This window comes from Gossypium raimondii, chromosome 4 (assembly GCF_025698545.1).
Source record: "Gossypium raimondii isolate GPD5lz chromosome 4, ASM2569854v1, whole genome shotgun sequence".
NCBI classification, from domain to species: Eukaryota; Viridiplantae; Streptophyta; class Magnoliopsida; order Malvales; family Malvaceae; genus Gossypium; species Gossypium raimondii.
The window spans coordinates 6,526,920-6,599,008 of NC_068568.1; the positions used below are offsets into that span (position 1 = coordinate 6,526,920).

General features: G+C 33.9%; 4 protein-coding genes across 5 annotated transcripts; 2 read left to right on the forward strand and 2 right to left on the reverse strand.

Moving 5' to 3' along the window:
- The first annotated feature begins 32,595 nt into the window (after positions 1-32,595).
- On the forward strand, positions 32,596-38,901 carry LOC105779938 (RNA polymerase II C-terminal domain phosphatase-like 3). The gene is made up of 12 exons (XM_012603963.2): positions 32,596-33,612; positions 33,705-33,828; positions 33,947-34,002; positions 34,092-34,152; positions 34,247-35,671; positions 35,939-36,556; positions 36,643-36,789; positions 36,874-37,142; positions 37,227-37,338; positions 37,412-37,669; positions 37,969-38,015; positions 38,113-38,901. Exons 1-12 carry the CDS (start codon positions 32,975-32,977, stop codon positions 38,174-38,176), a joined length of 3,819 nt encoding a protein of 1,272 aa, XP_012459417.1. The 5' UTR covers positions 32,596-32,974; the 3' UTR covers positions 38,177-38,901.
- A 7,661-nt stretch (positions 38,902-46,562) lies between these two features.
- LOC105780099 (protein NETWORKED 3A) lies at positions 46,563-47,786 on the forward strand. Its single transcript, XM_012604220.2, has 2 exons — positions 46,563-46,708; positions 46,788-47,786. Exons 1-2 carry the CDS (start codon positions 46,678-46,680, stop codon positions 47,393-47,395), a joined length of 639 nt encoding a protein of 212 aa, XP_012459674.1. The 5' UTR covers positions 46,563-46,677; the 3' UTR covers positions 47,396-47,786.
- Positions 47,787-50,628: 2,842 nt separating this feature from the next.
- On the reverse strand, positions 50,629-51,416 carry LOC105780100 (light-regulated protein, chloroplastic). The gene is made up of 3 exons (XM_012604221.2): positions 51,192-51,416; positions 50,933-51,094; positions 50,629-50,842 (listed from the first exon to the last, which is right to left on the reverse strand). The coding sequence occupies exons 1-3, from the start codon at positions 51,350-51,352 to the stop codon at positions 50,767-50,769; spliced, it is 399 nt and encodes a 132-aa protein (XP_012459675.1). The 5' UTR covers positions 51,353-51,416; the 3' UTR covers positions 50,629-50,766.
- A 3,557-nt stretch (positions 51,417-54,973) lies between these two features.
- LOC105780098 (inactive leucine-rich repeat receptor-like protein kinase CORYNE) lies at positions 54,974-60,306 on the reverse strand. 2 transcript variants are annotated; one of them, XM_012604219.2, is made up of 3 exons: positions 58,575-60,290; positions 57,815-58,131; positions 54,974-55,386 (listed from the first exon to the last, which is right to left on the reverse strand). In XM_012604219.2, the coding sequence occupies exons 1-2, from the start codon at positions 59,486-59,488 to the stop codon at positions 57,822-57,824; spliced, it is 1,224 nt and encodes a 407-aa protein (XP_012459673.2). In that variant the 5' UTR covers positions 59,489-60,290; the 3' UTR covers positions 54,974-55,386; positions 57,815-57,821. The 2 variants fall into 2 exon arrangements, with proteins under 2 accessions (XP_012459673.2, XP_052485271.1); XM_052629311.1 differs by lacking the exon at positions 54,974-55,386 and having other exon boundaries at positions 57,588-58,068; positions 58,575-60,306.
- Between the last annotated feature and the right edge of the window lie 11,783 nt (positions 60,307-72,089).

The window sequence follows — 72,089 nt, forward strand, 5'->3', positions numbered from 1 at the left end:
GAGATGAATTAATTCAGGAATTTATTGATAGTAAGTGTCTTGAAAAGAGAAAGTATTCAAGAAAAGCAAAGAATGAAATATTTACAAGAACCAACAAGCTTGGTACAAATAATATGAAGACTAGGTGCTTTGGATATCGCCGCTTGAACTTCTCCGTGCAAGCCAAGAACTATGTGTTTAGGGGATCCACAGTACTCTGTTAATGCATCAAGACGTCGTATATCCTTGTTGACTTAAGTGAAGCAAGATCATCATATGCCCCAATCTGACCATGTTTGAGCTGCCGTTTTCGGGTTTTCAACTCAAACCCCCTTAGGTCTCAAGGTGCCCTTTTCGGGTTTTCATCTTGGCCTCTCTTCTTTTTTTTTTGGAAATCAGAGCGCCCTTTGCGGGTTTTCACTTTGATTCCTCTCTTCCTTCAAGTGAAATATTTCTTAACCGAGTCTGAATTTACAGGATTCGAAAGATTTTTGCCATCCATTTTACTCAAAATCAAAGCACTTCCGGAAAAAGCCTTTTTCACGACATAAGGTCCTTCCCAGTTTGGCATCCATTTCCCTCTGAAATCCTTTTGTAAAGGGAGGATCTTTTTCAAAACCAAATCCCCTTCATGAAATTCTCTAGGACGAACCTTCTTATTATAAGCTCGCATCATTCGCTTCTGATACATTTGGCCATGACGAATGGCTTTTAATCTTTTCTCTTCAATCAGGTTCAGTTGATTATACCGAGATTGGATCCATTCGGCCTCATCCAATTTCAACTCGGCCAAAACTCGGAGAGAAGGAATTTCAACCTCAATGGGTAAAACTACCTCCATTCCGTAAACCAACGAAAAAGGTGTTTCCCTAGTAGAAGTCCTGATGGATGTTCGGTAAGCAAGAAGAGCGAAAGGTAACTTCTCATGCCAATCTTTGTAAGTTTCAGCCATTTTTGCCACGATTTTCTTGATATTTTTATTCGCTGCTTCCACTGCACCATTCATTTTTGGGCGATACGGTGATGAATTATGGTATCTAATGTTGAACTGATCGCAGACTTCCGCTATTGTGCTGTTATTCAGATTCAACGCATTGTCAGATATGATTCTTTCAGGAATTCCATATTGACATATGATCTCATTCTTCAAAAACTTACTGACTGCTGACTTCGTGACATTAGCATATGAGGCTACCTCTACCCACTTAGTGAAGTAGTCAATAACCACAAAAATGAAACGATGTCCATTAGAAGCCTTCGGTGATATTGGTCCAATGACGTCCATACCCCACATGGAGAAAGGCCATGGAGAAGTCATAACATGAAGAGGAGAATGAGGCGCGTGCATTTTATCCCCATAAATTTGGCATTTATGGCATTTCTTGGCATGATTGATGCAATCTCCTTCCATGGTGGACCAGTAATACCCGAATCTCATAATCTGTCTAGCCATGGTGAATCCATTAGCGTGCGTTCCACAAACACCTTCATGGACTTCTTCTAAAATTTCCTTAGCCTCTATAGCGTCCACGCATCTCAATAGTACTTGATCCTTTCCCCTTTTGTATAGGATCTCCCCATCTAAGACATAGTTAATAGCTAGTCTTCTCAATGTCCTCTTATCATTCTCTGTTGCCTGATCAGGATATTCGCGATTCTTCACATATAGCAATACATCTTGGTACCAGGGACGATTATCATTCTCCACTTCTTCAATGCTGTAACAGTGGGCTGGGATCTCATAAATACTAATTTGAATGGGCTTCATGTCCTCTAACTGATTCACTTTAATCATGGAAGCTAAAGTAGCAAGAGCATCAGCCATCTGATTTTCTTCCCGTGGGAGATAACAAAAGGTAATGTTGTCAAACTCTTCTATCAATTCCAAAACCAATCTCCGATAACGAATCAATTTAGGGTCTCTTGTCTCCCATTCCCCTCTTAGCTGGTATATTACCAATGCTGAGTCTCTGTACACCTCTAATGTCTTGATTTTCCGCTCTATGGCTGCCCGTATACCCATGATGCAGGCTTCATACTCAGCCATGTTATTAGTGCAATCAAAGTCTAATTTACTGGTGAAAGGATGATAATCTCCATTCGGAGACACTAGGACTGCCCCAATCCCATTGCCTAGTGCATTAGATGCTCCATCAAAGTTTAATCTCTAAGAGTGATTTTCTTGAGGATCCTCTTCAGCATTTGCCACATACATCAAATCTTCATTCGGGAAATCAAAGTCCAAAGGTTCATAATTTTCCAAAGCTCTGCTAGCCAAGAAATCTGCTATCGCACTCCCCTTGATGGCCTTCTGACTCACATATACTATATCAAACTCAGAGAGCAGGATTTGCCATCTGGCCATTCTTCCATTCAATGCTGTCGACTCTATCATATACTTCAAAGAGTCTAATTTTGAGATTAGCCAAGTCGTATGATAGAGTAAGTATTGCCTCCACCTCTTGGTCGTCCAAATTAGGGCGCAACACAATTTTTTGATAGGCGAATATCTCATCTCACAATCAGTGAATTTTTTGCTGAGATAGTAAATCGCCTTTTCCTTCTTTCCAGTCGCATCATATTGTTCCAGTACGCATCCCATAGAGTTGTCGAACACCGTTAAATACAAAATCAAGGGTCTGTCTGGGCTAGGTGGTGACAGCACTGGAGTGTTAGATTAGTATTACTTTATCTTCTTAAAGGCTTTTTGGCATTCTTCATTCCAGACATCGGGATTATGTTTCTTCAATAAGCGAAATATAGGATCACATTTCTCAGTCAACTGTGAAATGGATCGAGCAATGTAATTCAATCTTCCTAAGAAGCCTCGAACTTCTTTCTGGGTACGTGGTGGCGATAAATCTCGTATTACCTTGACTTTGTCTGGATCAATCTCGATTCCTTTTTCACTAACTACAAAACCTAACAACTTTCCTGACCTGGCTCCAAAAGTGCATTTTGTCGGATTAAGCTTGAGTTGGAACTTCCTTAATCTTAAGAACAATTTTCTCAGGACCTGCACATGTTCCTCCTCTGTTCTGGATTTGGCAATCATATCATCAACATAAACCTCAATCTCTTTATGCATCATGTCGTGGAACAAGGCTACCATGACTCTCTGATATGTTGCTCCTGCATTCTTTAATCCGAATGGCATCACCTTATAGCAAAATGTTCCCCACAAAGTAATGAACGTAGTCTTTCCCATATCTTCCGGATGCATCTTTATCTGATTATATCCTGAGAACCCATCCATAAAAGAAAACAGCGAAAATCCCGCCATATTATCCACCAACGTATCAATATGTGGCAATGGGAAATTGTCCTTTGGACTCGCCTTGTTCAAATCCCTGTAATCCACGCACATTCGTACTTTTCCATCTTTTTTAGAGACTGGAATGATGTTGGCTACCCATTCAGAATATTTGATCTCTTGTAAAAACCCAGCATCAAACTGTTTCTTAACCTCCTCTTTTATTTTGAGCACAATATTCGGCCTCATCCTTCTGAGCTTCTGTTGAACTGGTTTGCAAACCTCTTTTATGGATAGGCGATGCACTACAATGTCAGCACTCAATCCGGGCATATCCTGGTATGACCATGCGAAGACATCTTTGAATTCTTGGAGTAATTCAATGAGGTCTCGTCTTGTCTTCTCGGAAATCTCAGTTCCAGTTTTCACCTCTTTTCCTTCTTCCAAGCTCACGATTTCTACTGATTCTTTGTGAGGTAGGATTTGTTTTTCCTCTTGTTCTACCATCCTCAACAAGTCCAAAGATAAACCACCCTCTTCATCACCTTCAAAGTCATGCGATCCCTCTAAACACACGTTTCGTTCAAAAGGGCACTTTGAGCTCGTAGCAGTGTCATTCACGTCATTGATACACAGAGACCTATTATGGTCACAAAAGAATGTATGAATTTATGTACAATTATTTATGTAATGAAAGAATATATTTCGGCGTATGGGAAGAATGAAAGAATATTTACTCGAAACAATTGCAAAGATGTATTTTATTAAAATAATAATTTTTAAACATAAGCCTATTTCACAAAAGAATTCTTGTTACTTCTAGGCTAAAACAACAAGTTTGTTCTGAATATTACTCTGAGACAATTCTAAAGACTTTAGGTATTTCTTCCACATTCCAATTGTCTAGAACACTCCCAGGCTCATAAGGACGAATGTTTAGCCAACCTCTCTCTTCATTCCCAAGCTCATGAATTGCATTAATGTGTATATTTCCCAACGTATCCTTGATGCTTTCCTCAACCGATTTCTTTCTCTCCTGATGAATAATTCCTCCAGATACGAAAGTTTTGGATATATGGGGAATTATCATTGGCTCCCACTTAGCTTCCTCCCCATTTAAATGCGCCCTTCTTCTTTCCTACCTTTTCTCTATCTCTTTCCTTCTCTGTCCTCTATCTGGCTTGTATCCTAAGCCAAAATTATCTTGATTTTCTTTTAGCATTGGAACCTCAGTTCTCCCTTGAAGATATCTCCCTAGCCCTCTTCCGGGTAAAGCTCCTTTTCCCACCAACAACTATAAACCCATCTCTGTAGTTTTGGATAATTTTGGCACCAAAATTTTGCTCTCTTCAGGAACAAATACCGCATTTACAAACTCCAAAGATCGAAATGAGCACTCTATTGACTCGTCATTGGTTTCTACGTATGGCATCTCATTGGATACAACTGCTATTATATCCTCTTCGGCTTTTATTGTCATTAGCCGACCATCTGACACTAACTTCAACATTTGATGCAATGATGACGGTACTGACCCTGCCGAATGTATCAATGGCCTTCCTAATAAACAATTATAGGAAGGTTTGATGTCCATCACAATAAAATCTACCTCATAGACTGTTGGGCCAATCAGTAGGGGTATCTCAATTCTCCCCATGACCTTCCTTTTTGTACCGTCAAACGCCCTCACTACATTTTGACACGTTTTCATATGCGAACTATCTATGGGTAGCCTGTTAAGTGTGAATAATGGCAGTACGTTCAAAGCTGATCCATTGTTAATCAATACTCCTGGAAAAATATGCCCCTTGCATCGTGCAGTAATATGCAAAGCTTTGGTAGATCCCATGCCCCCAGGAGGTATTTCATCATCGTTGAAAAATATGAAATTATCAGCACTAATATTATTGACCAACCGATCTAGCTTACTGACAGAAATATCCTTGGACACATAGGTCTCATTTAGCATCTTCATCAATGCATTTCGATGTACTTCTGAATTCAAGAGTAAGGACAGTACAGATATGCGGACTGGTTGTTGATGCAACTGCTCGACGACATTATACTCACTATGCTTTAAAATTTTGAGAAATTCCACAGCTTCTTCCTCCTTTACTAGCTCAACTATTTTCCCTTTTTACTCCCCTATTATAGCCTCTTTCATAGACTCTGGATTGGCACTCACGCACTGGCTCTTTGCAGTCTCTTTTCCGGGACATCAGATTGCACTCGTAGTTCCATGGGACCTTCTTACTGTCTTGGTAAGGAAAGGTTGCAGGTTTCTTTATTATGATCCTTGGCATTGCTGGTGTTCTCACCTCATCCTTCTTGGGTCGCGAGATAACGACCACAGGCTGCACTACTCTTGGAACCTTCGAAGACTCTGATGTGCAAATGCTCCCCTCCTCCTTAACTTCTTCATAAAATTCCATCCCTTATTATCCATCAAGTCTTGAACCAAGGCTCTGAATTCTGCGCATTCTTGGATTTCATGTCCCTCATCATGATGGAACTCACAGTAATTTTTCACCCTTTCGAAGCTTCTCTCTGAGTTTGGAACGATCAATCCCCTTTTTACCATATTTCTCCAGACCCACCTCAAAGGAATTTTCACCTCTGATATGTCTTCCTGGATCTTTCTACCTATGCTCTCACCTATCATATTTACTCCGTTATGATCAGGTAACGGATTTTCTGTATTGGGTGAATCATCCAATTTAACCACGCCCAAGCTTATAAGTCTTTCCACCAACTTTTTGAACGCCGTACAATGTTCTATAGAATGCCCCTCAATTCCCGCGTGATAGTCGCCCCGTGCATTTGCATCGTACCACTTGGGGTATGGAGGCTGCAGAGGTTTCAAGTGGAAAGGGGCAACCATACGTCATTGGAATTAGCATAAATTGAATTTTCTCTGTATTTTGTCTTGTATCAGATCTCTGCTTTGATGATCCTTGCTGGTTAACAGCCACTTTTCCCGGCTGATTCACCGTAACTGTCTTCGAATATGAACTTGTGTTGTTGACCTCATTCTCTTTCTTCTTCGGGGCCGCCCTTCTGCTGCTTTCTCCAGCATCTATTTTCCCACTTCTGATAGCGTTTTCTATCATCTCGCCATTCATAACTATGTCGAAAAAACTTTTAGTAGCGCTTCCTAACATATGTGTAATAAATGGTGCCTTCAATATGTTGACGAAAAGCATCGTCATCTCTCTTTCTAGAAGAGATGGCTGAACTTGGACAGCAACCTCCCTCCATCTCTGTGCGTACTACCTGAAACTTTCACCAGGCTTCTGCTCCATGTTCTGCAGAGTAATTCTATCAGGTACCATGTCAGTCATATGGTTGTACTGTTTTAAGAATGCCTGTGCTAGATCTCTCAATGAATTAATCTGGGTACGGCTCAGTTGATTGTACCATTTGGATGCAGCCCCTGTGAGGCTATCTTGGAAGCAATGTATCAGCAACTGGTCATTATTAACATATCCAATCATCTTCATGCAGAACATAGTAATATGGGCTTCGGGGCTACTAGTCCCGTTGTACTTCTCGAACTCTGGCATTTTGAACTTGTGAGGAAGTACTAAACCTGAAACCAAGCTCAATTCTCTAGCATCAATTCCATGGTAGCTCTCAGTACCTTCCATCGCTCTAAGTTTTTCCTCCAGCCATTTATACTTTTCCTCGAGCTATTTCGGCAATTCACCATTCATTTTCTCGATTGTCTCGTCGAAGTCAGGGATAACAGGATTAGCAAGATTGTCTCCAGGGTTGGAGCCTAATCTAGCTTGAAAGTTTATTGGTGTTTCAGTACCATCTTGAGGCTTGATAGTGATGGAGGATTTGCGCGGATATATCCCCACTTGTTGAGAAGTAAGTCCTGAGGAATAAACAGGTCCCTCGTTGTCTCCTTCTTCAATGTTGAGCACAGAGCCCTTCCCTTTGTCAACTCCTCCAGTCAATAACTGAGTCAACTTAGCCATCATACTCCCCTGAGATTCCATTATTTTATCCATCATCTTTTGTTGAATCTTCTCAAGTTGCTCATTCATTTGCTCTTGCATTTCTTTCGAACCTGTTTCTAGCCTTTGGTCCATGTATCTAGTTTTCAATCGAAAATCGTAGTGGTCTTTGGGTAGGTTGGTTGGTTTCCAGATTAACTGAGGAATGATGTAAATTAATTAGAATCTTTTAATGTTTTTTAAATGCATATGAAGTGATGCAATGCATGAATGCAAAAAAAGACGTCAATTTTGATTCAATTCCATATAAGAAAACCTTACTAGAAAGCAAATTTCTTTAAATAAAACGAATTACAAAAAAGACTTTGCCCTAGTACCCAGAACTCTAATCTTCCTAAGTAACAAAGCTAATTCCTGCCCTCGATCCGATTCTAATTCATACTTCACACTCAGCGTGTCAGCCTGTACTGCTAAAGTCTGTATATGATCAGCTACTTCTCGAATCTGGACCACAGCTTCCTCGATAAGATGATCTCTGCTTCTAACTTGACTCTGAAAGTGGTGAAGCTGTTAATTATTACGACTTTCATTTGCTTTCAAGTGCTTGATCTAAATCTCACAATTTTGCAGCACCGTTTCTAGCTCTTCGATTCTTTTCTTTATTTTGTCAATCTTGCTCAAGCTTGCTTTTAACTCTATCGTAGAGTTTCGGCTTCGATACTGACGAAGAGATCTTTCCAACACAATCACCCTATCCTTTAACTCGCCCTTTCCTTCTGGCTTTCTGACAAACTCTTTTCTAAAGCCTCATTTCGCCTTTGCATCTCTTGAAATCTCTGTTCCCATCTATCGGCCTTGTCCTTTTCTTCTTGGATTTCTGCTCGTCACTGTTCTGACGTCTTTCCCAGCCCATCAATTCTTATTGACAAACGCAACTTTTTATAATCTGTCTTTAGACTACCCAGTTCCTCATCAGCCTTGTTTTTCTCTTTCTTCAACCTCTCATTCTCAAGCTTCTGAACGTCTATGTCCAATCTCAAGTTCGTCTTTTCCGTTTCCATTTGCTTTATCCTTTTCTCCAAATTTGCGTTCTTCCTCTTAAAATCTTGTCTTACCATTTCCAATTTCGAAGTGATGACTCGCAAATGCTCTTCTATTGACTGGCCGTCCCCATGATTTATCTTGGCTGTGTTATCATTAATCCTCCTAGCCTACCATCCATAATACTCAGGAGTTGTCATTGGCCCCACAGCTAACCTCTTCATTCGGCGAGTCTGTTTCACGCATTGGACATTTCTTGAATCTTCTTTCTATAACCATCATCTTTGTATGAAAATTCACAATCAGCTATCCCTTGGGTCGCAGGTATAAACTGTCTTGACCTATATTGCCTTAGCACCAATAATGGGGCATATCCGACAGTGCCCCAAATACCCAATAAAGGTACCCAATCGAAATTTCCACACCTATATAGGATCTCATCTGGTAGTAACCAAGGAGCTCTCCACTCAACATCTTCCTCTTGAAGATTTTGAAGAATGGCCATCCATTTTTCCTCTGAAATGTCATCTCTCCTCGGCGTAGCGACTATCTCCTTTAGTGGTGAATAATTTTCAGAGAAAACCCGATACGAAACTTTATCCACCTTCCAAAAGTGTCTGTGAAACCATGCGAGTAGAAGCTGCGCACATCCGATAAATCTACCCTCACCCATCTTTCGGCATGCACTCAATGACCTGAAGGTTTCCGCCAAAATTGTCGGAATCGGTGTAACCCTCTTATCAAGCCGATCAAATAAATCAGTGACTGCTTCGTCCACATGCCCCAAGGCTTTAGGGAAGACAACCAAGCCGTATATACTTAAAGCAAAGATATCTAACCTCTTTCTTATGTCTGGGTGGGTGAGGATTGCTGTAATACCCCAAAAATTTCTACAATAAAGAAAGTAAGATAATATCTCTAATATAGTAAAATAAGGAAATAAAGTGCTAAAAAGGGGTAATTTTGAGTTATGGCAATATTGGGAAGTATATTATAACATATTAATTCAAGAAAGGATTAAATCGCAAAAGTGAAAAAAGTGTTGTTACCCAAGAGTAAATACTCAAAAGTTGAGGGGTTAAAGTGTAACTATGAAAAAGTTGAAGGACCAATGGTGTAAATATTTTAAGGGTGGAATAATCTAGAAACTAAGAAAAATGGATGGATTGGGACCAAATTGAAAAAGGTGAAGAAGTTTGAGGGACTAAATCACAATTTTACCAAATTAAGTGATGACTCAAGGATGGGATTTAAAAAGATCATAAAGGGAAAAATGGTCAATTAGAAGAGAGAGAAATCTAGAAGATAATGATGATGTTGGAGATATTTTAGATTGATAAATAAATAAATATTAGTTTATTAATATTTTAATTTGATTTTTTTAATGATATTATTTTATTATTATTAATTTATTTAGTATATATATGTGGAAAGAAGGATGAAAAGCATCCATCCCCACCATTTTTGCATGCATTAACGTGAGAAGAAGAGGAGAAGAAAGAAAGCTTTGTTTTCTTTACAATTTGGTCCTTTCACCAAAAATCCACCATTTTCACTTAGAAATCAAAAGAATTTCCATATCCATCAAGAGAGAAAGATAACAAGGAAACTATGGGGAGCTAGAATATCAAGTTAGATTCAAGAAATAGAAGCTGGAGGAGAGAGAAAATCAAGTTAAAGATTGAAATCAATTGAGCAAGGTAAGAACATCATGATTTCAATATATTTTTGAGTTTGATATTATTAAAAAAGTATGAGATTGATGTTAATGTAGAGTTTTATTATATAAGGTTATATGTTCTTGATATGTTAGTGAAGAGAAAATAAGAGAAAGTGTTGAGAAATAGTATAGAGAAGGAAAATAAGAGTGTTATAAACTTAGTAATCAATATTTTACACTAAAACAGTTTGGACAAAGAAGAGAGGTTAAATTTGAAAAATCACCAAAAATTATGGGAATTGAATTATAAGATGAATAAAATATTAAATTAAAGCTTATTGAGTCTAGTTTCTCATAGAAGAAACGGTGTAAGTAATAGAATTGTAAATCATGAGATATAATAAATTTTGTGAGACAATGGCAGAATGATTTCGGGTTCCCCTGTTCTGACTTTGGAAAATCATCAAAAATTGAATAAAAATAATTATGAGTTATAATTTATATGATTAGAATCCTTAATGAATCTATTTTCAAATTAAATAAACGGAAACATCATCAAAATTCTTTAAAATTAGATAATTCATTTTTAGTGAAGAGTGGTTGAAGCGTCGACAAACAAAATAGGGAAACTTTAAAGAATAAACTGTACTATTTGGCTGAACCAAAAATTCTAAAATTTTATGGAAAGAATATATGTGAGTCTAGTTTCAGAGAAAATTAACAGATATTAATTTAGATTTCTGTAGCTCAAGATATAAATGATTTAGTGGCTATGACTCAAATGGACAGCTTTGAATAAATTTACAAGAAAATAGTGAAATTATAGATAATGTTACTTATAAGCATGTTATGTAAATTAAGGATGTGGAATGGACAGGAGGAGGAGGAAAATAAATTTATGAATATTATGCTAGCATGGATTTTCATTTCAAATGGTTAATTTGCATGATTTGGGCTCGAGGACTAAATTGAATAAAAGTAAAACTTTAGGGGCACTTTTGGAAAAATGTCAAAAAAATGACCAAATTGCATGAAATGAATTGTTTTATTATTTAAATTACTAAATTGTATGAAATATTAATTTAGATCAATATTGGGTGGAAATTCGAGAAAAATAGAACTTTTTTAAAATGTCCCCGAATTTTGGTATTTCTGCAATTTAGCCTGGTAAGTTCGTATGAACTATATTTTGTATAATTTTAATTGAATTGAATGCTATTTGGTGATGAATATTATATATATGTGTGTTTGGAATTGAATTATTATTGGATGTTTTGAAATGATTATCGGAAGCTCGATTGGGTTGGAAGCTTTTTGGAGATATATCACATTATCCATTAGTTCTATCAGAAATTTTGGATGATTTGATTCTGGTTATTGTATAAGTTAAATTGGTTAATGTTAGCTCATAAATGTTTTGATTTTAATTGGTTATAAATATGAATGCTTGATGAAATAAAATGTCTGAAAATTAATTTGTAAACTCCGGTAATGCTCTATAACCCTATTCTGGGAAAGGATACGGGTTAGGGGTGTTACAATTGCATCCTTCAAGTTCCTCCAAAGAATGCACTTGCTGTCCCCCTTTTGCTTAACTCGTGCAGCGACCCACTGCTCGCTCATCCCTGTTATTCCTATCAGCTTCTTTGAAAAGGTTGGCACATTCACCGCTCTCGAGTATACCCTATCCACTTGAAACTTTGAACATTGGAGTAAAGCCACATACTCCTCTATCGTAGGTACCAAATCGACATTCCCAAACGTGAAGCAACTGTAAGCATGATTCCAAAACTGGGCGAGGGCTCGAAACAAATGTTTGTCTATCTCCACATCAAGCAAATAAGGCAAGTCCCCATAATTGTCGTAAAATGATTGCCTAACCTCATTATTCCACTGATCCCAAATTTCTTTCAACTCCTGCAAATTGTTTTGAGCCACACTGATGTGAGTAAAATCTCATAATTCCGATATATACCCATTGGCCAGGCTATCACCCTTTTCTTGTTGCGTTGTTTCAGACCAAGTTCGGACAGCCACATTGTCCTCCACTTTGTCAAGAAACCCTTTTTTCCATGTTAAGCTTTCTATCTAGCAACCAAATCTGAACTGACGCCTTTTATGATGAAATGCCATGTCATGCAAACAAAATAAAACACAAGAGTCAGTATCCAATACAAGCATATAATCAAGGAAGAGTAAAACATCTATTAGGACATCTTCTAGGGTTTAGTGTAGTTCTACCTAAGGCAAGCTTCTAAGGCTCATTATATGCGGTTTGGCTCTACAGTAAAGGTACCCGAACCAGCAGATTCCTTGATCCTCACCCATTATAGGCTCATATAGATCAAGTTCGGTTCAGGGGGACACATTTTCCCTATGACTATACGGAGATGAAAATCTCATGAAGGCATAGGTACCGATGTATCCCGAAAGCGATCCACTATCCTATACGGAGGTGAAAACCTCACGAAGGCATAGCTTCTCACTCCCACTTAAAAGGGTAAAATTGTTCAACTCATGAAATGTAAAATGCAAATAATATTTAAACACGAGGATAATGAATGCAAAAGGATGTCATGCGTTTTTTAAAAAAAAAATATTTTCTCGACCATAAGACAAAAATTAATCAACTTTGTGGCTCGACTCTCTTATTTTTAAAAAATTCCCCAGCGGAGTCGCCAAGCTGTCGAAACCATTTTTTTGAAAAAAAAATTAAAATTTTAGGTTGTCGACTTAAAAAATGAAAATTGGGAGTCGCTACCAATCTTTTATTAAGGTGTGATTGGGTCACCTAAAAACGACTTTGGTCTACGAATTTTAGAAAATTGGGTCCGTGAGTCAGTTACGTATGAGGAAGGATTAGCACCCTCATTACGCCCAAAAAATTGGTACCTAGTTAATTAATTAGTGTCTTAAGGTCGAGAATTTGGAAAAACGTAATCCTTAGCAAAACTTAAAAGGCTACGTATTAAGAGCCTTATTATTTCAAAGAAAGAAGATACCACACCCAATGCGTTAGGGCAAAGCATTCTAATTTTCCCCCAAAAATGAATTGGGTCAAAATACTAGTGCAATAAAACTTTAAAAGAACATCCACTTATCCAAGATTTAAGAAATCACACCCAATACGTTAGGGCACGATTCCTCTAAAATCCCAAACTCGGAATATTTCCTTTACTTTAAAAGAACATCCACTTATCCAAGATTTAAGAAATCACACCCAATACGTTATGGCACAATTCCTCCAAAATCTCAAACTCGGAATATTTCCTTTATTATTTTTAGAAAAAATCTTCATTTCGAGAAATCAATGCGTCACATCCAATACGTTAGGACACAACGTGTTGAATTCCCGATAATGAGTTCTTATTTTTTTAGTTGGTTTAAAGAGCAATCCTCGATTGTTAGATTTTCAAAAAAAATCGGAACCCAATACGTTAGGGCTCAATTTCCTTGAGAAATCCTAAATACGAGTATTATCTCTATTTTAAAAATTTTGATTTTAAAAATTGAGTAAAAAATGTAATGTTATGCTACTTTAAATATATAATGCAATAATTAAATATTACGATAGCATAGAAATAATACAAATATATAAAAAATACAATAATGGCATGCAAAATATCAAATAAATGGGCAAGATAATAAAAATATGTAAACCTAAATCAATAGACAAATGATTGAAATAAAAAAATACATATACACATAGAAATATATAGGTTTAAAATAATTAAATAATATCTACATTATCGAAGTTAATTAATGAAATAAATATGTATACACATGAGAAAAATATTAGTTGCAAAAAAAAAGAAATAAGTATATACATAAAAAATATACATATATATATAGGTTTTTCTTTAAAAAAGTAATATAAGGAAAAAATATTATTAATTGATAAATAAAAAAATAATGATAAAAAAACTAAATTGAATTGCAGTTTAAAAAAATGGGTAAAATCCGCAAATAGTAAAAATCAAAGGACTAAATTGAACGTGCGAATTACATAGAGGGGCTGGAAGGGAAATTTTCCCTTCCCCTCTAAAACGGCGTCGTTCCAGTAGGATTAAATTGAAATGGAAAATAAATTAAAGAACAAATTTAAAAAAACACAAAAAAACCTAATTGAAAATTCATTAAAAGGCGGAGGGGTCAAAAATGCAATTTGCCCCTCCGTATGAAAACACGCGGATCCCTGGATCCGGGTCGGGTCGATGCGCGGATCCTCCCTCCAAAACGGCGCCATTTTCAATCGGCTATTTAAGCCAAAATTATAAGAATAATTTCATTTTCAATCCTTCAAAGAAAAAAAACGAAAATCCTTCAAAGAAAAGCTCTCAACCCCACGGGCACCGTCCTCCTGTCCGGTCATCGGCCGATCACCGGCCACTGTGCCGGCCGCCGATCTCCGACGCCAGCAATGCTGTCTACGGTGGCCGAAAATATGAAAACCTCATTTTCGGCCCTTTTAACCTTTCCAAACACAAATCGGGGCTCAAAATTTTCAAAATCCAATGGAATATGCGGGGAAATCTCGAAAACCTTTTGGTTTCCGGCCACCGATCCTCGGCGTGGCTCCCTCAACGCTTCGGCCTCGTCTCAGAACTCAGACGGTCGTTTCTTTTCCCTTTTTACCCTTCTTTATCCTATTTATTTATGTATAGAAAAATAACAGGAAAGAAAAATGTAAATAACCACCTTTAATCGGTTTTTGCTCTTGGTATTGCTATTTTTGATTGCGGAATATGGCTCTTTATTGATTGTGAATTCGGGATCCTTTTTTTTTTTTGCGGAATATGGCTCTTTATTGATTGTGAATTCGGGATCCTTTTTACAATGTATTCAATGGCTTTTTATAGCCATATAAAATAAATCTAAAAAGAGAAAGAAATTTGTTCTTGATTTGATTTACAAATATTTTGATTCACTTTCCATTTTCGTTTTTTCTTGATGCGCAGGTGAAGATCGATGACGCTCATGGTTACGGCGCAAAGGCTTTCTCAGAAACCCTAGGGTTTCTGTAAATGATTTGGGCCACTAAATTCGGGCCACTGTTTTAAATTGGTTTTGGGTTTTGTGGCCCGTTTGTAATTTTGTTGTAATTGAACTGGTATTTATTTGGGGCCCTTTTATCATTTGTACCCGGGCAAAATCTATTATTACAATCTTAATCTAACTAATGAGAAATGCATTTATAATTTGGTGACAAAATGATTGTCAGACATAATATTAATTATAAGATAATATATTACATCATTAAATATGTGACGATGTTGGTTTCGTCTCTATAACTTCAATGTTATTTTATTATTATTGAAAATTTGAATAATAAATGATTTAATTTGTATATAATTTGGTGATAAATTTATTTGTCACCAAATTCTTATTAGGTGTGACATTTTACATTATCGTCATTTATGTTTTTATTTTATTATATGAAGTGACGATATAGTAACATCATGACAATGTTGTTTTCGTTATTTATACATTGAATGTGATTCATTATAGATGATGGTACAAATGATTATTGACGAAATCTTATATAATTTGGTGATATAACTACTAAATACTAATTTTAATGTGACATTATGCATTATTTCACCATAATCTTAACAATCCATAACGAAAAATAACACATCATACTTTTAACCTTTAGTGACACACCTAAATAATTGAAAGCGAGAAGTATGTTGGTTGGTTGATTGCATTGCATGTTTTTGATGAATTTTAGATGTTCTAATTTTTTATTCTTGTTGTACTAGCTTGATTTATAATGTTAATATTGTTTTTCAAGTGAAAGAGGTTGGCAATTCACTACAACAAAACAGGTTTTTAGCGGTAAAATAATTTATGGCATTTTGATAAGCACCACAAAAACGCCGCAATAGATAATGCTGCTAAATTTTGCGGTGTTTATGTGGGAAAACACCGTTATAGAACATGACCTTTAACGGCGATTTCCCCACAAACGCCGCTAAAGAACATGACCTTTAGCGACACTTTTCCCAAAAACGCCGCTAAAGGTCATGTTCTTTAGCGGCGTTTTTAATAAAAGTGCCGCTAAAAGTCATGTTCTTTGGCGGCGTTTGTGGAAAAATGCCACTAACTTTAGCAGATTTTTATCAACCCATTTTCATTCATATAGAACCCGAATTGTCAACATAATCTCCTATAACATCAAATCCAACCAAAAACTACAAATCTAAATGATACTTCAAATCCAACAAAAAAAAATATGTATATGATCTAAATTAATAAATCGAATAACAAAATATATTATATTCAAAAGTTATATTGTTAAAATATTCTCACAATAAGAAAACAAATGTTTAAGATGGCAGATTCTGTGACTGCTGAAACATCTTCATCATATTCTGAAGCTGTAGCTAGAGTTCGTCATATTTTTTGCTTCCCTCGCTGCTGCCTCCGCTTTAAGTTGTAGCTGGAGTTCTTCATGTTTTCTTTGAGCCTTTGCTTTTCTCGATGCTGCCACCAGTTTAAATTGAGCAAATTGCTCAATTGTGCTCACTTGCATGTGAGCCATCTGGTCTCTTAACATCTAAACATCAGCTTGAGCTTAATTCCCTGAAGGCATGTATTACAATGAACTGGATCCAAAATATTGGGTTGGGTTAACAAAAGATCCTTGAAATTGAACCCGACCATACCTTTTAAGACCCAAAACTCCAGTAATAATTCGGTTATCAATATTGTCAAGATTAACAGAACTATCACTTGAAGCAATCACTTCATACTCCGCCCTTTTATCCTTTAGTTTCTCCTAGTAAATCAATCAAAGAGTTAGAAACAAAATATATAATCAAAACAAATGCAACATAACTTAACATTATTTACATTACAAACGACGAATTAAACCATTATAATTAAACATGATAAATATTTAAAATAATTCAAATTTTATTAAGTAAATATAACATAATTTTTGTAGCTTCAGTAGTCATAGGAGACTCATCTTTCTTTCTATGTTTAATGTCAAAAAGCTGAAGGCGTCCAACTTTTTGACCAAACGACAATTCCTACAATATAGTAGGAAAAATATTATTTAGTAGAAAATAATTAATATTTGACACAATTATTAAATTCAAAATACTTCGTCATCAAATACACAAGCAAAACTTTTCGACCTAACTGTGTGCATGAATTTTTATTTTTGCCTACTTATAGTTCCAACTCGCTCACGATCCTACATTATGAAATTATTATTTCATATATAGTAAATAATATAAATCGAAATAATTATAAGAGTTTGGAAGTACGTAATACCTCTCCTTTCTTTGAATTCCAAAATCTAACTGCATCTTCCCATTGGTACCTCAGCATTCCTGGCGGGACATTTCGCAATTTCTCTTCGAAGCTTATATTTTTCTTAAAATATTCCTTCTTTAAAGCACTTTTATGGTCTCTCCATTTTTTTCCTAATGCCTTCTTCACATAATTATCCGAGACCTTTAAAGTAAATCTCTCCTGCAAATAACACAAGTTTAGAAAGTAAATATAAATGAAACTTAAACCAAAGTATTATAAATTACATTCACATTATTACCTTAATATCATCGAGAGCTTGATTTTTGTTACTATCAGGCATATGATGCCATGACTCGTAGTTGATAGGCAACAGATTGGCATTTAGTGCTATAATGCCCAAGTATCCTGCTAAAAGTCGAGTTTTTGATCCAATAGGCTAACCATGACTATTTCTAGCTACTTTGACACGCTTGACAGAATTTAACTAGTATAAATCTTTTAATAATGTACGTCCTCGAGTTTTGCGCCTCCCACCACTTTCAACTAAAAAAATGGTATATTATAATATAAGAATTTGAAACAAAAATCAATAATAAAAGTCAACACGCATGTAAATTAAAGTTAACATTACTTTGAATTTCTGTAGGCTCGTCAGTTGTATTCGGAACATTTGAAGATCCAATAGCAGTCTGTTGTTCACTATTTGTTTCTTCCGAATTTGAAGGATTTTGAATAATACTTAGATCTCGTAACCTTCTTCTAGGCATTTTATCTGCAATACACATAAAATAGTTGAAATATTAGTAACTAATTACAACAATAATAGTACATAAAAAATAGTTGAAATATTTAACAAGATCAAGATTTAAATTATAATATTACATATATTTAAAAAATTGTAAAATCTTACTACATCATGATTCGTAAATATGTTCATCCACATCCTGGCGAACCCATTGAAATTGTGTACGAGTACTAGGGATAGTTTCATTTAGGTTTTTTTCTGGAAAAGGAAAAGTTTTTGATCTTTTGTCGATGTCATCTCTACTTCCATTGCCCATGTCAAACAAGTCTCTAGGGGTGTTATGGAGTACAACGTACCAACGCTAATTAGTTGGATCTTTCAAGTAAAAAATTTGTTTGACTTGAGAAGAAAATTCATATGGCTCGTCTATCAATTGTTGTCCAGTGTGAATTAATCGAGAGAAGTTCACCATTATAAAACCAAATTGATTTTTTTTAATTTCGCGAGCAGTATTAACATCAACCCAATCACATCAAAATAAGACAACCTTCCGTTTGCCATAGTAATCCAACTCAATAATGTCAGTAAGAAGTCCGTAATACTTCACATTTCCCTCAACAGGATTACTGTCCCTAGCACTAGCATAACTTGTAATTGAAGAATTAACAACTATTCCACAATTTTGAGTCCTCCTCAATCTTTCGCAAGATTTTGTATGAAACCTGAATCCATTAATGAGGAAGGCAGTATATCTTTTTACTACTCTATTCGGACCTTGGGAAAACCATTTAACTTCGTCATTGATGTCATTTCCACTCCAAACCTATTGAATCGAAACTAAATTAATTAATTATAAATGTTATACGAAAATATTATTATTTGTCAATGAAAGCTTCAGTTGTATACTGTTTGCCCTAACCATACATGAAAAGATTCTGTGAATAACTTATGAATCTCTCGATGTTGTAATCTTCGGGAGCGTGAACGAGATCTCAAGACTTGTTTGTACTCACTAAGTTAAAAAGTGGATTACTTGATTAGAAGATAAACAAATTAAAAAGATGAATATTTATCAAATTCTAAAACTTACTTGCGTAATGATTCAATTGAATCGTGGTGAAAAAGAACATATCGATGTGCTTGTACCCAAGATCTATCATCTAAGGGTGCAATTTCAACTTTACCGATTGGTTCTCCATAACTTCGAAATAGATAGGTTTCGACTAAGTTGTGATTAGTGAGCCCAAAATTTCTACTTGGTCTATTCATTCTTGTTTCAACATCTTCTAAATATCTAAAGCAGAAAGTCATACACGCCTCTGCCAAATAACCTTCAGCAATTGATCATTCTGGATAACGCTTATTACAACAATAAGACTTCAATTTGCATAGGAACCTAAAAACGATATACAACATTATCAAAAGTTGTAACTAAAGGTATATTCATGAATGAATGAAAAATTAGAAATAAATTAGCACCTCTCTATAGGATACATCCACCAATAGAAAACCGATCCACCAAGTTTTGCTTCATGAGGGAGATGGATTAGCAAGTGCACCATAATAGTGAAGAACGAAGGTGGAAAGATATTCTCCAAATTACATAAAGTCAAGGTGGCTCGATCTTGTACTTTCTCAAGTTCTTCAACAATCAAAAATTTTCCACAAATAGCTTTCATTATATTGGATAGTTCAATTAGACAAAACGTCACCTTTTTTGACATACAACACCGTAAAGTAACTAATAGTAAATCTTGCATTAAAATGTGATAATCATGTGATTTTAGGGAATATAGTCTTCGATCTTTAAGACTCACATATCGAGATATATTTGATGCATACGTATCTAGGACCTTTATATCCTTTAACACCGTGCAGAACACTTAATTTTCTTTCTTCGACATTGCAAAAAATAGAAGGCGGCAACCAAGATTTTTCATTCGAAAGTAATTGGGGATGAAGATCACGCTGAATTCCCATGTCAACTAGATCAAGTCGACTTTAAAGATTGTCTTTCGATTTTCTATCGACATTCTGAATTGTCCCAATGATGTTTTTGCAAACATTCTTTTCAATATGCATGACATTAAGATTGTGTCACAAAATGTGATGCTCCCACTAAGGCAACTAAAAAAATACTTCTTTTTTTTCACAAGTCTGCCTCATTAGGATCATCCTCTTCATCAGATTCATCATCAATTTACCGATCAACATCGCCAACATACGCCTCCCTTGGTCTTCTCTTTATTTGCATGTTGGGTGGTTGATTCATCTTCTCATAACTGAAATTGATATCTTTTAACATGAACAAGATTTCAGATCCAATGGTCTGATCAGGAGCTTCTCTGAACTCTTCAGTACCATCAAATAGAGTCCTCTGAAATCTAAATCTATGATTCCTATCTAACCACCGATGATAGCCCATATAAGAGAACTTTTGCCCATTATATAACCACTTCGAACATGCTTGCGCCGCAAAATAAAGACAAGCATAAAGTCCTTTGGTACTCCAACCAGATAAATTGGCATAAGGTGGGAAATCATTAATAGTCCATAACAAAGCTACACGTAAATAAAAGTTCTCATTTTTCAAGACATCATATGTTTCAACACTCGTCCATAACTTTTTCAACTCTTCAATAAGTGGCTGCATATAAATGTCAATATCATTCTCGAGACCTTTATCTCCAGGAATAATCATAGATAAGATAAAAGAAGATTACTTCATGCAAATCCACATAGGCAAATTGTAAGGAACAAGCAGTACAGGCCAAGAACTGTACGAAGTACTCATGATTTTAAAAGGATTAAATCCATCAGATGCTAGCCCAAGCCTCACATTTCAAGGATCGTTTGCAAAGCTTGGAAATTTACTATCAAATGATTTCCAAGCTAAAGAATCTACAGGATGCCTTAATAATCCATCATCGATTCGTTGATCATGATGCACCTCATGGACTCGGTTGTCTTTGACGACATGAAAAGCCTTTGAAGCCTTGGTATTAGTGGAAAATATCACAAAATCTTTATTGGCTTCTTTCTTAACTGTGCCTCACCTTCATCCTCATTTACATCTTCTATATTCCTATTCATCCAACAAGATTTACTGCAAACATGACAAGACTATTGGTTTTTCGTATCACCCCAATACAACATGCAGTCATTTGGGCAACTATGAATTTTTTCATACCCAAGGCCTAAATCTTTTATCAGTTTCTTCATATCTTTGCATGAATGAGGGATTTTTGCAAACAAAAACATATCTCTCAAAAACTCTAACAGCAGTGTAAAAGAGTTTTCAGTCTACCCTCCTAAACATTTTAAGTGAAAAAGACGAATACAGAAGGACAGTTTTGAAAATTTTGATCCCTCATAAAGTTATTCATTCATTTCATTAAGTAACTTGTAGAACTTCGCCGCTTCTCCGTTTGACTCTTCATCAGGTACACTTTCTCCCGTTTCGGTTAAAGCATTTCCACCAATATCACAATCATTGGATGCAATAATTTCAGGTGGAAACGATTGCAAACCATGACTGCCCATATTAAATGCATCCTGACACATATCTTTCATGTCATCTTCTCTAACAGAATGATGGTAAGCATTATGAGGATAAGCCGGATTAATCGTTGAAAAGGTTCTACGAGGTGTACACTCTCCATGAAAAATCTATTTTTTATACCCCCGAATAAAGCCATCAACAATTAGATGTTCGTAGACAACTTCACGAATATGCCAATTGATGTTGCCACACTTTTTACACGAGCAAAGAATCATATTCTCTTGGCTTGCATTTTGAAATGCAAAATTTAGAAAAAATTTTACTTCATTTTGATAGTCGTTGCTTACCCTTAACAAATTCATCCAACTCTTATCCATTTTGCAGTTCTTGAAGTCTAAAGTTGATAATAAATTATGGTTACTTAAGTGTTCTAAATTGATTTAAATCATGTCAATGTACTAAAATAGATAATACATATCAAGTATCAAGTATCTAATGGGTGTAAACTAATTCGTAAGTTGTTTATTTATAAGTATAATTAAGAGTAGGGAAAAACAATAGTGTTGCCCAAATTTTTTGATTTTTATATATTTTGATCCAAAGTTTTATGTAAGTTATGATATGATATATATTTATGTAAGTTATGTAAGTTATGATATGATATATATTTATGTATTATGTAAGCTATGTAAGTTATGATATGATATATATTTATGTAAGTTATGTAATTTATGGTATGATATATATTTATGTATTATGTAAGTTAAGTTATGATCCAATTTTTTTTCCTTTAAATGTTTATGTAAGTTATGATTATCATCTTTAAATTTTAACTTTAAATTTTAACCCTTAATTATACCCTTTTAATTTTTAAATTTGTGTTTTTATCACCTTCATGTTTACTATACTTAAAAGACAAAATTAACAAATTAATAATTATATGTTAATAAAGTTAATATTTGTTAATTTTCATCTATTTTGAGTTAATATTTAAATTAAAATTTCATGAACTTTTTAACTTTATACTACACATTAAAACCGATTAATTTATTTTTATGATAATATTTATGAAAATATTAAAATAATTTTAACATTAAGATAAATATTATTTTCCTTTAAAAATTTATTTTAATTAAATAATATTTATTTCTATGATAAATATTATATTTTATTTTATTTTTGAAATTTGAACTTTAAGTTATACTCTTTTAAGGATAAATAAAAATATTATTTAAATTAAATTTTCTATGAAAATTTTAACTTTAAAACTAAATATAAAAATTAGTGGATTTAAATTTAGAATTTAAAATAATAAATTAATAACACAATTAAAATCTAAAAGTTAGAACTCAAGTTATCTTAAATTTTAAAATAAAAATAAAATTTTAGAATCAGAATTAAAATAAATAATAAAATTGTATTAAATATAAAGATATCAATAAAATAAAATATTATAATGAAGTTACTTAAATGAAATAAGGACTTAAATCATGACCATGTAAAATATAAAATTTGAATATCCATTCCCATGTGAAATATCAACATTGATTATTTAAATTGATTATTTTATTTTATTTATTAAAGATATTAAAGATTTGTTATTTCTTTTGTTTACTTCTTTTCATTTTGTTTATTTTTCAATACTAAAATTAATCATATTTAAACAATACGTGATAAGTGCAAAACAAATTATAATGTTTCGAAATACATATATAATAAAAATTAAATAAATAAAACGCATAATTGAACAAGCGGTTTAAAAAGGCATAAATGAACAAGCGGTTTTACTTTGTATAATGAATAAATGGTTCCACTTAATATCAAAACTCAATAAGTTGAACTAAATTAACCTTTTAAAAATTCATAATTGAACAAACGTTTTACTTAATATCAAATTTTAATAAATCAAACTAAATTAAGCTTCGAAAATGTATAACTAAATAAACGGTTTCGCTTAATATCAAAACTTAATAAATTGAACTAAATTAACCTTTTTAAAACACATAATTAAATAAACGAATTTACTTAGATAATTAATCGAACTAAACTAAACAAATTTATTCAATTACAATCAAGTTTTAGTGCAACTAATGCTAAACCCTAATTATTGAGTTAAATTAATAATTAAAATGTAAGAATTAATTTGAATGTCACAAAATATGTACAGTAATAAACTTGAAAATTTATAGACTGAAATGGAAACAAAAAAACCCTTTCAAATTGATTGCAAAAAAGGAATGAATATTCAACCAAACTTTCCTAATAATCAACACCATGGAGCATTATGAAACCAAAATCGATTTAATACCTAAGGAGCAAAAGAGATCACATACATACTCCACGAGCATACAGGTTACACATTTAGGCAAATAGTTTGCAAACAACATATGAGAATAAAGGCTTTAAATATAGGACAACGAAGGCTTTAACAGTTTGCAAGTAGCATATCCAGAGAAAGACAATAGCATGCTCCATTCTCAACTCCATTTACAACTAAACAGCATATTTAAATTCAACTCCATTCTCAAAGTATCTACCAGATAAAATGTGGGGTATTTAGCATATCGCAATATTTCCAAGCATTAAATACCAAGCGAAGAGAAAGCCACAGTTTTAAATATAATGGTGAAATTCACTGCTATTACCTTTACAAACTTTGGCCTGCTTAATACGATCTGACCAAAAAAGAGAAAGAAATAGATAATTTGGAGTGAAGAGTAAGCAACAGTTTTAAATATAAGGGTGAAATTCACTGCTATTACCTTTACAAACTTTGGCCTGCTTAATACTGTCTGACCAAAAAAGAGAAAGAAATAGATAATTTGGAGCTCAGTAACTGCCCTGCAAAACCGTGCTCTATATCAAGAACTTGTTGATGTAAAAACTCAACTATACTAGCCTTAGTCAACAAGGGAAAATGATTGTCTACACTGATATGGACTAAACACCATTGTAAAGCAAATATTTATACATGGGAAGCCCCTAATAACTTAAAAGCATATCCGAGTTTCGGTAGGTAAAAATTTTAGCACACAATGGTCACCATCAATATATCACCCAAAATCTCAAAATCATCTAACACAAACAAAATCATTACTTTGATTAATTCAAGTCAAGAACAAACAATAGTTATGGATGAACAAATATCAGAACCAAAGAAAAATGATGGATCAAAAGCCAAGATTTCTATCGTAAAGTTTAGTGTGGGTATAAGGCAAACCAAAAGGAGAGGAATAACTAAATTTAATCATTTTTAATCAATATTCAATATTTTAAAGTTTTTATCTAAGGATCTAGGCACAACATCTCACGACTCACAATTTAAGTGTTCATGGGTTGGAATTGACTAGAGTCAATTTTCATGGGTTGGAATTGACTCTAGTTTTTTCACTTTAAAAGTGTTCATGGGTTGGAATTGACTCTAGTTTTTTCAACTTTATAATGGCCTGACCGGACCTAATTTTGTTGTAAAAAATTAAATAGGATAGATGCAAGCCTATGAGTACCTCCAATTGCACTCTAACCACAATCTTACACAACACAAAATGAAAGCGTAAAATGAAAGACTTGGTCAATAGTAGCACTTATAATTAAGGCCACAACTCAATAAAAATAGATTCAACATAACAATTTAATAAATTATAGAGATAGTATTGCATAAAACAATTACATCACATTAGCATAGGCCTTTTCAATCAAATCATGCCACCTTATTGCATTTCTAAAAAAAGCTAATTATTTATTAATTTAATCATTAATGAATAGTTGAATTAATTTGTTATCATTTAATTATCACATGTAATGTATAACATGATATTTTTTTAGTTTTTCAAGATATTTATTGAAGCGAGCCAATAAAATGATAGATTAATTTACTTCACAACATCTTGCATTTTCTAGATGCATAAGAAAGACTCTAAGATTTTGATCTATTAAAAGGAAACTACTACAATCATTTTTCAACGTAAACTTGAGGTAACTTTTATTTTAATTATGGAATGCATAAATTTAATAGAAAAATAAAAGATAAGAAAGATGAAATTATACCGTTAACTTGTTATTGGTAAGAGAAAATGTTTGGAGAGAAGTCAATTTTTCAATAACAGAAGGAATTTCACATGAAACATATAATTAAACTAATCAAAATTTACAAATAAATAATCCAAAAATTACAAACAGCAGCACAAACTTAAAAAGGGAGAGGAAGCTAGTTTTTTCCATAAAGTTGGGTTAATATTTTGATTGTAAGGAAAGGGTATAAGACAAATCATGTTTAAGCCATAAAGTTTGGATAATACATCCATTGGCAAGATAACGATCTATGGTTGTTTAAGTCAAAAGTATTATATTAAGAAATTAAAAAATTGTACACTAATTAAAAGTATATAACAATTGAAAGTAGAAAATCATATTTATATGTTAAGTTGTTATTAGAAAATAAATGAATTTAAGAGAAGTTATGTTTGTAATATTTATTGAATTTCACCTAAAATATATAATTAAATTCATAGCTTCTTGGTACAACTCATGTAATGTGTTTATCTCTTATTCAATAATAGGAACTATGGTGAGCAAAGATTAATTAAACAAATAAGTAATAAGGCAACGATTCATAGTTTCGGATTTTTTCTCTCAATTCTTAGATTTTGATCTTTGACTTATCTTTAGTTTGTTTATTGTTCAACACCTTCTTCACTAATACTAATCATCATCTTTCTTGTTAACTCAATTCTAAGTTTTGAAATATATAAAACAAACAAGATATATGGATACTATTAGTGGTACATGTTTGTATATATAGACATATCTTTTGAAAATTTTACCACACAATTGTAACCATTAATATATCTTCCAAAATCTCAAAATCATCAAACACGTAAAATTATTATTTCAATAAAATAACTACTTGACCATTTTTTAAATGTATGATTATGTAACATAATATATCCGAGTTTCGATAGGGACATGATTTTGTTAAATGAAATAATAAAAATTGAGCTAATAGAGACAAAATCAAAAAAATAAAAGACTTCTAAATGCAAGAACAAATGAGATGAGAAATGAAATAAAACTTACTTATCATTCATTTTTCCCATCAAAATCAGAAATGAGATAAAATGCTCAACTTACCGATTGGTTGCGGCAGAGAAATGTCAACGGCTATGCAGCAAAAGGGACAGTCGACGGCGATGCAGTAGAGGGGACAGTCAACGGCGATGCAGCAGATGATCAGGGAAAGATTTGGGTAATTTGATTTGGGGAATAAATTTAAGGATTTGGGGAAAATTTTAGGGGAAAAAAATAAGGAATTTCGTGGAAATGAGTTGGGGATAAAATTGAGTAGAACAAAACGACGCCGTTTTGTTTAAAATAAAATGATACTTTACGGTGTTTTTCTCATAGTGCCGCTAATGCTTGACCTTTTGTGGCGTTTTTCTCATAAACTCCGCTAATGTATAATACTTGTGGCGTTTTCTGTCCAAATGCCACTAAAAATGCCGCTAAAACCTTAAATTCGTGTAGTGATTGCTTGAAGGAAAAGGGCAAGGAGAAGGTTCTGAAAGCTTGAATAGTTTTATTTATTTATTTGTGCAACTCAAATATTAGATTATCTTATGTTATACATTAAATTGAATTGTTTTAAACTAATTTCTTGCTATTATTATTCTAAATTGTTGTTTGTAAGAATGTTATGTGAATTTGAATTGATGATGAAACATAAATATTGTGGTGGTATGTGTTAATTGGTTATTGTTTGTTGTTAAGTATCTTGAGGTATATATTGCTGCACATTTGACCTTTGGTACGAATGAATGATTAAGATGATAGTGGCTCATAAACGAATTTGGATAGTTCTTGGGTATAGTTGGTATGTCATATGGTATATTTTTTAGCTCTTTGTTAGGATCTAGTGCCCTAAGTGTAGTTTATTCGTCATTTGTACTTTTAATTTTTCGAGCAAATTGATTTAATAAAATTCAATTATTCACATTAATAGCATTTGTATTTGTCCTCAATGGTTTTTGCACAGAAAGCAAAATATAAACAAATGTTGTCTCACATATTACATAATGTTTACCAATACTAAGTTGCATTATGTGGTCGAAACATAATGCAAGAAGCCAACTTGTATTAGTAGGTAATCTAAAAGGTCTATAGTATGATAAATCAAAATTAAGCAAATTAGTTAAAGGATTATTATGTCGTCTATCAAGTCCAATTGAGAAGATGTCTTATCTTAGGTATCGGAGTGATTGACTCTCAAAAGATAAAGATGTGACTTTTTGGATTGACAGTACATTGAACAGGACCCCAAGTTTAATTCATCTTAGTTTTGTTTATGGATAATTCATTTGTGATGTCCATAGTGCGATTTACCTCAATCTTGAGTAAATGACTGACTATGTGTGTGTGGCTCATATACTTTGATGCATTAAAAGTCCGAGTTCAAATAATTAAATAGCTGAAAGTTGGTATGTTTGGTATACGACTTCTGTACGACATAACTTCATTTACAATATTGGAATTTTTAGCTCAATTAAGGGTAAATGGTATCCTCTCATTAACATTCATGATAAATTAAAAAATAACGCAACTACAAATCATTGGTCTAAGACGAATGATTTAATTACTAATTGTTAGTAATTTAATTTTTCATGAAGAAAGACGTAATGATTGCCATAAGATAAAAATAGATCATATTGGGTGAACAAATTTAACCCAAAGAGATGAGAGATATCTTATGTAGGTAACACACTTATGACAAGGTCATTAGACAATCATCTATAAAGTTACTTTCGTAACTATATATAATAAAAGAGAATTTAATCATGTTACTTTAATGGAACAACTCCATAATCAAATAATGTTGTAATTACTAGACGAAGAATCAAAATTTAATTATAAATTATTTGAGTCTTAATTATATATGTCAAATTGGTCCAATTAGTGAAAAGTTTATGTAGCAAATTTATAGAAAATTGATGACGAATAAGATTTGGGTAAAAGAAACGGTAAAATCGAGTTAGAACTTGATTGATAGGTGACATCAACTTAGTCAATGATAGGAAGGCAACATCTACACAAGGTCTCAAAAGTCCTAAGATGATTCGAAGTTGTTTCGAATGACAAGACTTGATTCTACTCAATGGCTCTAAACTGAATCCTAGTGTCTTGGACTACAAGTAAGTCGAGTTTTTAAGCTTAGGAAGATGTTTTCTTGATACCTAAATGTTAGAAAAAATCCAGTTCGGAAATGATTTTCTTGCACAGTGAAAAATAAAAATTTTGAAAACCAAGCCGATTTGTGATATTTATAGCAATAAACCCAAAACCAAATTCGTACATGTGTTTTCAGATAGATGGATCCTTGTCATTCTCAGCTTTCAACCAAACGACCTTATTTGCTATTCTCATACCACGAACTGCTTCGAGTATAGGCTCGACAGATTCAAATAAAAATATAGAACTAGAAATAATTTTCTTTGTTTAAGTGTGAAAACAAAAAATCTCTTCTCGAATAGAAACCGATAGAATTGTTAATCTAGAAAATAGATTCAATAGTTGAGAATTAATTCTCTCCATTTCCGAGCAGAGTAACAATATCTTAAAGTTTTGTAAATAGTCCTACCGGTGCCATCTATTTTTAGGGAGAGGAGGTAGAACCCTTCTAGCTCTTGTCGAATTGTAGAAGTTTATTTCAATTAGAAAAATGAACTCTTAGTCTATCTAGGAGTATATGGGGTGGTAACTGTAGTTAATAATACTAGGGTTTGTCGTCCCCTTCATTAACATGAAAGGCTTTTGCGTCTCTTCATATTGAATCCAATTACAAGTACTTCATTAACTTTTAACGTAATACTTTATAATTCGATCCAACCCGATATTTGTTTTTCTATTTCCCAAAAACACATTAATATTTTTCCAATTAAATAATCTTCTCAACCCAATTATAATTTTGTTAAAATCATGACAGCTTTATCGTAAAAGAATCTATGATAAAAATATATTAAATATTTCTACATTCAACAGTTCATTATGACTAAATGATTTATTTCCATTTTTGAACTTTATTTAGTTTGAAAAATATAAATTCATTTTCAAGTCATTTTCATTTTCATTTTGAAGAAAACACATTCATTTTCGAATGTTTACACTTCTCCATTTTCATTTCCATTCGGAAGAAAACCACATCTCATTTCCAAATGTTTCTCGTTTCTATATTTCTATTCATTTCTAGTTTCAACAAGCTAACGAAGAGACCGATTGGACATATGCAATTGAGGCTCGAATATTTATAATTAAGTTCTAGATTTTTGCCTATTAATTATAAACTCATTTAGTTACAAAATCATTCCACTATAGTATCGTGACTGAGCTCTCTCTAACGACATAGCATCACGAAAGCAACTCGATCAGTGCTCATCTAATGACCTTGTCATAAGTGTGTTACCCTCATAGGATATATTTAATCTCTTTGGGATAATATTTGTTCTCTCAATATGATCCTATTTTATCTCATGGTAATTATTACATCTTCCTTCATGAAAAGTCAATTACTATCAAATAGTAATCAAGTCATTCATCATAAAGACAAACGACCCGTAGCCATGTTTACTTTTCATCAAACATGTCATACCAATGAGAAGATATCATTTACCCATGTCTTAGGTTATGAATTCCACTGTTGTGAATGAAGCTACATACTGTAGAAGTCGTATACCAACGTATCGGCTTTCGGTTCCTTATCTATTTGAACTCAAGTTTTTACTTACACCAAAATATACGAGTCACGCATACATAGTCCGTCATATAATCAGGATTTAGGTATGACACACTATGAACGTCACAAGTGAATAAATCCATAAACAAATTCAGGATCTATTCTTCTTGGGTCCAGTCTAATATACTGTCAGTCTAGTTAGTCACATCTATATCTTTATCTTCTAGAAGTCATCCGCTCTGATGCCTAAGACAAAGTATCTCCCAAATTGGACTTAATAGACGCATATTAGTCTTTCAATCAATTTGCTCATTTTTATTAGACTAAGGGCATGTTTAGGCTCGTCTACTAACATAAGTTGTCTTTTTGTATTACGATCTGACCATGTAATACCGCTTAGTATTAGTTTAAACATTAGACAATCGGTGAGCAACATTTACTTATATTTTTCTTTGTGTGTAAAAATCATATGAGGATAATTATACAAAGTATATTAATATAATCAATTAAACTTTCTATTAACCAATTTATTCAAAAAAATTAGAAGTGTATTAAGACGAAAATACTACACTTAGGGCACCAGATCTAATAGTAAGAACACGAAAACAACAAACAATGTGAATTAAACGAATTTAAATAGTAAAGATAATGAAGAAATCGAAAAGTAAAAGGTGGAAGATGGAATAGATAAACCAGTAGATATGAATAGAAGGATAAATGTATGATTAAACACTTCAAGAAAGATTTCCTGAAAAACTCAATCAATGGTTCTGATTGACCCTTCAAGAATGAACCGTTGGCAACCTTATGTTTGAAGAACTTCTCCCAAAATATTGAACAAGATTAAGTAAAAAGATTCTTCTGAAAAAAAAAACAAGAATTTAATATTACAAAATAAAATACTCTAAAGAGTACTTTTATTAATCAAATAATAGAAAATGTCATACTTAATGAATAATGAAGAAGACTTTATATAGGCTAGTTAATTACATCAAAATAAAACTTCTAAGTACAATTAAACTCTAATTAATCCGAACAAGAAGTAAATCTAGTTTAACTAAATTTTTTGTTGACTAAAAACACACTTTTAAACAACTAAAAATACTTTAAAATATCCTATAAATAAATACAAAAAATATAAAACCTAATAAATACATTATTATGCTTATATATAGTTAAAATTATGCCTTAAAATCGAACCCAATACGATTTAAATATAAATTAAACCCCCAAATTCGTAATTCCCATAATAATTTTGTCCAAAATTTTTTGCTCACGCAGTCTTCACTAAAATTGCCATAACATCGGTTAGAAGATATCTCAACCCAAAAATACATGGATCCCATCCAAAAATTTATTGCAAGTTAATTGAGTTTTCTAAAATTGGAAACTAGTAGCTTCGATGAATTACATTTAATAAATTTCACTTTATATGTGCATATATCAGTTAATACATCAGTTAAACTTTTAATAATATAGACATAAATATAACATACATGTGTACATGTATAAATAACCTCCAACTCTATCAAGAGTTTAAAGCTAGTAAAGATATAATGACGCGTGTGAAAAAGTTTGTGTAAAAATATTAAAATAATGTCAAAATTAAAATAAAGCTTTTGTTGGTATGATAAAGTTTAGAATTTATAAATGTGCTTGTCATGAGTTCAAATTTCACTTATGTGGGTTTTTTATTGATTTTATTAAAAATATAAAGAGATAAAAATATTTTCATAATAATATAACTTATTCAAAAATACTCTCATAATAATACAACTTATTCTCTAGTTTCTTTAACCAAGTTGGTGTTTGATTAACTTGAAACACCAATTTAATCAAGAGTTTAAAGTTAGTAAAGATTTCAAAAAAAATTGTTTTCAACCTATTTTAAAGTTCAAATTGGTTAAAATATGCCATAAGTCCCTATACTCTTTACAACTTTTAGAATTTAGTCCATGTACTTTTATTTTTAGGAACTTAGTCTCTCTACTTTTAAATTTCAAAATTCAGATCAAATTGTTAAGACTATTAAATTGTTCGCATGACAATTTGAAATATAAATACATAATCACTTGGTAGCAATGTAACTAAAAATATTACGTTGTAATAAACCTAAATTTAACAAAATAATTTTAACAGTTTTAACAATTGAACTTGAATTTTAAAATATGAGGAGTAAAAGAACTAAATTCTTAAAAATTAAAATATAAGAACTAAATTCTAAATTTATAAAAAATATAGGGACTTAACCTGTCAAATTTAATATTTTTATCTCAACTAAATTGAGTAGAAAGACCCATTAGTCATAGCCGGTCTCCACTACGCTTAACTATTCCAAGTTAATCACGCTAGCGCTCACCAAGGAACAACTTTTTTTTTAGGTTTTATAGATGCTGACGTGTATGGTCCAGATTTAAACTTCTTGCGTGTCCTAGATTCCCCATCTTCCTTATAACATTTGTCGCCACCATCTTAAAACCCTCAAAACGATCATCGCCAGATCTGAGTTCAAATCTTTGAGAAAATTAAGAGAAAATTTCAATTTAATTTGGTCTGGGAACCTGACCTTAATCTATCGGCGTTAAAGCATTTACTCTAAACCAATTGCGTGGGAGATTTTCTTTTTGATTTTCTGTTTCTAGCCAGAAATTGCGCTAGATCTAGTGAAGAAAATTTCGTCGATTTTTGGTTTTCTTTTGACGAGCTAGGGATTTGGCATCGATTTATTTCTTTTTTTTTTATTGGAAAAAAGGAACTGGTTTTATAAATATATGTTTGGTTTTGGGTCTAATAGGATTGATTGGAGTAAATTAAAAGAAAAGAAAAAGGGAAACCCTAGGTCAGATGGGAAAAGATGAAATCAAATTGGAGGATGTTGAAGAAGGTGAAATTTCGGATTCGGCTTCGATAGAGGAGATCAGTGAGGAAGATTTTAACAAGCAAGAGGTTAAGATTTTGAAGGAATCGAAATCGTCGAAAGGAGGGGAAGCGAATTCGAATTCTAGAGTTTGGACAATGCAGGATCTGTGCAAATACCCTTCGGTTATTCGAGGGTATGCTTCGGGTTTGTATAATTTTGCTTGGGCACAAGCAGTTCAGAACAAACCTCTCAATGATATTTTTGTTAAGGAGCTTGAACAACAACCACAACAAGACGAGAACAACAACTCCAAGCGATCGTCACCCTCGTCTTCGGTGGCTTCTGTAAATAGCAAAGAGGAGAAGGGCTATAGCGGAAATTCAGCTGATAGAGTCGTGATTGACGATGATACTGGGGACGAGATGGAGGAAGACAAGATTGTGAATCTTGACAAAGAAGAAGGGGAGTTGGAGGAGGGGGAGATTGATTTGGATTCAGAACCAGTGAAAGAAAGGGTTTTGAGTAGTGAGGATGGTAATGTTGGTATCTCGGATGAGTTGGAAAAGCGAGTTAACCTGATTCGGGGAGTACTGGAAGGGATTACTGTGATTGAAGCAGAGAAGTATGAATACTGCATTGAAAGGACTACCTTATTACTTAATCTTAGCGAGTAAGATGACTCATGTTGAATGATTGCATTTTTTCTTTTTGTAGATCGTTCGAAGTAGTTTGTTCCAGACTGCAGAATGCTTTGGAGAGCTTGCAAGGATTGGTATTTGAATATGGTGTTCCCACAAAGGACACCCTTATTGAACTGGCATTAGGAGCAGTTAATTCTGTAAGACATCCAGGAGTTATTTTCTAATAGTTCTGCTCTGACGGTTGCATAAAAACTTTTGTTAATTTATGAAATGCTGATTGCAAATGTTGCGGAGTCTGATTTATTTTCATTGCAGGCATTCGTTGCTCTAAATAGTAATTTGAAGGAGCAGAATGTGTCCATTTTATCAAGGTATTTATTGGTTTTAATAGCTTTTCTCTGTTGTTCTTTTATCAAATCAAATTGCTTAGTTATCTCCTTCTTTTGCATTTTGGGAACAGGCTACTTTCTGTCGTAAAGGGTTTTGATCCTCCTCTCTTTCCTCTTGACAAGATGAAAGAGGTGTGTTGTTCATGACTTACTAGTTTATAAACTATTAGCTTTGTAAGATTGTTGTGTTTATGGCTAGCTTAAACACAGTTGTCTGTCTTTACAGATAGAGGTGATGCTGCTATCGCTGAATTCCCCTGCTAGAGCAATTGACTCAGAGAAAGAGATTAAGATTGTTAATAAGAAGGATCCTGATGCTTTAGCTGAAAATGTTGGTCATGATTTGACCGTCACAAATAAGTTGCCTTTATCTGTTGATTCCGAAATTCATAATATGCCAAATATTTTAACAGAAGCTTTAAAGCCTGGAGTACCTAATTTTAGGAACAAAGGTCTTTCACTACCCCTGCTAGACCTTCACAAGGATCATGATGCAGACAGCCTTCCTTCGCCTACTCGAGAAACAACACCATGTTTACCTGTACTCAGGCCATTGACTACTGGAGATGGTATGGTTAGATCTGGATTTATGATGGCTAAGGGTTTGCCTGATGCAGAACGTAATAAAATGCATCCTTATGAAACGGATGCCCTCAAAGCCTTTTCCAGCTATCAAAGAAAATTTGGTCGAGGTTCTTTCTTTTCAAGTGATAGACTTCCTAGCCCAACCCCTTCTGAAGAATCCGGTGATGAGGGTTGTGATACTGGTGGGGAGGTTTCTAGTTCCTCCAGCATTGGTAATTTTAAACCAAATCTGCCTGTTATGGGGCATCCAATTGTTTCCTCGGCACCTCATATTGATAGTGCCAGTTCGACTTCCAGCATGCAGGGACAGTTTACAACTCAAAATGCCACACCTGTGACTGTGAGTTCTGCATCTAATATACTGTCAAAAGCTTCAGCAAAAAGCAGAGACCCTAGACTTCGGTTTGCCAACTCTAATGTGAGTGCTTTGGATCTAAACCAACGGCCCTTGCATAATGCATCTAAAGTGCCACCTGTTAGTGGAATAATGGATCCAAGAAAGAAAAAGAGCACGGAAGAACCTGTTTTAGATGGTCCTGCACCCAAAAGACAGAAGAACGAGTTGGAAAATTTTGGGGTTAGGGATGTTCAAGCTGTGTCTGGAAATGGTGGGTGGTTAGAGGACACTGATAATTGTGAGTCTCAGATAACAAACAGAAACCAAACCATGGAGACTTTGGATTCCAATTCCCGGAAAATGGAACATGGAGTAACTTGTTCAAGTACTCTAAGTGGAAAAACCAATACGACTGTCAACAAAAATGAGCAGGTGCCACTGACAGGCATGAGTAACCCTTCCTTGCCTGCTTTGTTGAAAGATATTGCAGTAAATCCTACCATGCTGATAAATATACTTAAGATGGGACAACAGCAGAGATTACCATCTGAATCCCAGCAGAAAACTCCTGATCCTCTAAAAAATACATTGTATCAGCCAAGCTCAAATCCAGTTCTGGGAGTCATTCCCCCAGCAAATGTTATTCCCTCGCCCTCTGTTAACGTTGTTCCCTCAAGCTCATCTGGTACTTTGTCAAAACCTGCAGGAAATCTTCAGGGTCCTCCTTTGGTGAGTACCTCATTTTATATTTACACATAAATATATACATATTTTTAAGTGCACATACATACACATATAAAATGAAATGCTAAAAATGTGCAAAGTCGTACCTGTTTTAAGCATCGGCCTCTTTGGCAAGTCTCTCTTCATACCATTTCTAGGTTTCAAGCAGATGAAGATAAATACAATTAACTTGCCTTTAGTTGAACGCATGAAAAATAATATTTATTCACATATCTCATTTTTGGTCCTGATGTTCAATTGATGACCTTCCAGGATGAGTCTTGCAAAATTCGCATGAAACCTCGTGATCCCCGCCGTGTTCTCCATGGCAACGTGCTTCAAAAGAGCGGTAGTGTAGGACCTGATCAATTAAAAACTAATGGGACCTCCCCTGCATCAAGTACCCAGGGAAGCAAGGATAATATGAATGCCCAAAAACAGCTTGAGAATCAGATAGAAGCTAAGCCAATACAATGTCAGTTTGTTCCACCCCCAGATATTGCCCAGCAATTTACCCAAAGTCTAAAAAATATTGCTGGCATGATGTCTGGTCCGCAATCATTTGCCGGTCTGCCAGCAGTGTCCCAGAATTTAGTCTCCCAACCAATACAAGTGAAGTCTGAAACTGCGGATAAGAACACAAAAGGTTCTAATTCTGAGGATCAGCAGACTGGGACTGGTACAGCGCCTGAAGCAGGTGTAACATGTCCTCCTCCTTCACAGAATGCATGGGGAGATGTCGAACATCTCTTTGAAAAATATGATGACCGGCAAAAGGCAGCTATCCAGAGAGAAAGGGCAAGGAGGATAGAAGAGCAAAAGAAAATGTTTGCTGCTCGCAAACTCTGTCTTGTCCTGGATCTGGATCATACACTTCTTAATTCAGCCAAAGTGAGTTGTTGTAAATAAAGTCTTAGCAGTTCTCTCAAAAAAATTCTGGTTTTCTTATTCAAGCCTTTTAACTTTTGTCTTCGCAGTTTATTGAAGTAGACCCAGTACATGAAGAAATCTTAAGAAAGAAAGAGGAACAGGATCGTGAAAAACCACAGAGACATCTTTTCCGCTTTCACCATATGGGAATGTGGACCAAATTGCGACCTGGAATCTGGAATTTCTTAGAGAAGGCAAGTCATTTGAGTTCTTCCTTGGCTCTACTACTCCCTAGGACCTGATTTTTAATTGACACTGATTCTCTCTTACTATTTCAGGCTAGTAAGTTGTATGAGCTGCATCTTTATACGATGGGCAACAAACTTTATGCTACGGAGATGGCAAAAGTGCTTGACCCAAAAGGGGTTTTGTTTGCTGGACGAGTTATTTCTAGGGGTGATGATGGTGATCCCTTTGATGGTGATGAGAGGGTTCCCCGGAGTAAGGATCTTGAAGGGGTTCTGGGTATGGAATCATCTGTGGTTATCATTGATGACTCTGTGAGAGTCTGGCCTCATAATAAACTTAACTTGATTGTAGTAGAGAGGTATGCATGTCTTGCTTAAACTTACAAGTACTTTGATCCATGCCACTGTGTTGATCTTGTGCCCTTCCATCATGATTTGCACAGGTATACTTATTTTCCTTGTAGTAGGCGCCAATTTGGTCTTTTAGGTCCATCTCTTCTTGAGATAGACCATGATGAGCGACCTGAAGATGGGACTTTGGCTTCTTCTTTGGCGGTGAGAAGACTGTTTTGCTTCATATAGTCATTTATGAAAAATTAATGTCTGACCGCTATTTTTGTTGAAATAGGTTATTGAGAGAATACACCAGAATTTCTTTTCACATCAGAATTTAGATGATCTGGATGTTAGAAATATCCTAGCAACAGAACAAAGGAAGATTTTGTCTGGTTGTCGTATAGTATTTAGCAGGGTGTTTCCTGTAGGTGAAGCCAATCCTCACCTACATCCACTGTGGCAGACAGCGGAGCAATTTGGGGCTGTGTGCACAAATCAGATAGATGAGCATGTTACACATGTGGTGGCTAACTCTCTCGGAACAGACAAGGTACTGACACTTGTGTATTCAGTTTTTTCTAAGTTTAATTGCTTAAATATAGTAGTTTTTCGTGGTGGCATTGTTCAAGAGAATTGTAGTCAACCTTATCAGAATCCGAGTTGCTTAATTTTCATGTGTATTTTCTGCTAGACAATTATTTGTAAATGCTTCTTGCCTTAAGATTTTTCTGCAAACAAACTTTTTTCTTGTTGGATTCATTGACTATAGCATGGGAAATCTGAGCTCTTTGTTTCAGTTGTGATCATGTAGCTTTAAGCAAATCTGATTCATGATTTTGTTTTTAACAGGTGAATTGGGCTCTATCTACTGGAAAATTTGTTGTTCACCCGGGCTGGTGAGATTGTTTATACTTGTTAATTTACTTGTATAATGGCAATTATTAGCATTTTTAGACTTGACACCTTTTTTTTCCCTTTAAATAAAAAATACAGGGTGGAAGCATCAGCACTGCTCTATAGGAGGGCAAATGAGCATGACTTTGCCATTAAACCATAAATAATCACCACCTCCCTAATCATTTTCCTGATAAAACTAATACCTGATAAAAATCAAGAGTCAAATACAAGAAAGTGGGAGATGGAAAACCGTCAGGTATTTTTTGGGGTTGGTTGACGTTGGGATGGAGAGCACCCCCCGTGATTTTCACTTTTTAACACATTGTCCACTCTCTTTGGTTGGCAATTGCAGACTTTCCCCCTTCGATTGCCAACCTGATGAAAGGAGTTACATGAACCGGTTTGATTTTGACAGAGTGCATAGAAATTTTTTTCTGCCCTTAGAGCTGCAAATTCCCCTTAATGATGGCTTTTTAGGATTTGAAAAGATGACCTGGTTGAGCATGGTTAAAAGGGGAGCTTTCATTAATGCTCAACTCTCTTGCGGTACTAATGAACTGCCAAATGCCTAACTTTGTAAAAATGAAATGCAATTAATTGAAGGGAAAAAAAATAGTTGAAAGGAGTGAGTGTTAAAAGTAAAATGAAATCAAAGATGATTAGAAATGAAAGGAATGTCAAGAGAGGAGAGCTTGATGGTAGCCAACCAAATAGGTTGGGGTGATTGAGCAGATGGTAGCCAAACGAATAGGTTGGGGTGATTGAGCAAATCGGAGTAGGTGCGGCGTGGGATTTAGGGGCTGTACTGTCTAGCATTGAAACATAAGAATCTCAACAGATAGTGTTTTTAATTCTAAAATGTAATATATTATTTATTATTATTCATTATTATTTGTTTTGTGGTTGTTAATTTTGGTGGACCGTGAAGTCCTGGGTGTGGGATTCAGAAAGGGCTATAATTGTGTAGTTCCGAATTAGTTGGAGAAGGTTATGGTTTTGAGGGTGTGGAAGGTATAACTAGAAATAAAATAAAAACGGACAATACGAAAAGAAGGAATGAAGGAAAGGACCAAGTAGTGGAAGTCAAATGTGCTTCTCAGGGCCTATGCTTGATAACTAAGATTTTGCCTTGTCTACGGCCCTGCCACATACGTGTGGCTATGACGTAGGAGAGATTCCGCACAAAAAAAAATCTTTAGGACCACTACTCAACTGGTCAACTACGTAAAATGCAAGAGATTCTTGTGTTTTTTGCTTGTCCGTCTTACTTTTTGCATGGTTTTACAGCGTGTTTGCTTCTTGAAAATTGGAAAACGATAGAAAAAATTTCAGAGTAAAACACACACCCATTCAGTCAAGTTTTTACTGCATGGGAGATTTTGATTCTGTATTTTTTACTAATTTTCAGATATATATTTTTTATAGAAAGCTTTTTTTTAAAAAGGATTTTAATAAAATCTTTATTATATACACGTACAAATTTGTTTTTATATTTATATAGAAAATTTAAAATTGTAAATCTTTAACATTCAATATTTTAAACATCAAATAAATGAAGTAAAAGTTAGAAATATTTTAATATTTATTATAAGTTACTATCGATTTAGTAGCCTAAAATATAGAAGTAGAAATGATTAAGATAAAAAATAAAAATGGTTTAAAATCAATTAAGTGAAATGTTTTAAGATTTCACGGAGGCATTTAAGCTCCCCCCCTTTTTTTTATGTTTTGCGGATATTACGTTAATGGAGAGGTTTTTCTTGGTTTGGTCCCTTTTGAACCTTTTAAATAATATATATTATACATCTGTTTAAAGAATTATATACATTGAACGTTTGTTTGCAGATAAATTATAAATATATATTTTTACAATATTAAATTGAAAAATCATTAGTGAAAGAAAAGTGGTGGAGCGATGTGGAGCAGTGTAGAGGGATTATGAATATAATTGATATCCATGGATGTTGATGTTTTAACATTCATACAAACATGTAGGGGTGGACGAGGTAATCCTCGCCGTGCGACACTCAATTGCCGTTCCTAGTTGGGAATGTACTTAGCATATTCCAGTCAAACTACTTTTTCAATGGACACTTATGTTAGATATTGATCAAAATTCTAAATGGTAATAGTTAATTAGGATTTTAGTCTAATTTTATTGGTTAAGGGTTCCTGTCCTGTGACACCCCATTGCTATTCCTAGTTGGGAATCTACTTAGCACATTTGATTTCAAACTGCTTTTCTAATGGGGCACCTATGTTAGATATTGACTTGAATTCTAATTGACAATATTTAATTAAGGTTCTAGTGTAATTAGGATTACTTTTATAGTTAAGTTTACTTGATATTGATAAAGATGAAATCATAATAAAAAAGATTTATCAGTGATCAAATGATAGTTCTCATGAATAGAGATTAGAGTTTAGCTTTTAGAATTAAAAAAAATAGATGATAGATGTAATTCTTAAAGAATCTGTGCAAGGAAGTTTGTAACTTTATCAGTGCAAAACACACGCATGGTTGTGGGGAAGGTGTATAGTTTTAGTTGTGCAAAAATTACAAGTTAATGTGGGTGTAACGTTGTGGACATGTGAGAGAAGATTTGTTGCAAATCTTAATTGATCTAGCGGTGCTTTAATGATTTTTTTTTTATCTATATAAGTGAATTGATGTTAAAGATTGAAGGCCAAATATGCTTTGATGGAATTGGAGTCCAAGTGGAGATGGTTAGATATTGACCCAAATTTCGATTGCTAGTATTTGAGCATGATTCTCGTGTAGTTCTATTACCCCAAGTTTAATAGATAGTTAAATTTATTGAATAAAAAAGATATTTTTAATAGGTAGGAATCTTAGTGAATAAAATTTAGTGGTGTTAAAGTAAAATGCAGACTAAGATATAGCATTTAGAAGATGTAATGCTTATAAAATGTTTTGATGAGGAGGGTTAGTGATTTATGTGTAGAAAAGTTAGGAGATAGTGATGTTTATCCATTTTAAGATCATGAGTGTAGGCAAAAGATGAATCACATTAAATATGATCTTTTATGAATATGATGTCTATTCATCTCTTGTTACTTAAATTTCTACCTATAAATTCCAACACCTTATTAAGCAGAAGGTTAAGTGAGTCTTACTAGACCAAGGGTAAAAATTTCATTTCCCTATTCATTAAACATTTGCCTTTTAAAATATTTAGTTTATTTATTTGAATATAATGAATGTATATATTTGTACAAAAATAAAAAATTATTTATATAAATTATAAAATAATTAAAAGAGCTAATGCGTAAATTTGTCTATATATTTAAGTAAAATTAAAAATTTCCACTATAATTTAGTTTTATTGATATTTTCCATTGTAGTTTTGAATTAAAGTTAAATTTACCTCTCTTTGACTCTATTTTGAATTTTACCTGCTTGATTGAAATTTGAAACTTAAGTTTGATTTTTATTAAATTTTACCATTCAATTTTTATTTTAAATAACTTGAGGACAAATTCAATAAAAATATTTTAAATATTTTTAATAATGAAAATGAAAATTTAATTAATATAATTTTAAATATGAATAAAAACTCTCATTTATAAAAATAAAATTAGTTTTCCTTTTATATTTTAATTTTTCAAGTCTTCCGTTAAATGAAAATTGAAGTTAATTTATTAATTTATTGTTAACTATTAAAATAAAATATTTAAATGATTTTTTGTTATATTTTGTTTTCAAACCATCAAAATCAATATTAAATGGCAAATTTTATTTTAAAAATTAAAGTTGAGCTGTAAATTTGCTTATATTTTAAAATATAATAGCAAATTACCAATAAAAATAAAATATAATGATAAATTTCAATATTCACTCTACTAAAGTGATAGATTTGCACTATAACCTTAATAAAAATGATATTTGAGCTTGTGTGATACACTTTTCACTTCACAGGAACTAGATTTAAGTCAAATGCTAACTATTTGGACAAGAAGTGAGGAATTTAGGTTTAGCTTTCTTTGAATTTGATCATTTGATGAATAAAGTTATGGTTAATCGAATCTCAAGGCCTTGATGGCAAAGATTTAATTTAAGCTTAGTGACCTTAAGCATGCATGTTATAAATGAGATCTAAGGATCACCCAAAATATTGTAAAATCAAGAGAGACCTCGAACAAATCTTTTAATTACTGCTCTATTTGCATAAGTGATCCTTTCACTTGACAATCAGCATGTTGCATGAACTTTTTTTTGAAAGAAACTCTCAAAGAGAGTCCTCAAACAGTTTTAAACTTAATTTTCTAGTACGAACTGTCTTGGCCAGACTATTAGCAATTAAGTTGTCTCCTTTGGGAATATGCTGAACTTCCCATTGTTTCACCCTTTTTAGAGTCTGATGAATTCTCTTGACTATGGTAGAATTAGAGTTTCCCAAAGTACCTTCCATGATTGCGTTAATAGTTTCAATACTATCTGTTTGGATAAGAAGATTCTCGAAGCGCCTATCCAAGATAAGGTTCAACCAATCCAAGATCCCCCAAAGCTCCGATTCCAACATTGTACAGTTACCCAAATATCTAGCGAACCCAATGATCCACTCACCCTTATGATCCCTCACACAACCTCCATCAACTGCAAAGCCCTCGTCCAACCAAACCAAACCATCAGTATTCAAACACACCCAGTTGCTAGTTGTAGGCCAATTAGAAAGATAACTTCGTGATTCATAAGGTGAGATCCTTGAAACTGAGGAATACTGCTTCATCTAGTTGTAGGAAATTTTAATTATCTCATCAACACTACACGAAGTGCCTTGAAAAACAAACAAGTTTTGATTCTTCTAGATATGCCACATGATAATCCCAAAGAGACACGGTCAATCAACTCCCCCAACAAAGAAGTTAGGCCCAGTTAGCCCCATGAATTTAAATTTAGAGAACCAATTTCTCCTAAATTATTCATCTTGCTTTAGTCAAAGGTGTTTTTTTTTTTTTGGCTAATCCAAACTTAAACATTTAAGATATGTTTCTTAAATAATTTCGAGTGATGAATCTTTTTGTTGTGGATCATTTAGCCATAAATCCCTTTATCTAAATATACTTTTCATCTAAAACCCATTCAAATGAAATTCAAAAAGACTAGTTACACGATTGCAATTTAAAAAATTTTCTCTGACACTTAAGTCACGTTTCCAAATGAAGTTATAATACAAACCATATTTGACCAACTTGTTTTCCCTAAACAAGCATCTACATACCATCCCACGTATTGCATATATTTCGACCTATAACACCAGTCGTTTACTTGACAAGTAAGAAGGCCGACATGTAGTAGCCTCCAAGCATTGTCTATGTCCCATCTTCACAATACTTCAACTAGGAAAGCTTTTAATAATATTTACTTTGATACAAAAAAAATATCATAATTATAGCTTGTTATAGTTCCTTTTCAAAGCCTTTACATTCCATGTGTTTCATCGGTATAGTGAAAATTTTAGTTTTTAACACTTACTTATTTGATCATTTTAGTCCCTTAATCTTCAAATTTTAGTTAATTTGTTTCTTTTAGATGGAAAAATTGATTGGACTATAAAATTTTAAAGTCACTAACGTGACTACTCATGTGGCAATTCACATGTACTTAATAAAATTTCAAAAAAATAATAAAAATTAACAATTTTCAAAAATTATCTATGTAAGTGCCATTAAAATTTTAACATTTCAGTCAACTTTTACATCTAAAGCAGAGCATTTTAATTAAAATTTGAAGGTTGATGGCCAAAGTGATAAAGAAAATAATTAGAACCAAAATGAAAAAAGAAGAAGAAGAAATAGGTAAACATTAGAAGCTAAATTTATCATTATACATTAATAATTTAAATTGATCTAGATTAATATTTGAAGACAAATCTTATATCATTTTATTTTGAAGTGATAGGGTAAATCTTTTTATTTTTGAATTCTAAAAGGTAACTTAAATTGAAGAATGTTGGGATCGACCTTATAAACAACGAAATAGAAAATGTGAAGATTGAATACAAATATTTACGTAGAAAATCCTCAATTAAGAGGATAAAAAACCACGGATAAAGAAGACTTCACTAATTCGGCAAACCAACAAAGAGTACAAGATGGAGAAAATAATCCAAAAGAGCAAAAATCCAAAACCCAAATACAAAGCTTTGTCAAAAACTCTCCCCAAAACTCTTCATCAAATCTCACATAAGAGATATTCTATCAACTCTCTAAAATAGGGTTACAAAGACCCTTTAAATAGGTTAATATTAAAGTCCTAACATGACTAAAATATTCCTAAATTAATCAGAGTTCAACTTGAAAAAGATAGCAGAGCTTAACTGTGAGAAAAGACCCAATTTATGTGGGAACACGTCGCCACATCGTGATGTCATCCACCGCGTCATCTCGACGTTCCTCGTCATGACATTGAGCCTATTTTTGGCCTTCTTCGATTGCTCGTCAATCGTCCTTCTAACTGCCTACGAATAGTCCAATAAATACGAAGTACACACCATAAAAAAAACAAATATTAATTAACTAATTAAAAGTATGTTTGTAATGTGTTCTTTTAGCAAAGAAACATGTTTAAATCTTTCTGATTTCTACCATTTCTACATGTAGTGGGTTGTCTAGACTTCAATTTTACAATGTATGGGATATGCTTATATTTATTTCAGTTTAGGTTTATAATTTATTATGGTCATGTTATGTTAATTCTAATTCTAACCCATTAATTATAGAAAAACTCCTTTTAGAAAAATGTCTTCTTTTAGCCCCAATTTGAATATGATTGGAATTTTGAACTTGTGAGTGGTAATGGCCTATAAATGGGGCATTTCAGAGACCCCACTAATGATATTCTAATGCCTCTCCTCAAAGGTAATGGGGCCTAAACTGACTCCAGTCATAATAATCCAGTTTTCTTTTCTTTCTGTAATTCATATATTTACTGTATTCAAATTAAATTATTAATATTGTATCTATCGTTTTTATCTTTTTGAGTGAATATTTATAATTTATGATTTATATAAACGAAGGATAAATTTATAATATATTTTTAATACGAGTGAATAAGTAAGGGCAAAAATTTATAAATACAAAGATTTAACTTTGTATAAATAAATTTGAAATTCACACAAATTTGTCACTAAATTAATGACATGATTCGCAATAAAATTAAAATATAAAAGATAGAATTTTCAAAAAAAAAAACAGTTTTTACCTTTAAAACCCCATTTAAAAAGTGAATTCAACTTTAAATGATAATAGCCGATTGAATTTTAGGTCGATTGGTATGGGTATTATTGTCAATGCAATAGAATGCGGGTTCGAGTGCGCTGAAGTGTATTGGCCTCCTACTTATAATGAGATTATTCAAAAAAAATTAAATGATAATATTTTACAAAAAGGGTTTTGGAACCGGTAAATACAGGTTTCTCCTCGTATCTAACACAAAGGATCAATGGTCTACCTTTATATGACAATTATGTGTGTGCAATGCTCATTGCAAGTGTAATTATTAACAGGGATAAATTTCAAAATTACACATGAATTTTGATTCAACGTATAGTTTGATATATGAACTTTGACTATAGTTCGAATGTATATATGAAACTTTAATTTTGATTTAATCATATGCACATTTAAATAAATATATATTAATTTATTTTATATTGGATGAATATAATTATTTGTGTATGTAATATATAAACATAAGATGATGTTATATAATTAATCGTGTTAATAATTTATGAAAACTTGTGAAAATCAAAATTTCATGTATAAATTTGTACAAAATTAAAGTTAGTGTATAAAATTACACATTAAACTTTGGAAATTCATATTTATAAAAAAAATCTATATTATCAGTCTTCAATAAAAATATGAATTAAAATTTAACACCCTAACGTTTCAAATCTGGAATTCAAGATTGTAGAGCGTCCTAAACAGATAACTTTAGATGGTTGAATATAAATATAAAAACTAAAAAATCGAATTTCTGTTAAACCAAATAATTTGGTTAAAAGAAAAGAAAAATCGAATTAATTAACTAATAGAGATTCAGTAGTCTAAGTAATCCAACAATTACCGTTTCGCAAGCCTCAAGCAATTGTTGAGACGACGCTACCTTTATGGAAAAAGAAGAGCAACAACATCAGACTGCAGTTTTATCTCGGGTGGACAGCCAAGTTCTCCGCCAGCAATCTCAATGGCTTCAAACTATTCTTTCTGGTAATCTTTTTCTTGTTTGTTGATGTTGATGGGAATCTATGCTTATAATCTTCCACAATAATCAGATGTATGAGGATTGATGTACTAATTAATTAAGTGGTGTGTTCGTTATTTGTTAAAGGGTAGTAATCATTGACAAAGTTGATAGGGATATACGGTTACTCTTGGTTTGGGCCCATCCCATGCATGTTAACTGGTCTATAGTGGCTTCCTGGTCTGGTCCCTTTGAGTTGTTGTTGTTGCATTTGCTTTTGCTTCAATGAGACACAAGCTCCCATCACATTCCTTGGCTCACACAGGAAGGAAACTAAACTTTTTCTTCAACCATACGCATCTCAATACCCATTTGTCCCATTTAAAGTTTCTTCTTCTTCTGCATGCTTTTTATTAGTGTTCAGTTCTTAGTGGCGATAGATATTAGATTCAATGGAATACTCTAATCTCACTGCCTCCAATGGTAATATTTAAATTTCGTATTGTAAAGTTATGTTGCTGTAGAATAGTTTCATTCACGGATTTATTAATCCTTTATGCAGAGTTGGATATGAAGATAAATGCCATACTTAGCATTATCGTGCAAGATGCTGGAGATACATTCGCTAAGCGGGCTGAAATGTACTATCAAAAGAGACCCGAGCTCATCGAAATGGTGGAAGACTTGCAGAAATCATACCGCTCGTTAGCCGAGAAGTATGATCAGCTGAGATCCCAACTCAACAACCAAGGACTGCAAAACCATGTTGAAGGTGAAGAACATGAAGAAGCCAGAGCTGAAGATCCTGAACATGAGATTGAATTCCATCATGATCCCTCAAAAGGGCCAGCAGACCCGACCAAGACCTCGAAGAACGTGAATGGTGTTACATTCCAGCGCAATATAAGTGATGGTTCTCAGTTAATGGAGAATGAGAAGCTGTGGAATGAACTGAGGTTCAAGGTTTCAGAACTGGTGGTAGAGGATAATTTAAGCCAGCAGGCTGAGTTGATAAGGAGAAATGATGAGAAGAGAGGAAAGATTAGAGAACTACTTGGTACCAAAATGAACGTGGTGGATGATGACAACGAGAAGAGCCATAAAGTTCCCAAGAAAACAAAGTCTCTATTATCAAGGCTGAAGAGATTATTCCTTGGAAGGTTTACCTAGCTATATCCATATAGGTTAATTGCTTTCTCTTGCATGCATTTGATCAGTTCCAGTTTATGATTGTTAATTGAAACTTTTGTGAGGGTTTTATTTTTATTTTTTTGGGGGTGTGTTTAAGACTAAGACTGCTACTACTATATATCATGTGCTGTAATTCTTTTGGTGCTCAGCATTTGTTTGTAGGGTTGCTAACTATGTGGTAGGATTGAAATACGAGTACATTTGTCCCAATAAGAAAGTTGCTGGTTATGTGTGTTTTCTGATATATTCCTCAACTAGTCAACAATTTTTCCTTTATATATGGAGAGGGAATCAGTGAGGATATTATTGTATGATTTATATGATACTTTTGAGAAGATAAGTAATATTTGACATGTTGTTTAATCTGCTATTTATATTTCTATATTATTCAATATGGTATTTGAATTATTAAATCATATGTTTAGTATTTTGCTTTTAATTTAATTTTTTTGTTTTATATTATCCATGCAGACTTCATGATTTGGAAAAAAAATTTATGTATCGAATTTTTATTGGTTGGTTTAACAATTCACTAATGTTGTTTACACCAAGTATCATAATAAAGACACATATTGATAGTTTATGGCAATACGAGTACTATACTAAAATATATATTGATAGTTCAAGTACCACATTAAACATTTCAAAGTAAAATATCACATCAAATATTTTATAAAAGTATAGGTACGAAATGCAATATTATCTGTTTTTTTTTAAGGTTCCTCAACCCTAGAACCAACCCTAACATTCAATTTTTTAGTAAAAAATAGAAAATTTTTCATTTAATACACTTGCTACTACCATAGAAAACAAACTTTAAAAGTATCTTTTATTTAATTCTAATATGCATTTTTTAATCTTTTATTTAAATCTAATATTAGTCATATTGCATAGTTTTTATATTATTTATTTTAATATTATTTTTATAATTTTTATTTTTTTAAAAAACCTATTCACTTAAATAAAATAATCACAAATGCTAATATCCTGGAATGATGCTTTTTGAATTACTTTAAATTTAAATTTCTTTAATATTTTAAGAATTTTCGTACAAACAGAATGTAAAATTTGAAAAATATCCTCAAAATTTTCTAAATCATTCAAAAATCATAAGGAGAAATACCAAGTCTTCAACTTATATTTGAATCACACATAAATATCTCACAAATCTTTAAGTTTAGTTAATTTAAAAATAAAACAATATTTTATATGCATGACTCTATATTGAGTTTTGATTTTGTTATTATTAAAAATATTATATATGAATTAAGAATCGGAAGAAATTATTTTATAAGCCATTCTTACTACATTATTTATGGTCCCTACCAATTAAATAAAGATATAATATCATTTTTTCATGTCATTTATAGATAATAACATTTTTAAGTCATTATCTTTATAGCTCCATCAACCGTCGAATAAAAAGTTTGAGTACATAAGGGCGTTGGCTAATTCAACATGTTTCGGAAAATTTTTAATTAATTTTTATTCACTCAATAATTTACCGGTTTAGGCATAAACTACATATTAGATACAATATTCAACCTTTTTATAATAGTCACCGCTATAACAACATTTCGTTATAACAACAAAGTTTCTAGTAGAATCAATTTTATGTTTTATTTTAACCCTTTATAACATTTTTCACTTATAAAAGCATCAACCATAATTATGAAGTACATTATTTATTAAATTAGTTCTCTATAATAATATATTGTTTAAAGTTTTAAGTAAAATTATAGTTATCAAGGCTATTAATTATAATTTATTAAAAATATTAATTTAATAAAATGTTTAAATTTCAAAAGAAAATTTTATTAAATGAAATAATCTTCAATGAGTGGAATTAAAGATATCAATTTAATAAACTATTAAGTTCTCTAATTAAATATTCTACCATGAATTTGGAACATCATAAGTTAGTAAATTGATTATTTGAATTTTATTAGCTCATGATAAATTAATTAATTTAATTTGATAAACTGTATTGATTAATTGAATTTGTTAGATTTATTAACATCATAGTTAATCATGTGAAAAATGCAAAATAAAATATGCATAAAACCAATAATGCATGCACTTGCTATATGTATTTTAATTTTGTTGATTTGATTCCACTTTCTTTTTTTTCTTAAGCACAATTTTCAGTTTTTCATTTGGTAGAAATTCACGATATAGATTCTGTTATAGGTTTACAACACTTATCTCTCTATAATAGTATATTGTTATAAGTGTGTAACAGTCAACTCTCTATAACAAGCAAAATCTTGACAAGCAAATGGAGTTGTTATAGAGAGAGTTGACTGTATATGCTGAAAGGGACAATATTCCATAAATATTGAATAATTTAAAAAATTAAGTATACCATTATTGGATACATGCTCCAATGAAATAGCACAAGTTTATTTATTTAATTTTTCAAATTAAAATACATTGAAGATCATACTTTCAAACACGTCTAATTCAAACTGTGATATGTATGTTTTGCATAAATGGGTTAAACATCATAGTTCATGAGGCCGAGTTAGACCATATACAAACTCTTCAGTTTATTATGGTTCTACTCATTTAGACATTATGAGATTGGAATGGTAAATGAACCGAGTTTAAATGAATGAATTTCTATTTATATTCATTCATATCCAATTTATATTTGTTAAGAATTTTAAAATTTTATTCGGATTCATTTATTTAAAATTATATACGCTTATCTCCAGTTGTTTAAGTTGAATGAGGTTAGTTGATTATCACTTGGAAGTTGTCAAAAAAGAAAATCCTTAAATCATGAAACAAAGACATTTGTGGAAACATTACTGCCATAGTGATGGAACTTAGAGATGCTGATTAACGATCTTGACAAACTAGCAGAGGGAGAGGGAGCTCAATTCAGAGGAGCTTACTCTTAAGAAAAATACCCAACAAGCTTCCACTAGAAAATCCTAACAAGGTGTGGAGGGTTGCTAAGACTTCATAGAGTATTGAATTTGTTACATATATCCTATTCCAGGTACTTGAAATTCTAAAATTCCAGTTTGGAAATCTTCAAATTTTCAAAACGTTATATGATTAATTTAGGAAACATTTTTATGGAATCTACAAATCAAGTTCAAATGATTCTATGGCCGTTCCAAAGCTAACAACATACTATATGATTAATAGTCTTTATAAGATAGATATCCTTTAGTGATATATAGACTATTACCATTTTGATCTGCAGGAAAAAAAAAGTTGATAAATAGCTTAAAATTTAGACTATTTCACAATAAACACCAGGCAGTATGCAGGTTACAAAGAAGGCGACCACCCCATTATTTATTTGCAGTTACTGTTTTGAGGTTTATCTGGTAAAATCATTGAACTCCTTTCTGGTACTCGGGCTCACAGAATTCTCCTCCAAGATCATCACAAGCCTCTCCTATGAACACCCTGAAATATTCATCAAGTATCATATCTATATTATTATTAATGGAAATAAATGAAATGAAAGTGCAAAATTCAAGATCATCATCATCTTACGTCTTGGGACTGTTGTACTCCAAGTATTCTCTGTCAACCTGCTCTGAACCTGTCTTACCCTTATTGCTTTGTGTTTGATCTGGCTTTAGCTTCACTTCAGGGAACATCTCAACATCACAGGCTTCTCCTCCAAGTGTATCGCATGCCTCAGCTGGAAATACTCTGCAACAACAACAACAAAAAGCAAGTCGATGCAGGACACAGATGATCACCCTGGTTAACAAAAAAACCGGTTGAGTCAATGTAAAGTTATACTTACGATGCCGTGGAGCTGTAATCAACTGTTGAGTTATCCTGTCCAACAGGTGTTGCTTTGAAACCTCTTGGAGTCTGCAATTTTAGCATGGATTTACATGGCGGAAACAAGGGTTTTGTAACTATGGAGAGAGGTGAAGGTGCCAAGCTCAAGGCTGCCTGCATTTTTTGGTACGGGATCGTGTGTGACGCTGCAAGTACGAAAATGAAGTGTAAAAACCAGCTGAATTTATTAATGACATATGAATAGTAGATAAGGTTGATGGGAAGATATTTTAAAAATGGAGTGGATAAGGTGAACATTATCTAGTTTGAGGTGGTGGTGTCTCTAGAGTTCTCCAATCAGCTCATTTGCTTAGATTTTCTTTTACTATAAAAACGCCCAAGTATTTTGTCATTGATTAGTGAAAACAACCCCAGCTTAGAACTCGACAGATAGCAACTTATGCATCAAATTCAAACCCGTTTAAGCAGGAAAATTTGATGGCTCCCGGTTGTTCGTGTAGATTTAAACCTTCAAAAATGGGTTAAGGGGTTAGCCCAACACTGACCCTCGGCTCAAAATCTTTGCTGATCTTAGCTTGTGGACTGGTTTGTTGTCTGCAATTGAGGTTTTAAGAACAGAATAATTCTTTCCATTTTATTTACTTGTAGTCTTGTAAGTTTCATTTAGAATCACCATCATCACTACAACTAGTGGAGTTGAACTGACTCTAATGCTCGGTCTAGTTTCCTCCTCTTCAGCTTTTCTCTTGCTTTGCTCTGCTTCTGCAAAATTATATTATACTCGATTAAAGATAAAATATTCGTATCCGATACATATTTAAATAATAAAGATATCATCTCCCGAAAATACAAAAGAATAATATAGAATCAAAGAACGAATAAATAACATCAAAATTAGATGAACTGGGAAATGCATATAATAAAATTTTCTTGAACTATTCATATCCGGCACTCAAATATAAGAATTTAACTTCCAAAAATCACCCAAATACATAAAATAAAATAAAACTTATAAAAGCTGACCATACAAATGTCAAATACATACCCATATCCTTTTTAAATTTAAAAATTTAGGTTCATTTGTGGCTAAATTAGCATAATATGCTAATTTTTTAAATTAGGCGTTTGAGCCGTTTTAAACTTTAATTAGGGAAATAGATCGTTCTTAGGAGAGAGAAAGTGAAAGCACATCCAGTTGGGCTCGCTTTCTGCACAGATGATAGGAATTAGGGTTTTTTATTTTTGTAAGGTTAGGGTTTTTTGGGGTTTTTGGTTTTTTGGGTATTTTGAAAGTGTTCAGGGTTTTCGACTGAAACGGCGGAAGTTCTTAGGTAGCTTTGAGGGGTTGGGGATGTGATAACGTGCCTCAGCACACATACATTTCATATGTCATGGCGGGATAGGATCATCACCTGAGAAACCCACCGTGAGAAAATCCGATTTTAGGGTAATAATGCTTGATACGACCAGGGGTGGAAGTCTAGGTGGAGGTCCCAATCGGAGGTCGTGATGCGGTCACGGGTTCAAGTATAACTGGGGTCTCGATGACAGTTATTACGCAGTCAGGAGGTCAAGCATTTTGGATACCGCAAATGATGCCTTATAAATACCATACATAAGATTAAGACCATAATCACACAAAAAAAACTCTGGAGATTTCCATTATAATCAACGTGATTTTTTTCTCTATTTCCAAGCACCTGGTATCTTTAACCTTTCATTTTTGTCCGAAGGATGACACCAAGGTGGACACAAAAGAGCTCTTAGGTGGAGAGCGAATGTTCTGATAGAGTAGAGGTCAAACTCGGGTCGGTGCGACAACGGTTGTAGTTATTAATGGGTTATTTAATAACAACAATCGTCGTCACCTCGAAAGGAGCATCACATTTGCTGTACTGCAAAAACCGCTCCCCAAGTCCTCTTGCATCCATCACGGTGCTAGCCTTTAAATAAGAAGGAATGTTTAGGTATCGGCTGTCTGAAAACGGAGAAAAAATTACGCCAATTATAACGGGAAGCCCTAGAGTTTTTTCATATGATTATGCCATCAGGCTTCTGTATGGTATTTTTAAGGCAATATTTTTGGGTATCCGAAAAGTTTGATCTCGTTGTCGCGTAATGACCGTCAACTAACTCCCCTGTTATACCCTGATCTATGACCACATAACGGCTATTGATTGATACCTCTATGTCGACTTCCACCCTTGACCATAGAAAGCAAAATCAACCTATAACTGACTTCCTTAGGATAGGCTTCGGAGACAATGATCCCATCTCGACATGATATATGAAATGTGTGCGGCTCGAAGCGATATCGCATCACCAACGACTCAAGAATACCTCGAACATAAACCAAATAATTTTAGTGACCGAAATTTTTAAAACTGAGAAATGGTTTATAATGGAGAAATGGAGATGATTGGGGAGAAATTATATGATTGAGGGATGATAAAGCTTGGTGTGTGTGAGCCCTTTTATAGCCGTAAGGAAGTGTCTGTTTGCAAAGAAAAACCTTGAAAGCATGCTACAGGAGTGATGAACATATTCTAAACGTGTTTAAAGCGTCCGAATTATTTGAAATATCAGGCTTTTCACCCCGGGGAATAGAAAATTTGTTAGAGAAAGCTCACCCAATTGGATGAGCTTTCTCTAACAAATTTCCTTTCTTTTAAGAGTGAAAGTACTTTTTCAAATACCTGTAAAGCTTGTTATGCAGCGCAAAATCTCTCAGGAGCACATGTGTGATGAAATTATATGACTTTTGAACGCTTTCTAAAAATTATTTGCACATTACAATATGCAACAAATGTATGCATTCGCAAACGAAATTCAAAGCACGTATTCTCTTTCTCCCTACATAATTCTCTTATAAAAGAGGCGTAATTTTCATAACATAGACACGTATCAAGTTAATATCAAACAAAAGAACATTATGTTGTGAGAGTTGTGTGTACTCCTTTGGATAACTTTCCACTTATTTTTTTGCGTTTATTCATCCAATTCGTGATCGATACTGAAATGAGTCGACTAGTGAAATCAATTATATACTACAACGGTAAATATGTAATACAGAGGTTGGGGTGGTGTTTGTAGGAGCAAAGTCCGTGGAGTTTGCATTCAATAGTATCATTCAAATGCGTGAGCTACAAACCAAAATTAGGAGGAAAATCGAAAGATCGACCTAAGGAAAAATTATGAGGTTGCAATGCAGATTTCTTGCTTCCATTGACCCCTACAAGTATGAGCTATTCGATGTGATTAGTGAAATGTATCTTAAGACGATCATATTATCGCACATCTCAAGCGAAAATGTTGTTATTGAGTTATACGTTAAGTTCACCAATGCTGATGGATCAACCTAAGGAAAAATTATGAGGTTGCAATGCAGATTTCTTGCTTCCATTGACCCCTACAAGTATGAGCTATTCGATGTGATTAGTGAAATGTATCTTAAGACGATCATATTATCGCACATCTCAAGCGAAAATGTTGTTATTGAGTTATACGTTAAGTTCACCAATGCTGATGGATCGACCCATCTTCGACTACCGTTGCAACGAATATAGGTACCGAAGCTGAAGCAAAAAGTCTTCGATGATGCGATATCGCTCCGAGCCACACACATTTCATATATTATGTCGAGATGAGATCATTGCCTCTGAAGCCTATCCTAAGAAAATCAGTTATGGGTTGATTTTCCTTTCTACGATCAAGGGTGGAAGTCGACGTGGAGGTCTCAATTGACAATTGTTATGCGGTCATGGATCAGAGTATAACGAATGAGTCAAATGACGGTTATTACGCGGCAATAAGCTCAAACTTTTCGGATACCCGAAAATGTTGCCCTAAAAATACCATACAGAAGTCTGAAGGCATAATCATACGAAAAAACTCTAGGGCTTCCCTTTATAATTGGCATAAATTTTTTTCTCTATTTCCAAACAGTTGATACCTTTAACCTTCCTTCTTATTCAAAAACCAGCACCGTGATGGACGCAAAGGGACTCTCGGGCAGTGAACAGTTGTTGCGGTGCAGTAAAGTTGATGCTTCTTTTGGTGTGACAACGGTTGTCGTTATTAAACAACCCATTAATAACTACAGCCACTGCCGCGTGGACCCAAGTTTGACCTTTACTGTGCTGGAATATCCGCTCTCCACCTGAGAGTCATTTTGTGTCCACTTCGGTGTCAACCTTCGGACAAGAATGAAAGGTTAAAGATACCAGTTGCTTGAAAATAGAGAAAAAAATTACGTTGATTACAATGGAAATCCCCAGAGTTTTTCCGTATGATTATGACCAATTTTATGTATGGTATTTATAAGGCATCATTTGCGGGTATCCAAAATGCTTGACCTCTTGACCACGTAACAACTGTCACCTAGGCCTCAGTTATAGTCGAACCCGTGACCGCATCAGGGCCGCCGAGTGGGACCTTCACCTAGACTTTCACCCCTAATCGTATCAAGCAATATTACCCTGAAACAAATTTCCCCACGATGGGCTCTTCAGGTGATGGTCCTATCTCGTCATGACATATGAAATATATATGTGCTGAAGCCCGTTATCACATTCTCGACCTCTCAAAACTATCTAAGAATTTCCATTGTTTCAATCAAAAACCCTAAACACTTTTAAAATATGCTAAACCCTAAAAAATCTAAAACTCCAAAAAAACCCTAACCCTAAAAAAAACCCCTAACTGCTGTATGCTCTTTCACTTTCTCTCCTTAAAAACAGCAAAAGAAATTTAGTACATTCTGGGATGAACTATTTATTGTTAAAATATTTATATTTTATTGATAAAATATTTATTACTAGATATTTATAAATTATAACTATATTTCTATGATTAAAATAAAACATTTTAATAAAAATATTAAGAATATTATTTAAAAGTTAAAATATTATTAATATTAAATTTTATAATTAAAATAAAATTGTAATATCAAACTATTTTGTTAAAATAATAAATTATATTAATTATTTATTAAAATTATTATATATAAATATGCATTTTAATAATATAAAAATATTTAAAAATTAAAATATAAAGAAATTATTATAAATATAATAATATTTAACTTGATTTAAATTAATTTTTATATAAAAATCACGTTAAAGACAAGTTTTTCTAAATTTAGTTTATGCTTTTTAAAACAGAATTTTTTTTGAAAAAAAAGACATTTTCTATTGACTTCAACTATTTTTACAAAACAAACCAGTAAATATTTTTTTGCAAAACAAATTGAAAAGGTTATTTGATACTTGCACATCAATTATGCTTTTAAAAGCACCGTCAACAACAATTAATTAATTGCTCTAAATTATGCAAATTAAAGCTTTGCTTCTTTTCTTTAAAGAAATTACTTTTACAAAAGCTATAAGGCAAGCCACATTGTTGGCCTAATATTCTTTTAAGAAACTTTTTAATCTTGGAAAAGAAGGGCAGTGTACAGATGTGCATTCTGCAAGGACTAGGATATATATATATATATATATATCCATATATGTATGTATGTGTGTGTAAGTAATATATAAAACACAGCTGTAAGGGGATACATCTTGACTGTGTGATTTGCCTCACCATCCCATCCCATCCCATCCCATCCCTTATATCTGTTAAAAGTAAATATATCAGTCATCCAATTGAAGCATGCAGGTGCATGTGCATGACCTCCCTGTGCATTCTTTTGCCTTTTTTCAAGCTCCCTGTGCATGATATTACCCTTTTGAATGATTTCCCTAACTATTTCCACACTCATCTAATCTCTAGTCTAATCCAATGCCAGCTATCATCCCCTCCAAAAGTCCAAACCATAAAGTATTATTACAGATAAAATATGAATCATTTAGAAGCTGAAAGCATAGATAAAGTTTATTTTAACTTTATTTTCCCCTACTTAAACTGCTGTCGCCATGCAAATCTGTCAACTAGAGTTCTCATCACTGCAAAGAAAAGTCAATATCCTACCTAACCTACAAACCCTTTCGTTGTACTTTTCCCCAACATGCTATTCAACCATATGCTTGAAATTCAAAATGAAGACAAAACTCGAAAGAGTTCTTTGTTAACTACAAGTTCAATTCCTTAGCAGGATGATGAACAAGTTGATTAGTTGAGTACTAGACCATACTGTTTACTTAGGAAACATTTTCAACCAACAATAGATATGGGGTCTTTGTGATGAAAAGCTGAATCTCAATCCTATCCTCTAAAAACCCATGAAAAAAACTACTATAACATGTTGATTGATATAGCAAAAGCATCCGTGATTTTCGAAAAGGTTTTCCCAACAAAAAGACAACTGAGAAAACCCCACCACGATTAGTTGTTTAAGAACACAATAATGAAGATGTCTCCCATGGTTATCAGATCAAATAGTCAATGCATGTACCAGAAATTTCTTTGCATACTATGCTGCAAGCCAAGTTTGTGATGGAAAAATAATCACTAAGACTTGAACAGAACACAAGGAACCAATGCTGCACAAAGAGCAACGTGTTTGGTCCTTGACAAATTGCAAAAAGGTTAGAGTGAAAGTAACTTATAGACCAAAAATATCCAATTCCTAGAATATGCAAAGGCTTGAACATATATATCAAGTATCAACATACTTACATTTCCATTAGAAACTATGCAGCTGGGTTAACATGGTTACAAGCTCATCACTGGAAGGCCTATCATCAGGCGAATCCGATAGGCAGACAACAGCAATTCTCACTGCCATCAGCATCTCATCTTCCTCTACTTCTTCCCCAAGAATACTTTTATCTAAAGCTTCGTGTGCTTCCCCTGCCTGCTGTAAATGTCGGAGCCACTGTCCTAAACTCCCTCCACTCACTGCTTCCCGGAAAAATGAATCAGTGGGATATCTGCCAGTCAACAAGACACCCAATATCATCCCAAAGCTAAAGATATCACTCTTATCTGTATACCTGTTGGAATTGAAATTATCCATCTTTGTTAGAACCAGCATGAGGTTTAATCCAATATGTGTCATTAGAAATAGTATCAGTAATTAATGCAGGTAACAAAACATTGAAGCACATTGAAGCGTGGTAATAATAGAAAACCAATAGCATTGTCCAATCCTAATTGGGATATCTTGCTTCCATTTTACTGCAACATGTTTGCCAGAAAAAACAAAAGAGCACTGGTTCCAGGAGAAGACTAGAAAACCATAAGACCTATGAATGAGACCAATATATCTCTTTTCTCAGTTGTTTAAAATTTAGTCCCAAAGTGAAAAATCATCTGCAGTGAACTCCGGGTTATTAATAAAGCCTAAAGATACTATTACCAGATGCCTGTTAAATATAATCCTTATAGAAGAAAAGATGCAGTAAGCTTTAATTAATGGCGGAATACTTTTGAGTACCTGCAGTTCTGTAAACACTCAGGAGCACAGTAGCCAGAAGTTGCCCTATCTATATTAGGCATGAGCTTAGCCAATCCACAATCAGCCAACCTTGGTTCAAATTCAGCATCTAACATCACATTTGTGGGCTTCAAGTTGTAGTGCAAAATCTGAGGGACGCAAGTGAAGTGAAGATATTGAAGACCCTTAATCACCCCAACAGCAATCCTAAGCCTAACATCCCATCTAAGTTCCAGGTGATTTTCCCTAACTCCATTCATTGCATCCTCAAGGCTCCCCATGGGCATATAATCATAAACCAAAGAAAACCTATCAGATTCACGAACATAAGCTCTTAAACTCCTCAAATGCCTGTGCCTCAAACTAGCAAGAACCTCCAGTTCTTGTTGTATCCTCCTCTTCACCGACTTGCTCTGCATCTCCGGGGAACCACTGTCAAAGGGTTCAAGCACTTTGACTGCAACAGTGAGCCCGTTATCAAGAACCGTCTTATAGTACTTCCCGTTGGAGCTTGAACCTAGCAACTGGTTTTCATTTGCAAGGGCTGATTGGAGAGTCTTGGAAGATATTTTGGGAGAAAATATAACAGGACCTTTAAGGAATGGGGTTTGATTGATGTACTGAACAGCAATTTTGATCAATAAAGCAAAAAGAATAGCTCCAATCAATCCAGTTAAAATTCCCAGCACAATGCTGAGAATTACCCTTTTGAACCCAATCTTGAATTCTTGAGGCTTAGTAGCTGAAGAAGGCTGAGAAGACAGTTGTCTAATGAGTCTTTCTTTGCACTCTACAGGTGTTTGGTGCAAGCAAAGAAGTAGCAGCAAGAGTAAAGCCACAGTGACTATGCAACCGCTCATTTTCGCCATGGAAGCAAAAAAAAAAAAAGCAGAGAATATGACACAAATGCACATACAAGGACGGTTCTTGTTGCTTATCTTAAAGCTTCAGAGCCACCACCATAACCCAGTATACAAAACCCCATAATAATGCTCCACGTTTCTTCAGCATCTTACAAGAACAGGACGGAACTCAAAGGAACTTAAATTTACTTACCCTGCACTAATACCAAAGAAAAAAGCTTCAATTTTTCTAATTCAAAAACTGGGGGACTCTCTTTAGTGTCCAACTTTTTTGGACGAAAATGACAAGAAAACCCTCCAGAGGACTTAAAATTTGGCGAGCAAATCTTATAAAGAAAGACGCAAAGAATAAATTCGTCACTGCGTTTTTATTTTTGTTCCTTCACCTGAAACTCCAAACGAATCGAATCTTCAAATTTCAAACAAAAATTTTCTTTTCAAAAAAAATATGCTCCCAACTTAAGCAACAGATAAGATAACAAGAGATGTCTCTCACATTTGACAGAGTATAACTTTCAGATATTGAATTTTACAGGGAAAAAAATGAAAACCCAGATTTTAATTTCCCTCTGAAAACATAGCTACAAAGCTTTTCTTTTTCTAATTCCCAGTGACAAAGTAAGCAAGCTTTCGTTCTCTTTTTTTTTTGTTTTTTCGATTTTGTTGATCAATGATTGTTAGGTTTCAAAACATCATAAGAAAACAATCAAGCACTATCTGTTTCCATTCATGAATAGTATAATTGTAAACAAAATCTGTGTGAGAAAAAAAACACCTTTTGGTTTTGTTTGTTTTCACTGTAATACTAAATTAGGGGGCAAGGTTTGGCATTGCCTTCGCGCCTTAGAGAAAGAAAGAGCAGAGGCAAAGCGTGGGGGTGGGGACGGGTGCCACGCAGGCGGAAGCATCGGTATCACGAGGCTAAAACAAAAGCAAGACATCGAAGTGTGTGAGTGAGTGAGGGACAAAGTACAAGGGAGGATCGTGAGCGTTGGTTGGGTTGGGAGATTAGCTGGCAGGCAATGGATCAGTGGCTTTAGCAGTGGCTGGGAATTTGTGCATTATGGTTTGCTTTTTCTTTTTTCTTTTTTCTTTTTACAGTTTTTTTTTTCTTATGGAATGTAATATTGTTTTTAGCTTAATTTCACATTTGGCCCATGAACTTGTCACCTCCTTTAAAATTGGTACTTATGGTCACGGCGGGTCCTGGCGCGCCACCCTTAAAATGTTAAATTTTATATTATTTTAAATGAGTATATGGTAAATTACACTTTAAATCCCGATAATTATAAAATTTCAATTTAGTCCTTTAAAATTTTAAAAAGACAAGTTATCAAAATGATAAAATAAAATACAATCAACCCTTTCAATAACATTTACATTTGTCTGCTAAAATTTTGAATGTAATAGAGAGGTGGTTATTATTCACCTATAACAATATTTGAGATTTAGATCATTTTCTATTTTTTTATAAATTTTCAAATTAAAGAACTATAATATATTAATAATATTATAATCAAACCTTTGTAAGTTTGAAGCCCTAGATACACTTTAACCCGTGACCGTACAATCAACGTCAACTGGGACCTTAAATTGCAATGCAATCCCAACTTCTCAGGTGACAACTCCATCCTTAAATGACAGATGAAATTTGTAGGTCATTGCGCTCCACGACATCATTGTAAATTCAAATATACCTTAAAACTATAACAATATATATCTCAATCAGAGACAAAAGTAAATTTGTAAACTTCTATTTCCAGTTGCAAAAAAAAAAAACAACAACAAAGTGAAAACGCGCCTTGTAAGATGTGTTTATATTTCCCCCTCCCCTAAAAACTCGTCCTATAAGACGTGTTTTCATTTCTCTCTCCAAAAATAATGTATCCGTTAAATATAAAGAAAAGCAACCTATTTACTTAAATATTAAAAAAAACTTCCACATATTTCATTAATTTACCTTTATTATTGAGTGAGATTTAGATAAATTACAATTATAATTTTATTTATTAAAAATTATTTTTATTTAATAAAATATAACTTAAATATTTTATTGCAATAATTTCTTAACCAAATTTTATTATCTTTATTTCACTTAGGAATAGAACTAATTTACTAACATTTGAGACAAGATAATTTATAGAAAACTATTTAGTAAATAGTGCACTTCATACTTTATGATTGTTATCGGTATAGAAGGTAAAAGTAGAACATAAAAAATTAATCTATAATAAACTTAGCTATTATAATTGTCGAAACCGTTTTTTGAAAACAAAAATTTAGTTGTTGACTTTAAGAAAACAAAGCTGGAGTCGCCACCGATCCTTTATTAAGGTGTGATCAACCCACCTTAAAAATAATTTTGGTCTGCATAAATTGGAGAAAACAGGTTCGGGAGTCAGTTACGCACGAGGAAAGATTAGCACCCTCGTAACGCCAAAATTGGTACCAAATTGATTTTTAATGCCTTGGTGTCGAAAATTTGAAAAGATTTTAAAAGAAAACTTTTTATTTCATGAATGAATCAAAATAGTAAGACATTCTTATTTCAAAGAAATAAAACACCACACCCAGTGAGTTAGGGCACAATGTTTTTAAATCTTCAAAATACCCGAATATTACCTTTTCCTTTTAAAAATTCTTATCTCGAGGAGTCAAAATATCAGGACCAGTAAGTTAGGACCCAACATTCTTGAACTCCCAAGAATAAGCTTTTATTTAAAATTTGCGAATTTAATGCAAAATAAATACTTGGTTTTCTAAATTCATCGAAAAATAATCGCAATCCAAGAAGTTAGGATACGATCTTTCTCGAGAACCATGAGTACCAAATAGTTTGCAAATTTATAAAATATGATGATTTTAAAATAAAATTTTGAAAAAACCAAAATATATGTTTTTGAAAGTGTGATAAATGTTAATGCATAACATGAAATCATTATTTTAATTTAAATCATATGCATATATATATATTTACAAAATAGAAAAATAAAATGTATAAGTATATATACATAGGTAAATCGTGAAAATTTGCATACGTATATATTCAAATACATATATATATGTAAATATATTTGTAAATAAAATGAAAATGATATAAAACATACGTATATATATATTTATAAAAGTAAAAAAAATTGAAACCAAGGTATAGAAGTATATATATGTATACAAAAGTGAGGAAATAAAATATACTATGTATAAAATATGTACCAAAATACGTGAACTATATACAAAACAATATATATTACATAAAAACCGAGGCATGCATATGGATATACAAATAATAAAATGAAAATAAAAATAATAACAAATAATAATAATACAATGTTAAATAATATAAAAGAAATAAAAAAAACCGATTAAGGATCAAATTGAAAACTAAACAGAATTTAAGGGCCGCATTTAAAAATAGAAAACATGAGAAAGGATGAAATTGAAATGCGCGTCACAAAAGGAGGACCCAAAGGGAAATATGCCCATTCGGATCCAACGGTGCCGTTTCAACGAAATCTGCGAACCTGGTCCATGGACCGAATTGAAACAGGCGCGAAATCTGGTGGCAAAATTGAAAAAGCATGAAGTACTGCATTAAAATCAGAATAAAATAGGAAGGACTAATTGCGTAAATATCCCATTCTGCCAGAACGCGCGGATCCTCCCCTCCGGGTCGGGTCACCGCACGGGTCTGGCCATCAAAACGGCGCCGTTTTATCTTTATTATTAAAACCGAAAAAATTCCTAAAAAACTATTTCATTTCATTTTTCTAAAAAAATTTACAAGGGGGGAAACCTCTGCTAGGTTTTCAACCCCCCAGCCCTCCATGCCGCCACCGCCGCCGGTCTAGGCCGATCCACGACCTCAGTCGCCCTAGTCTCCGATCGCGACGGAGATGGCCACCGTTCGACAACTACGACGAAGAAAATGGTAAAATCCCTCCTCTTTTCTTTATATTTTACGCAAAAGTTAAAAAACAAAACAAATAATCTAAAAAAACCCGAACAGAATAGGAAGAAAAAAACCTTTATTCAAAAAAATTTTCTCTTTCAATTCCTTTTCTCTGTGATTTTTTTATCCCCCCTTTACAGATTACAAAATGGCCTTTTATAGGCCGAATAAGAGAAAGAAAATAAATCAAAAAAGAAGAAAAAATATTGCTTGCTGTTTGTTTTTCTTTGGACTCCTTGAGTCCGTTTTTGCAGGTGTGTTGCGAAGAGCACGGCGCGTATGGGGAGTCGGTCTCCGAGTCTTGCGGCGATTGGCCTCCTGCTGGAAGCGTTAGGTGCGACGTGGGGCTGCTGGGGCTTGCGGCGACGACAGAGAAGCCCTTAGGGTTTCTGCTATTTTTTTGTGGGCTAGGTTTAGTTGGTTGAGTCTATTGGGTTTGGGCTCAGGCACTATTGGGCTTGTACAGTTGCCCATCTTTGCTCGTTGTCGTGTAACAGGAACAGAGCAAAGAATAAAAAGTCCAATTGTGCCCGGTCTTACTGAGCCTCAACTTCTTTAATGCTTCTCTTCTTTCAAGTAGCCTCATTTCTTCCTACTGCATCTTCAAAGGTATAGGAACTAGTGCTTCAATCTACTCCACTGTAATGTCGGGGAGATAACATTTACGTTGTAGCTTCTCAAAAGAACAAAATTCACTATCTTTGATCTGCTCCACTGCAACTTCAGGGAGATAAGACTTATAATTTCAACTTGTTCTGCTACAACTTAAAAATAAATCTGATGTGATCTGCTCTACTGCAACTTCAGAGAGATGAGATCTGCGGTTTTAATCCACTCCATTGCAACTTCAAGGAGATAGGAAAAGTTGGCTTCAATGTACTCCACTGTAATATCAGGGAGGTAAAATCTGCCATCTTCGATCTGTTTCACCACCAGTATGGGAAGACAAGATCTGGTATCTTTGATCTACTTCACGCCAGTACATGAAGACAATATCCGCTTTCTTCGATCTGCTTCACCACCAGTATGGGAAGGCAAGATTTGTTATCTTTGAATCTACTCCATGCCAGTACATGAAGACAAGATCTGTTTTCTTCAATCTACTTCGCCACCAGTATGGGAAGGCAAGATCTGTTATCTTTGATCTACTTCACGCCAATACATGAAGACAAGATCTGTTTTCTTCTTCGATCTATTTCGCCACCAGTATGGAAAGACAAGATCTGCTATCTTCGATCTACTTCACGCCAGTATATGAAGACAAGATCTGCTTTCTTTGATCTGCTTCGCCACCAGTATGGGAAGACAAGATCTGGTATCTCTGATCTACTTCATGCCAGTACATGAAGACAAGACCTGCTTTTTTTAATCTGCTTCGCCACTAGTATGGGAAGGCAAGATCTGTTATCTTTGATCCACTTCACGCTAGTACATGAAGACAAGATCTGCTTTCTTTAATCTACTTCGCCACCAGTATGGGAAGACAAGATCTGTTATCTTTGATCTACTTCACGCCAGTACATGAAGACAAGATCCACTTTCTTCGATCTGTTTCGCCACCAGTATGGGAAGACAAGATCTGTTATCTTTGATCTACTTCACGCCAGTACATGAAGACAAGATCTGCTTTCTTCGATCTGTTTCGCCACCAGTATGAGAAGACAAGATCTGTTATCTTTGATCTACTTCACGCTAGTCTATGAAGACAAGATCTGTTTTCTTCGATCTGTTTCGCCACCAGTATGGGAAGACAAGATCTGTTATCTTTGATCTACTTCACGCCAGTACATGAAGACAAGATCCGCTTTCTTCGATCTGTTTCGCCACCAGTATGGGAAGACAAGATCTGTTATCTTTATCTACTTCACGCCAGTACATGAAGACAAGATCTGCTTTCTTCGATCTGTTTTGCCACCAGTATGAGAAGACAAGATCTATTATCTTTGATCTACTTCACGCCAGTCTATAAAGACAAGATCTGCTTTCTTCGATCTGTTTCGCCACCAGTATGGGAAGACAAGATCTGTTATCTTTGATCTACTTCATGCCAGTACATGAAGACAAGATCTACTTTTTTTTAACCTGCTCCACTATTGCTCAGGGAGATAAGGCTTATGATTTCACCGATCTGCTCTCTGTGGAACATGACCTGTATAATTCATTTTATGAACCTAATTATGCCTAGTGATTAAGATGTCATGAACAGAATGAATCAAATGCTCCTAACTAGACATGTATGAATGACATTTGAATGAATGCAAAATGTCATTTTCGAGAATGATTCCTCCTTGTCACTTAGGTTATCATTACTCAAAGTTTATTTAAAGTTTTATTGCCAATGTGCTATGGCTCATTTTTGCTCAACTAGCGAACCCAATAAGCATTTGACCAGATTGCCTCCTACTGTAAACCTCCAAGTTTGATCTGCTGGGATGTACAATTTGTACCATCTTTCTCCCGTTGTAACCCAAAAGAAAAAAGATTTGACATTTTCTCAATCCTCTACTATCACGATTCAAGGATACAGGATGTGACGCTCTTTGGTCTTTTACCATTCACTGGGCGTCATACCAAATGCCAATGCACAAATGAAAAATTTTCTTCTCCAAGAATAACTTCTTCTCATTATTTGGTGAACATCGCTTACCCCGTTATCGAAGCCTTATCACCAACACGACCTCGTCATCTTGTTCAGTCAATGTTTTTTACAACAAAATGTGAAGGGATAGTCTTAATTTAGACACTCCCTCTTAGATATTCAACCTTTAAGCTCAATATATTCTAAATAATAGCCCTGTTTCAGGTTACTTTATTATTTAGAAACTTCTAAAGTAATATGCAAAACTTCTCTTGTGAAAGTTTTATTAGTCTATTAATTATTATTCTAATGCAACATGCTTGCAAAAAGATCATGGATAAGAATAGAGTTGGCTCTGAGCATAGCTCGAAATGAATAAATTGTCAAGGGTAACAAAGATGGATAATAAAGAAATTGATTTAGGAATACGTATCTTGGAAATGAATGAAGTGTTCCAAGAATAACAAAAATAGTATAAGGATTAGGTGCCCCAGATATCGTAGCTTGAACTTTGCTGTACAGAATTTCTGAAGACCATTCTGAGTTTAACATGTGTTTAGGAGATCTATAGTACTTTGTCGATGCCCCAAAATGTCGCCTACCCTTTCCTGTTGATTCAGGTATAGCAAGACCACTGCATGCCCATATTGATCAATATTTGAGCTACTCCGATAATCTCATGCCACATTTTGATCAATATTTGAGCCGCCCTTTTCGGGTTTTTAACTCAAATCTCCTTTGGTCTAAGGCGCCCTTTGCGGGCTTTCACCTTAGCCTCTCCATTTTACTTTTCCATTTTTCAGTTTTCATTTTCACTTTTTCATTTTTCATCTCGTCATTTTTTCGACTTAAAGTGCCCTTTGTGGGTTTTTACCTTGGTCATCTCATTCTTTAAGCGGAGTATTTCCTGACTGAATCTGAGTTTACAGGACTTTGCAGGTTTATCATCCATCTCCTTCAAAATCAAAGCTCCTTTGGAAAAGACCTTCTCTATAACATAAGGTTCTTCCCAATTTGGCATCCGTTATATTTTTTGTAGAGTGAGGATCTTCCTCAGCATTAGGTCGCCATCGTGGAATTCTCTGGGACAAGCCTTTTGCTGTAGGCTCGCATCATTCATTTCTTGGTATATCTGACCCTAATGAATAGTTTCTAGCCTTTTTCTTCAACTAAGTTCAACTAACCGTATCGGGATTGGATCTTCATCCTACTTCAGCTCAGCCAAAACTCGAAGAGAAAAAATTTCAACTTCAATAAAAAAATGGGATAAACTGGAAAGAATGGCATTGCCCCGGTAGAGTTTTCATTGCACCATTCATGATATTCACCTTGAACATACTGCAAATTTCTAGTATCGTGCTGTTGTTCAGATTGTAATAACAGCACTTAAACCGGGCACATCCTGGTATGACCATGCGAAGATATCTTTGAATGCTTGAAGTAACCCAACAACGTCTTGCTTTGTTTTTTGGTCATGCATATTCCTTCAAGGTCACAGTCTCTATTGTCTCATTTGTTTCTCTTATTGCATTACCATCCTCAACAAGTCCGGAGATAAGCTACAATTTATGACATCTTCAAAGTCATGAGATCTCTCTAAACACATGTCTCACTCAAAAGGCGATTTTGAGTCTGTAGCAGCGTCACTCATGTCATTGATATCCAAGGACATATTGTAGGTGCTAAAGGATATACAAAGAACAATATGAATGAATGGTTTGGCAGAAAAAATCCAAAAGAATGGAAAAAAAATCGTAAAGAATGAAAGAACATTTGCTCAAAGATGATTGCAATAATGTATTTCATTAAAATAATAATGTTTAGACGTGAGCCTATCTTACAAAGAAATTCTTATTGCTTCTAGGCTAAAAGCAACAAGTGTGTTCTGAACATTACTCTAGCAGACTCTAAATACATCAGGGGTTTCCTCTACAGTTTCATTATTTAGAACACCTCTAAGGCGAATATCTAGTAAGGACCCTTTTAATTGTGTCTGCATGTATGACATCGATGTGAAAATTTCTCACCACTTCTTCATACATTGCAGTCCCCCCATCCTCAATCATGACTGGGTAGTAAATTTTCTGCACTAGACGAGTCACCAAACTTGACAATACCCATGTTGATAAGTCTTTCAACTTGCTTCTTGAAGGCAGTACAATTCTCAATCGAGTGTCCCGTAATTCCCGCATGGTATTCACATTGTACGTTCGCATCATACCATTCAGGATATGGAGGTTGTAAAGGCTTCACATGAAAAGGGGAAACAACATGTGCATCAAACAAATTTTGATACAGTTCCTTATACGGTACTGGGATTGGTGTAAACTGGAACTTTTCAGTCTTTATACCGGAATCTTGCCCCGATGAATTCTGTTGATTACCAACCACCTTTCTTGGCTGACTCACAGTAACTGATTTAGAGTAACCTGTGTTGTTCACCTCATTTTCTCTTCTCCTTGGGACTGACCTCTTGTTACTCTCCTCTGCATCAATTTTCCCGCTCCTTATGGCACTTTCAATCATCTCGCCATTCATGACTATGTCAGGAAAGCTTTTTGTGGCACTTCCTAACATATGTGTGATGAACGGGGCTTTCAATGTATCTATAAAAAGCATCGTCATTTCTTTCTCTAAGAGTGGTGGTTGAACTTGGACTGCGACTTCCCTCCATCTTTGTGCGTACTGCCTAAAGCTTTCGCTCGGCTTCTTCTCCATGTTTTGAAGGGTAATTCTATCAGGAGTCATGTCTGTCACATGACTATACTGTTTCATGAATGCTTGTGCCAAGTCCCTCCGTGAACCAATTGTGGTACGACTCAGCTGATTGTACCACTTAGATGCTGCCCCTGCTAGGCTATCTTGGAAACAGTGTATTGATAGTTGGTCATTGTTAACGTATCCAGCCATTCGCCTGCAGAACATGGTGATATGAGCCTCTGGGCAAGTCGTCCCATTGTACTTCTCGAATTCCGGCATCTTAAACTTATAAGGGAGTACCAAATCAGGAACTAGGCTCAGCTCTTTAGCGTCAATCCCACAACAGCTTTTAGTGACTTCCATCGCCCTGAATTTCTCCTCGAGCCATTTGCACCTTTCCTCTAGCTGCTTTGGCAACTCTTCCTTTATTCTTTCTTTTTCAGCCACTTCATCAAAGTCAGGAATGACACAGTTAACAGGGTAGTTTTCGGGGTTAGAGCCCAATCTAGCTTGAAAGTTCGAAGCACTGGCCTGAGACTGCTGAGGCCTGATTGTGACAGTGGGTTTGTGCGGATATTCAGCTTGAGTTCGAACATGTAGAGGAGTAAAGCCTGGAGGATAGAGTGGTTCATCGACATCAGCCATGGGACCCTTTCCCTTATCACCTCCTCTAGTCAACAGTTTGGTTAGCTTCACCATCACATCATCTTGGGATTCTCGCATTTTCTCAGATATATCCTATTGCATCTTATCTAACCGCTCCTGTACCTGTAGCTGAAGTCGGTCTTGCATCTCCTTCTAACACTGTTTGAGTTTTTCCAATCTCTGATCCATGTCCTTAATCTTTGCTCGAGTACCGTAACGATGTTTGGTTGGTTGGTTGGTTTCCAAGTTAACTGAGCAATGATTTTAGTTAATTAGGATCATTTAACTATGTTTAATGCATATGATGTAATGCAATGCAAATGCATGAAATGAATGCGAAAAGAGACGTTGATTCATGTTCAAATTTTTTACTAGAAAACTTTACTAGAAAACAAATCTCTTTACATAAAGCGGACATATATATACGGCTTTACCCTCATACTCCAAGTGAAGACATCGACCCTTCAGATATTAAGATACATCTCACGAATTTGATCTCTTTTTTGTTTGATCTAGGTCGTAAATCATTGCTTATTCACGTTCATTAGCTTCTTTATAAGATTGGGACCTTTGATGACTTTTGAATAAACTTTGACAATTTGGATCCTCAAGTCATGCAGCAAAGTCGTATACTCCTCTTGTTAGGCTTTTCGTGCCATATTTTCTTCGGACCACCGTATTATCTTCCACCTTATCAAGAAACTCGTATTCCATAACAAGCTTTCTAATCTAGTAATCGAACACAAATCAACATCTCTTTTCTAAGATGCAAATGTAATGCAATCATGATGTCATGCAATCAAAACTAAATAAACCCAAGTCAATATCACACATAAAGACATAATTCAACATGAAATAATAAGAACACTTATTCAGGAATCCACTAGGGCTTGGTATAGTTCTACCTAGGGCAAGTTCCTAAGGTTCACTATATGAAGTTTGGCTTCTAGAGCAAAGGTACCCGAACCAGCAGATTCCTCGATCTTCACCCATTATAGGTTCATATGGATCGAGTTCAGTTCAGGGGGATACATTTCCCTATGGCTGCACGGATATGAAAATCTCACGAAGACATAGGTACGGATGTATCCCGGAAGCGGTCCACTACCCTGCACGGAGGTGAAAACCTCACGAAGGACTAGTTTCTCGCTCCCACTCAAGGGGGTAAAACGGACCATACAATGCAAAATGCAAAGTTGCCAACATACCAATATGAAAAATCAATGAATGCGAAGAGAACTCATGATTTTTTTAAAAAAACTTTTGACTTTCGACAAAAAGACAAAGCATAATCAATTCATGGCTCGACTCTTAAGGTCCCCAGCGGAGTCGCCAAGCTGTCGAAACCGTTTTTTGAAAACAAAAATTTAGTTGTCGACTTTAAAAAAAACAAAGCTGGAGTCGCCACCGATCCTTTATTAAGGTGTGATCGGCCCACCTTAAAAATAATTTTGGTCTGCGAAATTGGAGAAAACAGGTTCGGGAGTCAGTTACGCACGAGGAAAGATTAGCACCCTCGTAACGCCCAAAATTGGTACCAAATTGATTTTTAATGCCTTGGTGTCGAAAATTTGAAAAGATTTTAAAAGAAAACTTTTTATTTCATGAATGAATCAAAATAGTAAGACATTCTTATTTCAAAGAAATAAAACACCACACCCAGTGAGTTAGGGCACAATGTTTTTAAATCTTCAAAATACCCGAATATTACCTTTTCCTTTTAAAAATTCTTATCTCGAAGAGTCAAAATATCAGGACCAGTAAGTTAGGACCCAACATTCTTGAACTCCCAAGAATAAGCTTTTATTTAAAATTTGCGAATTTAATGCAAAATAAATACTTGGTTTTCTAAATTCATCGAAAAATAATCGCAATCCAGTAAGTTAGGATACGATCTTTCTCGAGAACCATGAGTACCAAATATTTTGAAAATTTATAAAATATGATGATTTTAAAATAAAAATTTTGAAAAAAACCAAAATATATGTTTTTGAAAGTGTGATAAATGTTAATGCATAACATGAAATCATTATTTTAATTTAAATCATATGCATATATATATTTACAAAATAGAAAAATAAAATGTATAAGTATATATACATAGGTAAATCGTGAAAATTTGCATACGTATATATTCAAATACATATATATATGTAAATATATTTGTAAATAAAATGAAAATGATATAAAAACATACGTATATATATTTATAAAAGTAAAAAAATTGAAACCAAGGTATAGAAGTATATATATGTATACAAAAGTGAGGAAATAAAATATACTATGTATAAAATATGTACCAAAATACGTGAACTATATACAAAACAATATATATTACATAAAAACCGAGGCATGCATATGGATATACAAATAATAAAATGAAAATAAAAATAATAACAAATAATAATACAATGTTAAATAATATAAAAGAAATAAAAAAACCGATTAAGGATCAAATTGAAAACTAAACAGAATTTAAGGGCCGCATTTAAAAATAGAAAACACGAGAAAGGATGAAATCGAAATACGCGTCACAAAAGGAGGACCCAAAGGGAAATATGCCCATTCGGATCCAACGGCGCCGTTTCAACGAAATCTGCGAACCTGGTCCATGGACCGAATTGAAACAGGCGCGAAATCTGGTGGCAAAATTAAAAAAGCATGAATTACTGCATTAAAATCAAAATAAAATAGGAAGGACTAATTGCGTAAATATCTCATTCGGCCAGAACGTGCAGATCCTCCCCTCCGGGTCGGGTCACCGCGCGGGTCTGGCCATC

Bases quoted from the DNA above. Each gene is read 5' to 3' on its own strand.
- LOC105780099 (XM_012604220.2), top strand. From the start codon at position 46,678: ATGGAATACTCTAATCTCACTGCCTCCAATG. The intron at 46,709-46,787 runs GTAATATTTAAA...TCCTTTATGCAG, and splicing joins TAATCTCACTGCCTCCAATG to AGTTGGATATGAAGATAAAT.
- LOC105780098 (XM_012604219.2), bottom strand. From the start codon at position 59,488: ATGTGCATTTGTGTCATATTCTCTGCTTTTTTTTTTTTTGCTTCCATG. The intron at 58,132-58,574 runs GTACTCAAAAGT...CAATTCCAACAG, and splicing joins GAGTGTTTACAGAACTGCAG to GTATACAGATAAGAGTGATA.
- LOC105779938 (XM_012603963.2), top strand. From the start codon at position 32,975: ATGGGAAAAGATGAAATCAAATTGGAGGATGTTGAAGAAGGTGAAATT. The intron at 34,003-34,091 runs GTATTTATTGGT...TTTTGGGAACAG, and splicing joins AATGTGTCCATTTTATCAAG to GCTACTTTCTGTCGTAAAGG. The intron at 37,143-37,226 runs GTATGCATGTCT...TGATTTGCACAG, and splicing joins AACTTGATTGTAGTAGAGAG to GTATACTTATTTTCCTTGTA.
- LOC105780100 (XM_012604221.2), bottom strand. From the start codon at position 51,352: ATGCAGGCAGCCTTGAGCTTGGCACCTTCACCTCTCTCCATAGTTACA. The intron at 51,095-51,191 runs GTAAGTATAACT...TTGTTGTTGCAG, and splicing joins GATTACAGCTCCACGGCATC to AGTATTTCCAGCTGAGGCAT. The intron at 50,843-50,932 runs GTAAGATGATGA...TGAATATTTCAG, and splicing joins GAGTACAACAGTCCCAAGAC to GGTGTTCATAGGAGAGGCTT.